Genomic DNA, 72,089 nt, shown 5'->3' with positions numbered 1-72,089 from the left:
AAGATGTGTCACAATTAAAAACATCAACATTCATAGAAAGTCTACGTCCAGCAATTGCCACCAGATGTTACTCAATGCTGATGCCTTCTATTGTTAGAAACCAAACTATATTGTCGAGGCTTTCCTCTTGAGCAATATTTCCAAAATCTGTGGAGTAACACAAATGTGGGTTGATGAAATAAACAAATGCATTTGCATTAATGGGAAAAATTCCTCTGCTACCAATTACAGTATGAAGGTACTCCTCTTAGCACCATACTTAAATATCCCAACATAGATGTGAAAAAGTTATTTTAATTATGTTGCATATGTTACAAAAAGATGTTATGTTCTGACAACCGTGTCCATCAAACCCCACCTTCCATCCTGCTGCTCGCAAAATAGTTGTGGACACATTTTTAAAATAAAAGCATATTGTATATTACAATGCTTGCAAGTCAAATGTGAAAACAATATTCATAAGCAAAATAAGATGGATGTAATTGCATCTGTTCCGCAGGTTTCACAATCTCATCCATAAATCTGGGGACTTGCTAGGCCACAAGTTCACAGACAAAAGCTGTGTACTGTTGAAGAACGGACAAAATATGTTGGCCCAGATTTAAGAGAGCCTAGCATCATTCTAATGACACATTAGTGTAATTTTTGTTTGATGTGGCGTTAGGTAGCCAAAACACTGTGTCATGTCTACAAAGTGGCTCAATGCATGCATTGCGCCACTTTGTAACCCTTTGTGCTACATTATGCCTGAGCCAGGCATAATGTATGCAAAAGGGTGCGTTCCCCCATTAGGAGGGGTGAAAAAATGATGCAAAGAAATCTAAAAGATTTCTTTGCGTCATTTTTTCAGGCACTTTTAACGCCTGCTTTAAGCAGGCATTAAAAGGAGGCTCCTATTAGTTACAATAGGCCTCTGGGTGCTTTGCAGGATTAGCGTCAACAGTTTTTACACTAATCCTGCAAAGTGACGAACTAGCGTCAAACATTCTGATGCTAGTTCCCTAACTACCACCATGGTGTGATGTATAATAAATATGGCACACACATGGTGGTGTTAGGGGGTGCTAAGTGCAGCGTCACTTTTCATAACTATGCATCGTTGTTTATAAAATAACAATTGCAATTTGCACTCACAGTTAATCATTGCAATCTTGTCAAACCGTTTTAGAATTTCAAACCAGCATCTGGGACCGTAAACATGGGTTATTTTTCTTTAATTTTTAGCTTAATCATTTAGGTTTACTAACTAATATTTCATACATAAGGCAAAATTACAAAAACCTTTTCACTAGTTTGGCCTACACCTTCAATTTTATGCCCCATAGAGGATTTATGTATTTGACAAAAGTATAGTTGCTCTTTCCTGCAAGAATTGAACAGCAAGTGTATTATCTCATGAGCGCCTGGACAGCAATGAAACCTGCAAGCAGTTCTAAATAATTGACATGACAAATTCTTCCGAACCCATGGACCACCATTTGAGAATTTGGCGCAATAACTTCATCCTACATAGTGGCATCGAACTGTAAGAGTAGATCATGGACGGAAATGAAAATGGGCCTCCCATTGCAAGTCTAAAGTCCAGGGAACCACCAAACCCTCTCTTAGTTTTTTTCTAGACGAAAACATATGGGTGGTCATTAAAACATTGGTGGTAAAAGCTGCTTACCGCCGTGCAGAAGACCGTCAACACCCCGCCGCGGCTATTATGACCCACATCTCGTAATCCGACAAAATACAGACACCCACACAAGTCCGCCACACCAAAACTGGCGAAAACAAAACCTCCACCGTCACGCCAACAGAAATACGCCCACACTATCACGACACACGAATACATGCAGCGGTCTTTCAACCGCGGTATTCCTTTGGCGGTACACACCGCCGCGCTCAAAATACACACACATCTCCAAAACATAGCCACATTGGACAATTCGAAATACACACACCTGATACACATACACACACCACTCCCAGACATCCAATACAATATAAAACACACACCGACATCACCCACAAACCCTTACGACCATATTTACTGAGAGAAGGCCACCATCCACAAACTAGCAGCCACAGGCACACAACACCATCACCCACACAACTTCCACGCACAAAACACCACACACCACTACATATCACCACACTTATCACCACACACACCACCCCACACATCACCTACACATCACCTACACCACCCCATGGCACGGCAAAGACACCCCAGGTTTTCGGAGGAGGAGCTCAGGGTCATGGTGGAGGAAATCGTCCGGGTAGAGCCACAGCTATTTGGAGCACAGGTGCAGCACACCTCAATTGCAAGGAAGATGGAGCTATGGCGAAGAATGGTCGACAGGGTCAACGCAGTGGGACAACACCCAAGAAATCGGGATGACATCAGGAAGAGGTGGAACGACCTACGGGGGAAGGTGCGTTCCGTGGTCTCAAGACACCACCAGGCGGTTCAGCGGACTGGCGGCAAACCCCCACCTCCTCATCCACAACTAACAACATGGGAGGAGCAGGTCTTGGCGATTCTGCATCCTGAGGGCCTCGCAGGCGTCGGTGGAGGAATGGACTCTGGTAAGTCAAATCTTAACTATTACATCCCCCACCCTACCTGCATGCTATCACATACCCCCACCCTCGCCCCCACCCCTATCACTCCAACTACTCACAAATGTACCAATATCACAAACCACCCATCCCAACACCAAGCCCTGCATGCAACACCAACGCATGGACACCCATCACTAAAGCATGCCCACTGCACATACCCATACACCCCCCTAAACCATCATCACACAAGCCCCCACACAGGAAAGCCAGCACTGGGGTACACGCTCACCCACCCATTGCACACCATGACACACACACATGCAATAATCATGCTTTTCCACCCATGCAGGACCACTACCCAACGTCAACAGACAGGAGGGTCCAGACATCTCCACTCCACCCACAGAAGAGGCCCACAGTGATGACAGCAGCTCTGTCCATCTGTATCTAGTTGACCAGCCCGGAGCATCGTGGGCCTCGGGACAGTCGGTTCCCCTCACACAGGCACAGGCCACCACAGACCTTCCCCCATCTGGTAACACCAGCACAGCGGGCCCATACCTCCGTCCCCAGGACACGTCAATCAGCTGTGTGTCCACCACTACAGGGAACCCAGGATAACCCACCACCCCAACAACAACAGGGACCTGGGGGCAGTGGTAGTGGTCACACGGTCCAGGGGACGGAGGCCCAGGAACACAGGGGAACTGGGAGGGCTGCTGTGCGACAGGGGGCAGACAGGCCAAGGGAACCCACTCTCCACGAGGCCCTCTCCTCCATCATGGGAGCATACCACATTCCCAGGAGACGATGGCAACGGTCCTGGCCAAGTTTCAGGAGACCCAGCGCATGCAGGAGGATCAGTATTTGGGCTTCAGGGAGGAACTCAGAACCATAAGCTCCACCCTGGGCACCATCGTAGGGGTGCTGAAGGAAATACTCAACACCAGGAGGGACACTGTGGCACTACAAGGGGCCCCTGACACTAGCATGGACGATGAACTGCCCACCACCTCCACTGGCGCTAGTAGACAGGAGGCACCGCCACAGGACCACCACACCAGCACCCCACCCCCTGCAGACGGAGAACCACCACGCAAATGGTCCCTGAGATCCAGGAACAAGACAGAGCACGATGCCAAGACCCCCGCCAAGAAATGAGACCACCCTGATTGTCATCCCACTGTCCAACTTTGTCACCCTGTCCATAATAAAACTGCCCCAGCTCCACTTCCTATGCCCATATGGGCAATGCACCTGTGAGACTAATAGACTGGACTCTGCCATGGACACTCCTCCGCCATCACCCCTCACCATTTGACTTCCCCCTCCAATATTTTGTATGTAAATAAACACACCTAAAGCACCAAAAGATCTGGAGTCTGTCTGTGATTTCGAAATAGTGTATTTGCAATTACAGTGACACAATTTTCAGGAATTAGTAATGTCAACATACCTATGTCACACAGCTCTAGTCCAGGAGGAATCTAAGCAGATGACACACGTTGGGACCCACACCTGTGAAACCGTAAGGGAAAGTGACAACTCAGTGACCATACACTGGGTGAAATCGACAGACAGGATAGAGGTAGAAGTGTAAAAGTACTTGTAGTAGGTAGGAATGTATTCTCACCTGTGTTTCACTGGAAATATTGCTGGATGACTGAGTCCCTGTTGTCAATGTCTTCTTCCTCTGCTTCCTCCTCATCACTGTCCACAGGCTCCACAGCTGCCACAAAACCGCCATCTGGACCATCCTCCTGCAGAGAAGGCACATGTCATCGCAAAGCCAAGTTATGAAGCATACAGCAGGCCACGATGATCTGGCACACCTTCTTTGGTTAGTAGAATAGGGCTCCAGCTGTCATATGGAGGCACTTATCCTGGCCTTCAGGAGGCCGAAGGTGCGTTCGAACACCCTCCTAGTCCGCCCATGGGCCTCATTGTAGCGTTCCTCTGCCCTGGTCCTGGGATTCCTCACTGAGGTCAGTAGCCATGACAGGTTGGGGTAACCAGAGTCACCTAATAGCCACACAAGTTGCCTCTGGAGTTAACCCATCACATAAGGGATGCTGCTATTCCGCATGATGTAGACGTCATGCACTGAGCCAGGGAACATGGCATTCACATGGGAGATGTACTGGTCTGCCAAACATACCATTCTGTACATTCATCGAATGATAACTCTATGGCACCTATGATGTTGGGGATATGTCCAAGGGCATAGACGTCACCTTTCACTGTAGGCAAGTCCTCCACCTGAGGGAAAACGATGTAGCTCCGCATGTGTTTCAGCAGGGCAGACAACACTCTGGACAATACGTTGGAAAACATAGGCTGGGACATCCCTGATGCCATGGCCACAGTTGTTTGAAAAGACCCACTTGCAAGGAAATGGAGCACTGATAGCAACCTGCACTTGAGGGGAGATTCCTGTGGGATGGCGGATTGCTGACATCAGGTCTGGCTCCAACTGGGTACACAGTTCCTGGATTGTTGCACGGTCAAACCTGTAGGTGATGATCAAATGTCGCTCCTCCATTGTCGACAGGTCCACCAGCGGTCGGTACACCGGAGGATTCCGCCATATCCTTACATGTCCCAGCGGACGGTGCCTATGAAGGACAACAGCGAGCACAGAGTCAAACAACTCAGAGGTATGTACCCACAGTCTACACAGAACACGATTCATACACAAAATCTGGCCTGTATGTGTGTTGAGAGTAGGCCTAGATATGTGTGACGCAGTTGGTAATTAGGCCATGTGGGCCACTGAAATGGCGGCTGGCTGACCTCTAAAGCAGGACAATGGGATGTGAGGTAACTGCGCAGGCGTTGTATACCGTCGCGGTAGGCGGTCGAAGACCGCGGCGCAATGCTGCATTGGTTAACATTGGACCTATTGCTCCCAGGAGACAATGAGGAAGTACGCCGGCGGAGATGGTACGCACCGCCGCAGGCGTGACCGCCACGGACGTGACCGCCATTTTCTATCTGTTGAATCACTCGATACCTAATCTTCGACAGGAGAGGACCTACACTGCAAGTGCTGCTGTGACCTCGGTCTGGAAGAGACAATGGCTCGTGCGTCTGGGGAAAGGGCTCCTGCCTTCACTGCGTAGGAGTTGGAGAAGCTCGTCGACGGGGTCCTCCCCCAGTACACGCTACTCTACGTTCCTCAAGACCAACAGGTAAGTACACAGGGAGCATGTTGTATGGGCTATGCCTGTGTGGAGAGGGCTGGTTGTAAGAAGGAAGGGGCAGAGTTCTGAGTGCATGAAAGACAGTAGATGCATGTGCCACATGGCAAGGGGGCCACTTACTTTGACGGTGCAGTTGGTAATGACTTCTCTTCTTCACCTGTACATTTCATGTAGGTCAGCGCCCACCAGAAGAAGGATATTTGGCGTGCCATCGCCAAGGACATCCGGACCCTGGGGATCCACCACAGACGGAGCACCCACTGCCGGAAGAGATGGGAGGACATTTGCCGCTGGAGCAAGAAGACGGCGGAGGCTCAGCTGGGGATGGCCTCCCAACGTGGGAGGGTTGCCCTTCGATCCATGACCCCCCTGATGTTCCGGATCCTGGCGGTGGCCTACCCTGAGTTGGATGGGCGCTTGAGGGCATCACAGCAGATACAAGGGGGTGAGTACACTCTCATTCAGCTGACTTTGCGCGCAGTGGAGGGGTCTGGGTGGGGGAGGAGGGCTGTGGGTTTCCCTAGTCCAGGGCGAGTTCCGTAGGCTAGGCCCCTTCGTAAGGCCTGGCCCTGTGGCCCCCCACCCCACCAAGTACAGCTTTTCATGCACTTGTGTCATCTATGTGTGCAGATGTCGTCCATAGCCTTGTAGGCCATTTCCCAGGAATTGCACTGTAGAGCCCAACAGCGCGACGTAGTGCAGGGGGCTGCTGTGTCTGTCTTGTCCGCCAACGGTAGCGGTAAGCCATGCACTCAACCTGTCTTTCTTCTGTCCCCCCCCCTTTTTTGCAGTCTCCCTGTTCTTGTATGCATTAGCATCATCAGGCGGAGGAGCAGTGGCACCGGAGCATGAGGGAGCTGCATCCCACATGGGCATGGAGGCCCACACTACGGACTCTGAATACACCAGTGGGACGGAGGGCAAGGGGAGCACCACGGCGGTCACAGGATCTGCAACCAGCGACATGGACTCGTCCTCCGATGGGAGCTCCCTTGTGGTGTCTGCAACATCTGTGCCCCCCACTTCTACAGGTACAACCGCCACCCCCCCTACCAGCACCACCCTCCCAGCAGCCCCTCAGCCTTCGCCCCGTGCCCACTCGCCCAGGAGGGTGGGCATCACCTTTGCCCCAGGCACCTCAGCCCCTGCCCCTGTCACCTCTGCTGCCCTCAGTGAGGAGGCCATTGACCTCCTCAGGTCACTCACTGTTGGGCAGTCTACCATTTTGAATGCCATCCAGGGTGTAGAAAGGGAGTTGCAACAAACCAATGCATTCCTGGAGGGCATTCATTCTGGTCAGGCTGCCCTTCATCGAACATTTCAAACTCTGGCCTCAGCACTGATGGCAGCCATTGTCCCTGTGTCTAGCCTCCCCCCTCCAACTTTCTCCACCCAGACCCAATCCCCTGTACCTCTGCCTATCCCAAGCACACCATCAGACCAGCCTGCACACACCTCACCACACAAGGGAAGCTCAGGCAAACATAAGCACCACACATCCCACAGGCACTCACACAAGCATCACATACATGCAGACACACCAACATCCACTGCCTCCACTGTGTCCCCCTCCTCCTCGTCTCCCTCCTCCCTTCCAGTCTTGTCTCCACTCACACCTGCATGTACTACCACTACAGCCACTACGTACCCCTCCAGCACACCCACCACCACACCCCGATCACATGCACTCACCACCCCCACTACCATTCACATGTCCCCTGGTGTCCTCTCCCAGTGTGTCTGTGACGCCCCCTCTGAAGATACACAAACACAGGCACACACCCACCCAACATACATCCACCTTACAACAGCCTCCAGCGCATGCACCTGCACCCAAAGCCACAAAACTTACACCTCCTACAACCACCACCTCTTTCTCCACTCCCAAACCCCCTCCAGCTACCCGTCCCAGAGTCTCCAAACAACTTTTCCTGTCCACCCTTAACCTATTTCCCACCACCCACGTCCAACTCATAGGTCCCGTACTAGCACCTCAGCCACAAAATCTCTGGGACCAGTGGTGCCTGTTGTCACAGGTATGTGGAGTGCACCGGCCACCAGGCCAGCCAGAGTGTCACGGAGCCACAGCACAGCCAGTCTACCCCCCTGTGAAGCACCAGAAGTTGGCCAGTGCCCAGCAGGGGGAAGACTCCAGCCAGCCAAGCCACTCACAGGGGTCCCGGGGGGAGTGTGGACTCAGCTGTCACTCCTCCCAAGGTGGGGAAGGGGCAGAAGAAACCTGCAAAGTCTGGAGGAGCAGCACAGCGAGAAGACCGCCATCATCCCCGCTGGCCAAGAGGCCACCGCCAGCCCCATCCCCGCTGGCCAAAAGGCCACCGCCAGCCCCATCCCCGCTGGCCTGGCCAAGAGGCCACCGCCAGCCCCATCCCCGCTGGCCAAGTGGCAACCGCCAGCCCCATCCCCGCTGACCAAGAGGCCACCGTCACACCCATCCCCGCTGGCCTGGCCAAGAGGCCACCGCCAGCCCCATCCCCGCTGACCAAGAGGCCACCGTCACACCCATCCTCGCTGGCCTGGCCAAGAGGCCACCGCCAGCCCCATCCCCGCTGGCCAAGTGGCCACCGCCAGCCCCATCGTCGCTGCTCACGAGCCCACCACCAGCCCCATCGTCGCTGCCCAGGAGCCCACTGCCAGCCCCATCGTCACTGCCCAGGAGCCCACCACCAGCGACATCGTCGCTGTCCAGGAGGACCCCGCCAGCCACAGCCCAGCTGCCAAGGAGGACCCTGCCAGCCACAGTCCAGCTGCCCAGGAGGGCCACGCCAGCCACAGCCCAGCTGCCCAGGAGGGCCCCGCCAGCCACAGCCTATCTGACCAATGAAGGCATGCCAGCCACAGCCCAGCTGGGCAATGACGGACCGCCAAGGCAAGCACGGCTGAACAGGGCAAGCACCGCTGAACAGGGCAGAGACCGCCAAGGCAAGCACCGCTGAACAGGGCAAGCACCGCTGAACAGGACAAAGACCGCCAAGGCAAGCACCGCTGAACAGGGCAGAGACCGCCAAGGCAAGCACCGCTGAACAGGGCAAGCACCGCCAAGGCAAGCACCGCTGAACAGGGCAAGCACCGCTGAACAGGGCAAAGACCGCCAAGGCAAGCACCACTGAACAGGGCAAGCACCGCTGAACAGGGCAGAGACCGCCAAGGCAAGCACCGCTGAACTGGGCAAGCACCGCTGAACAGGGCAAGCACCGCTGAACAGGGCAGAGACCGCCAAGGCAAGCACCGCTGAACAGGGCAAGCACCGCCAAGGCAAGCACCGCTGAACAGGGCAAGCACCGCTGAACAGGGCAAAGACCGCCAAGGCAAGCACCGCTGAACAGGGCAAGCACCGCTGAGCAGGGCAGAGACCGCCCATCGTCACTGCCCAGGAGCCCACCGCCAGCCCCATCGTCGCTGTCCAGGAGGACCCCGCCAGCCACAGCCCAGCTGCCCAGGAGGACCCTGCCAGCCACAGTCCAGCTGCCCAGGAGGGCCACGCCAGCCACAGCCCAGCTGCCCAGGAGGGCCCCGCCAGCCACAGCCTATCTGACCAATGAAGGCATGCCAGCCACAGCCCAGCTGGGCAATGACGGACCGCCAAGGCAAGCACTGCTGAACAGGGCAAGCACCGCTGAACAGGGCAGAGACCGCCAAGGCATGCACCGCTGAACAGGGCAAGCACCGCTGAACAGGACAAAGACCGCCAAGGCAAGCACCGCTGAACAGGGCAAGCACCGCTGAACAGGGCAAAGACCGCCAAGGCAAGCACTGCTGAACAGGGCAGAGACCGCCAAGGCAAGCACCGCTGAACAGGGCAAGCACCGCTGAACAGGGCAAAGACCGCCAAGGCAAGCACCGCTGAACAGGGCAAGCACCGCTGAACAGGGCAGAGACCGCCAAGGCAAGCACCGCTGAACAGGGCAAGCACCGATAAACAGGGCAAAGCCCGCCAACTCAAGGACCGCTAGCCCATGAGCGGCAGCGGCAGTGATGCAACTGGGACCGTCACGGGGTGAGTGATGCACTCTGGGCACCAGTCCCCCTCCAGAACCAGTGGAGACATGCATCCACTACCTCTGTCCTTGGCAGGATGAAGCACTCTGGGCACTAGTCCCCCTCCAGAACCAGTGGAGACATGCATCCACTACCTCTGTCCTGCACAGGATGAAGCCCTCAGGGCACCAGTCCCCCTCCAGAACCAGTGGAGAACTGCATCCACTTGAGAGACTGTGGCTTTGCACTCCCCAGGATGGAACAGTGGGCAACCCAGCCACTGTAGAGACTTGAGTGACTGTGGCTTTGCACTCCCCAGGATGGAACAGTGGGCAATCCACTCACTGTAGAGACTTGAGAGAATGTGGCTTTGCACTCCCCAGGATGGAACAGTGGGCAACCCAGCCACTGTAGAGACTTGAGAGACTGTGGCTTTGCACTCCCCAGGATACATCAATGGGCATGGAACCCCCTCGTGGATCTGGCGTTGTGCACTCATCCGGCTGAGGTGCCCCCCCCTTCCCTTCCCCCTGAGGTGCCTGATGTATTTCTATCTGATGCCCCTGCAGTGTACTCTCCGTCATGTTCGGGTATCTTGTGTGGGCCTCGCCCATGCATTTTGGGCCCAGTGGTCCACAGACTATGAATGGTGCAATACCTGGACTACTAATGGTGGTGTATATTTTGTTAATAGTGTATATATATATATATATTTTTTTTTTTTGCTTACTGATTTTTGATGTATTACAATAGTTACACTCATTTCCTTTTGTCTTTGCATTCTTCCGGGGGGGTTGAAGGGTGTTACTGTAATGTATAGATATGCATTGGAGTGTGTGTTGTAGTGGGTGAGGGTGGGGTTGGGGGTTGGGGTGTTGCGTGTGAGTGTCCCTGTTTTTTCCCTCCCCTATGTCGTAGGTGCAGTACTCACCATGGTCTTCGCCACCGGCGTTGGTGCTCCTGGTAGAGGAGCCGGAAGACTAGCGCAGGAAGATTATGAAGTTCCGGCTCCATGGTGTCCTCCTTCCTCGTGGAGTGTGTAGAGGTGAGCGTTTTTCCTTCGTAATGCCTGTTTCCGCCGTGTGTTTATCCGCGTTGAATCCGCCCCAGAAAAGGTGGCGGATTGGCCTGTTATAATAGTGTTGGCGGTACATTGTCTCCCGCCTGTCTGTTGGCGGTGACAGCCGCGCTGTTTGTCTGTACCGCCGTGGCGGTCTGTGTGTTAAAGTGGCTGTCTTTGTTGGCGGTTTCCGCCACGGTCCTAATTCCAAAAATTTTACCGCCGGCCTGTTGGCGTTCTTACCGCCGCTTTAACACCATCCGCCAGGGTTGTAATGAACCCCATGATGTCTGAATAGGAGCTGCCTTTTCGAGATGGCGTGTTTTGAGTCATTTTTTTTATTGTCCTCATAGTGAAAACGAATGAGAATACTACTTAAATTGAAGAAGCTAGTATTATGGTCAGATGTCTTAAATAAATGTGAGATAGAGTGAGAAAGATGGAGAATTCCTTCCATATTAGAGAAAGTCAAGGTTGAAGTAGGTATGGAGTGCAAAACCTCCAAAACTCTCAAATCTGTTTTGGGGCAAAAACGTTTTTCTCAGGTGATTAGGAACAGACATTTTCCAGAAGTAAAACCAGTATTTAAATATGATCGAGAAGTGATTTGCCTTGATACATAAGAAGGATATTGCCTAATTGAATCACAAGACACATGCCCTAAGCTTGTAGGTGAGAAACCACTGATTTGAGAAGCCTGTAGAAAATACAAGGGGTTGATAAAAGATCAAAAGAGAGTAGTAAACTGATAAATCTGGCCCTGCCATGAGAAATGAAGAAAGAGTCTCTGATCCTTACTGGTTGGAATTATTTAAGAATTGCCCTTGAGATCCACTCTGACAAAGTGGTCCCTGGGTTGGATGCAATTTTTTAAACAAAGGATTGTCTCAATTTTGAGTGAACAGTACGCAGTTTAAATGATTAAGTACAGAGTTAAATTTTGCGGGCTTGGTTTAAAAAATATGTTACTTTGAAAACCTTTTAGGCATGAAAAGACAATTCTATTGCCTTTTGGTGTGAGAGCTCCCACACCTCCTGATTTTTTAGTCTCTGGACCAGAAAGATGAAAATAGTTAAGAAAAGTAATTTGAGTGAACTAGGAATACAGTTCTATGCGAAAACCTTGAACAGCTTGGAAAACTCAACGATATGTAGAAAGAGAGAGAAAGACAATTGTTTTTGAAAAAGGAATTAGTGCCTCCTTTGGGAGAAGACATGATAAAAACACTCTCCATTGTTAAGATAGCATATGTTTGATGTGAACATATTTGAGAGAGATGCGGAGGGCAGGGGGATAATTGTGCAGAATATATCCTGGCAGAAGAAGGAGAATATTGAATGCTGCCCTCTGCCACTGTGCCACCCTGAAGGATCGGGTGCAGACTGAGGACTAGCTACCACTGCTGCCCTTTTCCACAGCTGATTTTACTGGCTAGAACTTCTGTCTTTTCACATCAAGTCTAGTGTTACTGGCCAGAAGAAACCAGCTGTAGAAACACTGACCCATATACAATTTTGTGGAGTGGAGTTCCACACAGGAATTCCATTTTGCTCAACGTGTATTTAAGCAGGGCCTTAAACATGAAGTTGCGGTCAAGTTGAAGATCTATGGAATGTGCACAAGAAACGTCTAGGAATAGAAACATGTTAACCAGCAGACATAGAGTTCCCTGGTAACCCTGGAGGTCAGTGACTTAATGGCTGTCTGACTATTCAAGAAACTACCAGAGTGGGAAAGTTACAACCATGTCCTTATTAAATCATTCACATTGAGCAAGTTGTTTTCTGATGTAAGAGACCCCATCAATAGTTCTTAACATGTGCTCTACATGGTTATGTTATTTTATACACCAGCATTGTGCCAGATTCTGTTGGCTGATTGGGCCTACTAAGAGGTACTCCTCTTACCGTGGATGGTTGCTGCCTCCCTGCCAGTTTATAACACTATTAACATTTGGTAAAAGTTGACTCCAGTGTTTAGGTACAGTTCCTGTTACCTGAAGCTGCCTTCTTGCTCTCCCAGTTAAATTATTGAAATATGTTGAGGATGGGCCCTCTCATTCGTTTATGCGTGTTTGGTTTGTGCTCAAACATGCTTTAGTAATTAGTCTGTGTGACGACATGCTCAACTTCTGTGAAACACATCCCTTTCGTCATAAAGTGGTAGAGCGTGTGCAGCCTGTGTGCATCACTCCCACTGACAACTGCTGTTCATCACTCCATCTATGGATGGCTACTCCACGAGCAAGTTTGTGCACCTGTGTCACCACTCCTTTTTCTCCCGTGTGGCACGGACTGCAATTCACACCAACTGTGGTTTTGACTGAATGCATGACCACTGCCCGACAAAAGAGACACTGTATGCATTATCCAAAGCTTGCACTTGGCCATCGGAATTAGCCACCTGAATGGAAAAAGCCTTCTTTGTGCTTTACGTCTAGATCACAGTTCAGTTACAGAAAAACCAGGATACCTAGCAGGGTATAACTGATAATACTTTTTAGTGCAATACAATTTATTACATTTATTAGGTATATTTACCTGATGATAAAACCAGCCTTATATCCTTTCTAAAATCTTAAGGCTGCTTGTACAATCTATAGTGAGTGATACATGTGTAGCCAGCACAAAACGTTATAATTAGGGGACCCGGGTTTGTGTTTTTTTAAACATTAAGTCAATATACATATTTATTTTTAGCTCATCCTGTTCGGAATTATCCATTCACATGTTGCATTTTATTAAGAAAATATGTTGCAACTCATATATGTCTACATTTATTTAACCCATAAATGGACAATTGCACATGAAAGGATGTTTTACTGCTATAAACAACCATATATGTAACGTGATAAACTGATCTGTAAAGAACATTTCATAAAAACACAGAGGCACACCAGCTGCTGTTTATGGAAATATCTTGCCTTTGTTAAGCAGATTGTGAATCTTAATAAATACTGATCTGCAAGTCATAAATGTCAGCAAGGAGAGTCACTCTTAAGAAGGCTGACTATATTTTTTCTATTTTTAAACTAAATAGGGACAGGGAAATGCATTGGTTTCTGCTTGATTGTGAACGTGAACTAGGAGGCATGCAGTCGAGTTTTAAATAGTGTGTACTCTTTTTATAACCAAATGTATTGATTTTCTGTGTGAGCTACAAACAAAACAAATCAAAACCGCACGCCTGCGCCGATCTTCAGGATCTGTACATCAGCAGAGGAACGCATATCAATCATTCCTCACGTCTATCCCATGAGAATCCCACCACTCATCCCAGATCTTCTTGTGCTTTCAAAGGCAAACTCGGGCTTCAGATGTAGGTCATTCTAGCTGGGCACACCAGTCCACCTCCCTTCGGAATTATGCCGCCAGTGGGACCTCGGTGACGTCCACTTATGGGCGATGTTTTGCTCGGCCACAAATATTGTCACCCCCATGAAAGGGTGCTCTGCCCTCTGCCCCCCACATCTTCCAGTAACTCCTAAAGCACCACTATAGGAGTGAGGAAAGGTTGGTGGCCCACCACTGCAGAAAGCACCCTCCTGATTTACTCGCAAAAGGTCACCAGTTCTGGCAAGGACCAAAACACGAGTTCGAAATCTGCATCTGGCTACGAACATCTGGGGCAGTGTGTCTGCCGGCTCGATGAAGCCACTGGAGGATCATATGTGTGATATGCAAATAGTTGAGTTTAGCTAGCGTGCGGCTTATGGAAATCACCATTTCCCTTGTGGCCAGCTAGCTTCACGCCAGTCTGCATCGTCAAGTTCTCCCACCAAGATCTTCCATTTCTGCCTCAGTCTCAGTCCAAGAAAACGGTCTGGGAATTAATGATGGGAGAACGTTAAGTGAGAGAGGTAGCTAGCCCATTTCTGCATCTTCCCCAAAATCAACTTTGCCTCCAGGGGGCTAAATACCGGTTTCTGCATGTTCGCAGGGATGTTGGCTCTCAGGGAGAGATGCAGCTACAGATGTTTGTTAAACTCGGTTTGGGAGAGCTGATATTGCTCTCTCAATGCCTGAAATGAATTCACATGCATGCCAGCCCAGATGTCCCCCTGGTAGGTAATACCATTCCTGCCCCATTGTACAAAGCTCTCTAGATCCACTGTATGATGCAGTCACATCCCCTGCCAAAGGGGGGTCATCGCACTAAAGGGATGGTCGCAACCCATAAAATGATGTGCTGCACTCCTGTATGACAACACCACCCATGTACCCTCTGGAATAGAACCAGGGAATGGGGTTCCATAGATCATGCCCAAAGACTAGTAAAACCAGCTCAGCCTGTTAACTCAGATCATCCAACTCCCTTTATACCAGTCGTTGATCACAATCCATTACAAAGCCAGATAGTCGAAGTTCAAATCCGTCATACTCATTCCTCCGTTTAACGTGGATTGCTGGCAATTAATAAAGGCCACGGGTGAGCAGACGCCTGCCCACAGGAACATACGGATCATCTCAGCAAGGGTCTAGAACCATTGCATGTGGATAGAGTTTGGATAGTTAAAAAAACATATAAGAATCGGAGCAGGATCAGCATTTTAAGAAGTGCAACCCTCCCTAGGACTTGCAGTGGCAAGCAACTCCACTTCTGAAGGTCTGGTTTACCCCAGCAACTAGATTGAGACCCCAGGCCATGTCCGCGAGGTGTGACTTTTAGATACCCAGTATTAAAAGGACAGGCAGTGCAGAGGGACGGTGGATCTTTAAGAGCAAGCACTTTCATCACCTGCAATGGGGACCCACAGTGATTTCCAATCATTCACCGGCAAGCCAGATACCTCTCTGAATAGAAGCTAGCTCTCCAAAAATCGTGGACCAGAAGTCTAGGGGTTTGCCAAGAACACCAAGATGTCATCTGTGTAGAGTGCAAGATGCTTTTCCAGGGCACCATCCCCAAGACCGCCCCAGAACACGATCATCATGGCGAATAAGGTGGGCCAAAGGCTCAATCACTAAGGCAAACAAGAGGGGAGAAGTAGGACAACCCTGACAGTTACTTCTACAGATAGGGAACGTAGGGTACAGACTGCTGTTAACTTATTCTCAAGTGGAAGGACAGGCATAAACAAGAGTGTGAAAATGGAGCCCAAACCCAGCTCTTTCCAGCACGGTGCCTAGAAAGGACCAGTAAACCACATTGAAAGTCTTTTCAAAATCCACCAGAAATAATGCAGAGGGGGATGGGAGGTGAAGGGCCTGTGAAAGTACTATGTGAACCCTCCCAGTACAGTGCGCATACCACGATCCAGCATGAAGCCATATTGGTCTGCGGTTTCAAATCTTCAAAGACAGGCCTTGTTGATTCCTAAATATTGCACATTACCATAGTTTAGGCTCAAAATAATCAGTGCCTCTACTGTGGTCTTTTGAGCAGAGTCCAGAAGAACTTTTTCAGACAACTTAGGAGACAAAAACAGCAGCGGCCCCCATATTTCTTTTGCTGGTCAAATCTCTTTTGGTTGTCTAGAAAAATACCTAGATGTTTAATTACCTGTTTAGGTACAGGCATGGGACTGTGAGCCAGATGTACAAAGCCGTTTGCATTTTGTAACGGTTAAAAATCGGTATTTCGGGCCATTAAGAAATGCAAAACGGCATTTTCTTATGTACAAAGGCTTTCAAGGAATAGCAAATTGAGATATCTACCCTATAGAAATCGCAATTTGCAATTCCCATAATGGGAAATCGCAAATAGGTATTTACTATTTGTGATTCCTCTTCTGATGTACCATGTGTTACCTAAATGCGACTTGGGCATTTAGGAGATGCAATTACCACTGATTTGAAGTCAGTGGTAACCAGGTGCATTTTAAAAAAAAGCACCGAAGGTGCTTTTTATAAATTGCAATATAGTACACACATGCCCCTTAGGCATATGTGTGCTCTACAGGTGCACTCCTATTTTTGGGGTGCATCAAGGGGGGACCTTTTGCCCTTTGACATCCCTGGTTTTGCATTTCCTAAATCGCAATTTCTTAATAAGAAACTGATATTTAGGAAATGCAAAACCGGCACAATGATTCAAATGCAATGGGATTTCTCAATTCTGATATCCTAATTATGATTCCTGCTCTGTACATAGCATTTTGCATTTCTTAAATAGTGCTTTCTAGGACGTCGCTATTTTAGAAATCCAAAATTGCATTTTTGTACATCTGGCCCTGAGTGCTTCAGGCCACCACTAAGGAACTCACAAGTGAGGTCGGTTCCCAATTACAGTTCCTGCCCCCTTACTACGCAACAGATTCTAGACACAGTTTTAGTAGAGAGGGACATTTGGCTGAATCTGAAAACGGAGTAATGTTTCAGGAAGATAGAAGCAAAAGCTCCAGGACATTACAGCTGTTTTTCAATCAGTTATACTTAGGTGATCTTGTATGCATGCATGTGACATTTGCATAGTGCAACCCTAGCCTAAAGGCAGCAGATTTCTTAGTAGGTCAAAAACAAAGATTCAGTCAATTATTGATTGAAGTGGGGGTTGGTTTCTGAGAGAGGAGGTGGACTATTGCATCTCGGTGGGTAGATTTCTTTAAAGAGGTGTGTCTTCAGCTTTTTTCTTTACTTGGAGCAGGGCTGGGCAGTCCCAATAATTATGGGGATGTTGTTCCGGAGCCTGGGTTCATAAATGAAGAAAGTATATTGCCTTTTTTCTTCTTGTTTGCACTAATCTATCTTTAGTCTGTCCTGACTGCAGGTGTGCAAAGCGCCACCAGAGATTGTGAGCTTGTCAGACAGATAGATAGCGGTGCAAGCTGTAAAAGGTTGGAATTGATGTAGATAGTTCTATACATGGAGACAGCTAGCAAGGGGAGCCAATCATGGTGCGGATTATAAGGTCATATTTCTTCAGTCCTCTGAGGCATGTGGCAGCATGTTGCTGCCTTTTACGGGGTGATTGTGGAGTTTGGCATGTTGTGGGCCAGGGCCTTGCCATGACCTAAATGTGAGCCATCAACAACATGAACAGCAGTTCTGAAATTGCTTTCTGGTAGCAATGCTTTCATTTATTTTCTGGTGTGAGATCTGAACCAGGCCTTATTGGTTTTCTTGGCAATGTGTTTTGTTGCTATAATAATTCTGAATGACTTGACTCGAGTGAAATGTGAGGTTTGACTCCTTTAAGGTTCATTTCCTTGAGCCATGTTTGCTAGTGATTTGTTAATTGTTGCTTTTTGTTCTTAGTGAATAGTAGAAGTTCGGTTTTTCTGAAGTTGGTCTTCGTGTAGATACTTGACATCCAGGTCTGGAAAAAGGCAATCCTCAGGCTCCCCAAAAGAACAGAGCTATATTGCTACCAGGATGGAAAGGATGGCTACCTTTTTAAATGGCGTTGTCCTCACCCATGAGGATTTCTTAGTAAGCTCCTGTGATGATGACATGATTGGAGAGCCTCGTAGAAGAAAGAAAGCATGTTGAAGAAAGCACAACAACTGTTGCTTTAACAAAAAAACGATTCATTCTCACTGAAGATCAGAACTATCAATACAAAGAATATAACATTTTACCTTGATAAGTAATTCATTCTCTTGGATGAAGTTATAGTGATAGTAAGTTAATTAGCATGGTGTTTCATTTACAGCTGGCTCTGTATACCAATATTATGTCTGTATATTTCTCAGTGTATCTGTTGGATTTCGAGTGACACATCAGGAGTCATCATCAGTCAGTCACTCAGACTTTTCTAAAGTGCTACTTTATCACCTCTGAGGGTATCTGGGTGCTGAGGTTGTGATGGTCTCAGTTGATGAGCTAGGTCTTGAGTCTTCTTCTAAGTCCGCCTCGGCAGGTGCCATTGAAGGTGGAGGGGCTGTTCCAGGTCTTGGTGACATGGTAAGAGACCACTGCATGGAGTGTGCTGCTGTTTTTTGTATGGTCTGGAGTCTCCTGGGGAGTTGGGTGGTGATAACGGCATAGAGTGCATCGCCATAGTCTAGGCGGCTGGACTCAAGGGCCTGGTTGACAGTCTTTCTGGTTTTGACAGGGATCCAGCTGAAGATTCTTCATAGCATAAGGAAGGTGTGGAAACATGAGGAGGCAACTGCATTGATTTGGTCCTTCATGGTGAGTTCACTGTCGAGGATAATGCAGAGGTTGCAGGTGTAGTCTGTAGGTGTGGAACTGAGATCCGAGGGCCACCATCATGTGTCCCATGGGGAGATGTTCAGGACTTCCATTTTGTCTGTATTTAGCTTCAGGCAGTTGTCTTCATTGAGTTGGCGACACTGGTAATGGCATTGCAGATGTTTTTTCTAGTTGTGGAGTGGTCTTCAGTGAGTGAGCGGATAAGCTATGTACCATCTGTGTAGAGCATAATGTTGAGTCCATGGGTTCTGACAAAGTCAGCAAGAGGTGTCATTTAATTGTTGAACAGGTTGAGGCCGAGGGATGATCCTTGGGGTACGCCGCAGATGATGCTCCTGGGTTTGGAGGTGAAGGGTGGCAGGCAGAATCTCTGAGTTCATCCAGTGTGGAAGGATGCGATCCACTTGAGCACTTTGCCCTGGATGTCGATGCTAAGTCTGTTGAAGTGGGTGTGGTGGGATACTGTGTTGAAAGCACCAGAGAGGTCACGGAGGATCAGGACTGCTGTTTGACTGTGCTCAAAGAGGGCTCTGATGTCATCAGTGGCAATGATGTGGGCGGTCTTGGCCCTGTGGTTATGAGAGGCACAGAGTAGGTTGCTTTTTTCTAAGTGGCTCTGTGAGCTGCTGGTTGATGTCCTTCTGAAGGAATTAGGTGGGGTATGGAAGCAGCGAGATGAGGAGGCCATTTTTGAGTTTGCCTGGGTCAAAAGAGGGTTTATTTAGGAGGGTTTGACTTCAGCATGTTTCCACCTGTCGAGGAAGGTTGTTATGTTGATGGAGGTGTTGAGAATGTTGGTAGGCTCAGCACTGATTTCTTTGGTTCCAAAGTTGAAGAAGTGGTGGGGGCAGGGGTCCGTGGGTGCTCTGGAGTGGATGGAGGACTTGATGGTTGCAGTGCTTTGTGTGGTGAGTGGATTCCATGTAGTGATCACATGGCTAGTTTCTGTTGGTTGTCGAAGCCGAATTTAGTAGGTTGAGGGTTGAAGTTGCTGTAGATGTAGGCTATGTTGCTGTGGAAGTAGTTCAAAAAAGTGTCGCAAAGTTCTTTTTCCCTAACTTGTCACAGATTTGGGCGGGTCTGATCAGAACTCTGGTTGGGACACCTCTTGAGGTCACTGAATATCCTAAAGAGGTAGTATACTGGGGCAGAAGAGCAGCTAAAGGCATACACGGAAATGACAGCTATGGACAGGCACAGGAAAGTAAAAGCAGAGCAACCCTTGTTTGAACAAACAGGAGACAGATTACTAATGGACAAACATGCTGGGGTTGTACACAGAGTAAGGCGCAGAACCTCCCACAGTGACAGGGAATGTCAATGCCTCTGTGAAGTTTGCTCTTACAGATAGTCACCCTGCCAGCCCCATAGGAAGGAGGCAGCAGAAGTGATTCTGTCTCTGGATCCTAGAGCACAAACAAGGATAGTACTTACATACACAAGACACGCTCTTGTGGGTCCAGCTGGAAACACAGTGGTGATTCCTGAGAAAACAGCAATAGCACACTGTCACTGTTAGGCACGAAAGACAACGTATAATACTAGATAAGGATGGGGGCTGGAATTGCCTCCTGGAACCCAGGAGCCAACCCCAATACAAAGGACACTTATACACTGGTGAAGATTGATTGAACACTAACCAGACATCAATACCGAGAGGAAATGAAAACAGAAGGGAACAAACTAAGAGGCAGAGGCAAGAACTGGGAACAGGCTCAGGCTGAAGCAAAGGCAGGACTAGGACTGGAAAACAGGGTACAAACATCTGGCTGGAACCAACAGAGACAGGACTGGGAAACAGAGAGAAGGCTCTGGCTGGAATAGGCAAGGACAGGGCTGGAATACACGGAGTAGGAATAAGCAGTAAACAGGACTGGGAAACAGAGAGCAGGTTCAGGCTGAAACAAGGCAAGAGCAGAACAGAGAAACAGGGAGCAGGCTCTGGAAGAAACAAACAGGTACAAGGCTAAGAGATAGGGAGCCGACTCTTGTTGGCACAATCAGGAGCGGGACAGAGAAACAGGAAACAGGATCAAACTGGAACAGAATAGGAACAAAACTGGAACACCATCCGATAAGGGGTCTGTAACACAAAGGAATTGAACTGCAATGCACGACGGGGATCTTGAGGAAATGGCTGCTTATAAGCAGTTCCAAGCTGGGCTGCACAGGAGAGGTCTCAGGTGTATGTAGTTTCAGACACTTGCAAGTCCTGGAGGAGAGGATCCGGTGAAAAGGAGCAACTGGACTTCTCCTATAGAAAACAATGGGAAACAGAACCCAGGCTTTCCTGACTACCAGGCTGTGCATTATGGGATTTGCAGTCCCAGGAAGCAAATGTAGTACTACACAGGTATACCATAGTGAAAAGAGAAACAAACAGGAGTCAGCAAGGGACTCTTGATAAGTGTTCAAGGTGATTCCCAGGCTTCCAAATGTCCCCTTACAGCGCCCCCTAGAAATGGGATGACAGAGTCATAACATAACTATGTTCAAGAGTCCTTTTGTACGGTTGGCACTTATTTCTATGTGGTCAGTGAGGGCTTCTCTTTTAGTATCCTTGATGCTTTGGGGGTACTTTTTGATGGCTGATTAGAAGTCAGCTCTGTTAGTAAGGTCCTTGGTGGTGCGTCACTGTTTCTCTAGTCATTTGCAGTTGTGTTTCATGGTTCTGAGTTTTGTTTTGTAAGCTGGCTTGTCTTCAGTCTCTGTTGGTTTTAGGTGGCTTCATGGAAGTGACTGTTGGTGCATTTGGTGATCCAGATACAGAACTTCTGGACAGTCAGCTCCAGGTCTGATTCTGCTTTGGGCTGGGTGGTGTTCAGGGCCTGCATGCACTGGGTCTCCATCACTTTGTTACTGCTGCGGTAAGTGGGCTCGGGGTTTGGTGGTGGTGACCCGGGAACCTGTGATAGTGAAGTGTACAATGGCAAGGTTGGTCCAGATGAGTTCAGTAACATGGCTGTACTTGACTTTGTCACTGGATGTGAAGATTTGTTCCTGCATGTGTCCTGAAGTATGTGTGGGGTCAGTGACTAGTTGAGTGAGGCTGATTCCACTCATACTTTCCATGAGATTGGTGGAATTGGTGTCATTAGTGTTATCAATGTGAAAGTTGAGATCCAAAGCCCAAAAGCAAGTATTTTTAGGATCACTTATTCAATTTGTAAAGATACTGATCCTTAACTTCAACCTACAAATAAATTATAAGAAACAAAAAAAATAGTTTAGTAGTTAGCCCCCAAAGTTGACAAACAAAGTAAATATCATGTACACGCTCCCGTGTCTGCATTGTTTTGTTGATCACCCATGCCTTTCCTCACACAGTGTGCAAGGTCATTTTGTGGCCCTCTGTGGAGGAACTCCCCGAGGTATGGCAGAAGCAGTGAAGCAAAGGTTCAGCCAACAGCAACAGCAGCATGATGCACATGTTCAGCAGGATGAGCCAATATTGAAGGCTCAGTAAGGAGCAGCCCTTCCAGCTTGAGGCGCACACCTACACCTTAACCCTTTTGCCGCTAAGCCTCTGCCCCGTGTTGAGTCCTTATGTGGCTATTTGGGGTAGTTTGTACTTAGCCCTCCACATCTTTTTGTACATATAAGGTATCCACGCCATATTTGAGTCCCTTTTTTTAACAACATGCTAGGGATTCTAAAGGGAAGGTCCCCTGGATAGGACTGAAAAAATAGGTAAAATATATCAAAATGTTTAGTTTGTTTAAAACAAATAATGAAAAAGTACTCCAAATAAATATGTTTTTTTTCCCCCTAAAAATGGCATCCACAAATGGTTAGCTGTACTAAAGTCGCCATCTTCCCAACTTTCAGGAACATGCAGGGCTGAATCAAAAAGCCTAAATTTGTACCATAGTTGTGGCATTTTTCTAAGCGGTAACCAATTTTTTGTGCTCTCAACCTACTTCCAGTTTGTGTTTGAAATCATTAGAACATCTATGGCTGATCCAGAAAGGCTATATATTTCCAAAGGAAAAATAATTGTTGAATAAAAGAAATTGAAAATGACTAGGAAAGGATGGGCATATGTGACATTTTCATCAGTAACTTTTTGTCACAATGGTAGACTGACAAAAAGAATAAATCATTACATCCGCTGGACACTTTTAATTGTTGAGATATATAGAATTTTTAGGTTCTCTAAGCAACCAGGCTACCCAGAGCAAACAAATGAGCTGCACCACCTGAAGATTTTTCATTGAGTACGGAGTGTAGACGAAATCTTATAGCAAAATAGACAGAGTGAAAAATGGTTATCAAGGAAAATTATGTATTTCTGAAATGGGTACAAGATATGGAGTGTAGGTGCAGTGGTTATTTCTACATCTCAGAATTTGTAGGAACTCATACTAGTGTATAATTTGGAGGGTATTTTTTAAAATGTCATCTTTCTTATACACTGGCTTCCATTTGAAAGGCATAAATGCAGAAAAGTCCAATTGGTAATATCAAATATTCTAATATTCCATGCTCCTACAAGTCTCCCGATATAAATAGTACTTCACTTGTGTGGGTAGTCCTAGTGCCTTTGACATGAAAAAGCCTAAAATGCAACATGGACGCAGGGCATTTTCCACCCAAAACTAACCCTCTTATTGAGTAGCTCTATATTTTTGACCCTATCTCAGCCAGCACTTGGGTAACCTTGCCAACCTGTACTTTTTGAAAAATAGACACCTAGAGGTATCTAGTGTGGGCTGACTGTTGTGGCTCTCACCACATTTTATACCCCGAATCTCTTGCAAACCTAAAACTTTGACTAAAAGAACATGTTCCTCAAATTTCTTTCAAGGAAAGTTCTGGAATCTGTGGGAAGCCACAAACTTCCTTACACCCGGCATTCCCTGAGTCTCCTAAGAAAAATGATACCTCACTTGTGTGGGTAGGCCTAGTGCTTGTGACATGAAAAAGCCCAAAATGCAACATGGACGCAGGGCAGTTTCCATCCAAAACTAACCCTCTTTTTCTGATGGGGTAGCTCTAGATTTTGGACCCTGGCTCAGTTTGCACTTAGGAAACCAAACCAACCTGTACATTTTTGCCTAGAGGTGTCCAGGGTGGCCTACCTATATGGCTCTCACCAGATTTTTATACCCAGAATCCCTTGCAAACCTTAAACTTTGGCTGAACAAAATTAATTTTCTCTCATTTTTGTGATAGAATTTTCTGAAATCTGTGGGGAGCCACAAACTTCTTTCCAACTACAATTCACCCAAGCCTCCTGATAAAAGTGGTACCTCACTTGTGAGGGTAGACCTAGTGCCCACAACAGAAAATGGCTCAAAACGCAACATGGATGCAGCTCATTTTTCCAACAAAACTGACTGCCATTAGGTTTTATTTTCCCACAATGCCCTACAAACGTCCAGCTTTGCCTGAAATCACACATTTTCCTTACATTTCTTTGGTGGACACTTTTGGAGTAGCAGAAAACCACCCAGCATATCCCCACCTGTGTCAATAGAAATGTTGTCCCAATGTATGGCTGGGCCTAGTGCCACAACAAGAAATAATCAAACCAAGGACAATGGGAGGACTTGAATGATGATATATTTTGCCAGTGTAGATCTATACCTGCAACTAAATGTATGTCTCCTCATGGATTAAGTTCAACATTTTCAAGTGAGGATTTCCACCTTCCTTCTGATTTACAAGTTTTTACCCTTCCACATTAGAGATGTGGATGCTCCTACAACTTATTTTATGACTCAAGATTACTTGTAGTTCCTTCTGGATGTTTATAAAGATCTTCATCACAGGGGCAGACAGCTCCCTCTAAGAAGTAACAGGAAATTTAAAGAACATTAATTATTATTTAATAACTAGATTTTTTAAAGACAAATATTAAAGCACATTTCATTAACTCCTTTTCACCTTGGACTACCATAGTAATAAGGGTCAGCACACTTGTACCAAAATTTAGCTTTAAAAAAAAATGTTTACCCTAATTTATTTTGTAAATTATTTTTACTAAATTATATTAAATTAGATTGTTTTCCACACCACCTTCTTACATTATCTTTTGTATTGAATGTGTGTCAGCCATGGATGCAAGTTATGAACTGTTTTATTTGTGATTTATTATTTTTTACTTAATTTAAATAATGTTTACCTATGGGCTATTCCCTGCATCCATTGATTTATATGGAAGGCTGTTCTACTACTAGTGTTTGGCCATGAGTGGTGCTTGACTTACTCTGAGGCACAGCTTAAGTACATTTAATCCTGTTTTCACAGTAGTACCACAAAAGTAAATGTAGGTGTGTACTTTGTGAATGGGAATTGTTGGTATGTTGTTTTTAATGTTTCTCTAAACACTGGCTCTATTTTAAATAATACTACCATTTTTATGGTGATTTTTTCACATTTTTTCACCATTCCCCCTTGTCGTGCACATGTCCAACTAAAATATATTACAATGCATGTGGAGAACCTTACCAACCTGGTGGAGATCTCAGTACAGAAAAGATTGGTGAGAAGGAGGAGACGTTTGTGAACTGCTTTTTGGAGCATGTAAAGTAATATTACATTATGTACTACAAAATAGCTTTTATGAATAAATCCATATCTATGTAAAGAGCACATTTGATATGGATCAAGAAAGGTAGACAAGGGTTTAAAAAAAGTGCAAATAAAGTGTACAAAAAGTTTTTTTCCCAAACAGAGCGTGCATATTGAAATGCAGAGTGAGTTAGTAATTGATAATGCTGATACCTGCAAAATTTGATGCAAAGGCAAATTAAAATGCAGCTGTTATTAGAACTTAATAGGCAAAGTGTTGGGAAGAGAGGCAGTGCACTGGTAGTATTTTATGTGCAACAGAGCAATGTAAACTCTAAGAACCTCATTACAAATAGCCTGTAAAGTGGCCTGGATTTTCCCATCCTCTGAATTACCTTTCATGGGAATATCAGTATCACAAAGTAAGATCTGGATCATTACAAGATGGGTCAGAGGTCCCCCTTCAAATGAGAAATTACTAAGGATATTGGCAATTCTTGTTCTGATTTGTCTGGTACTTCCTCATTTTCTCCAGATTTTCACTGTTAGAAATGGGTTCTTTGGTTGGCAGTCATGTTGCCCTCTGTCCAAGCATGGACCCTCACTCAAGTCAGAGTAATGGAGAAACACACTCAGATAACCCCTGCTTACCCCCTTGGTAGCTTGGCACAAGCAGCTAGGCTTATCTCAGAAGAAATGTGTAAAGCTTTTGTACCAACACAAACAGTAATATAGTGAAAACACTACAAAATGGACACCACACCAGTTTATAACAATAGGTAATATTTATCTAAATCAAATAAGATCAAAATGAAAAAAAATCAGCATCCACAACTTAAAATATGAATTTTCAAAAGAATAAGAGTCTTACTCCATAGAAAACAATGTAAACGATGATTTTGCACAAAGCACCTGGTTAGCATACAAAATAAAGCCGCAAGGGAGGGCGTGCATCATTTCTTCTCAGGTTGGGTCGGCAATGCGTCATTTTTCTCCCTCACAAGAGAGCGATGTGTCAATTTCCGGACAAAGCACCTCGGATCCACACAGAGTCAGGTTGACTTTGATGCCCAGGGACGATGCTTGGAAAATCCGGTCGCACGGTGTCAGAAAACCTCGCTGCATCCGGTTTGCGTTGTCATCGGCAGCCGCAAGTGGGTGTTGCACATCATTTCTCCAGCCACGATGCATTGATCTCTCAGCCGTGATGCTGGTGGATCATCGATTTTAGCCGCGAGGTTGGCGGCGCATCATTTATCACCCGCGTTGCAGATGGTGCATTGAAAATTTTGCTGCACAGCGTTCTGTGTGTAGATTTTCAGCTCTTGTCTGCCAATTTCACCTTTCAAAGGCCCAGGGACTGGATAGGACACCACTTGGCAGGGCAAGAGTGTCCAGTTGTTAGCAGAGGAAGACTTTGATGGTCCTGAGACTTCAAAATAGGAGCCAGGCTCAGTTCAAGCCCTTGGAGATTCTTCTCAAGTAGGAATGCACACAAAGTCCAGTCTTTGTCCCCTATCACAGGCAGAAGCAGCAACTGCAGGATAACCCAACAAAGCACAGTCAAAGGCAGGATCAGCACTTTTCCTCAGATGTTCAGCTCTTCTCCTTGGCAGAGGTTCCTCTTGAATCCAGAAGTGATCTGATTTTCAGGGACTTTGGGACCAATACTTATACCTCTTTCTGCCTTTGAAGTAGACCTACTTCAAAGGAAAGTCTCTGTTCACAAGAACCTGCCTTGCCCAGACCAGGCTCTAAACACACACCAGGGAGTTGGAGACTGCATTGTGTGAAGGCACGCACAGCCCTTTCCGGTGTGAGTGACCACTCCCAACTTCCCTCCTAGTACAGATGGCTCATCAGGATATGCAGACTACACCCCAGCTCCCTTTGTGTCACTGTCTAGAGGAGAGGTGCAAACAGCCCAATTGTCACGCTGACTGAGACCGGGAATCCACAAACAGGCAGAGTCACAGAACGGTTTAAGCAAGAAAATGTCTACTTTCTAAATGTGGCATTTTGAAACCAACAATCTAATGACCAACTTCACTAAACTATGTATTTTTATATTGTGAGTTCAGATACCCTAAACTCCAAATTTCTATCTGCTCTCAAAGGGAATCTGAACATTAATAACATTTAAAGGCAGCCCCCCTGTTAACCTATGAGAGAGATAGGCTGTGTGTGAGAAAACAGGGCTGATTGCAGAGGCCCCATAACTTTTTGCCCCCATTTTCCTCTTTTTGCTGGTGTTTTCCTGACTTTGATGGTGCCCTGGGTACTGCTAACCAGTCCCAGGGCCTGTGCTCTGTGTAAAATGGATATGCAAATTAGGCTAATTATAATTGGCTAAGTTAACCTACCTATAAGTCCCTAGTATATGGTAGGGCATGTAGGTTTAGGGACCACAGCATAGGTGGTGCACACCTAGGTGCACTGCTGAGGTGCCCAGTGTCATTTTAAAAGCAAGCCTGCCTTGCTGGCTGCTTTTAAATTAAAGTTATATGCAAATTCGACTTTTGAATTAAAGGTACTTCCAAAGTCTTAAACTACCTTATTTTTACATATAAGTCACCCCTAAGGTGTGCCCTATGTGCCCCTAGGGCTGGGTGCCATGTAACTATAAGCAGGGACTTTATAAAAATAGCCAAATTCGTTTTTCCCTCATTGAAGTAAATGGCCTTCATAGGCTAGAATGGGCAGACTTTATTTTAAATTTTAAAGTCTCCTTAAATGTTACATACCAAGAATTTGGTATCAAATGATTGTTGTAATAAATCCCACAACTTCCAGTTGTTGGATTTAATATAACTAGTTCAGGTAAAAAGTTTAGACTTTACCTAAAAAGTTGCCAATTTCAGCTCTGCATTGTTTTTGCTGCTGTGCTCTGATTGGCCAGCCTGCAGCAGCTTCTGCCAGGCTACCTTGATGAGGTGTGAAGTGGCCTGACTTCACACAAAGGAATGTGCTTGGGGGAGAGAATCTCCCCTCAGCAGATGGTGAGGCAGGAAGGGGGAGGGCTGCCAAACTGGTCTTCAAAGGCAGAGAAGGACATTTGGAGCACCCAGCAACACCCCCACATCCTGCAACCCCAGACAATTAGGTGCCCCCTTGATTAGATTAGGAGAGGGCAGGAGAGGGGTGTGTTTATGATTTTTAGCCACACCAGTGGGTGGGCTCAGCCAGATGTAACCTCCAAAAATCAGATTCAGCCATGTTGGATTTTTAGAGACTGTTGCCTTTTGGGATGGATTTTTGCCACACTTCCCAGGAAGTGGTCATCACAGGGGGACGACCCTGTCCCTGATTGGAGAACCAGGGCCCCCCTGCTTTTCACCCAGGAGCAAGGATAAAACTGGCAGACCTGCACCCACGCCTCAGATCCCCTCCAGAATTCAACAAGAAAGGAACTAAAGAAGAAGAAGGACTGCCCTGCTGGACCCCTGGCCTGCACCTGGACCCTGCACTCAGAAGGACTGCACCAGCTGCACACTTGGGCTTCACCACAAGAAGGACTTTGCCTGGCTTCAACTGGTTCAAGGAGGGACTCCCTGTTTGCTACAGGTGAAAAATTGCTAAACCAGAGTCCTATGCACCAACTCCTGAAGAAAGCGACCAGCTGACCACTGTCCAGTGGCCAAAAAGGAGTTTGCGCCAGGTGCATTCTGGGAGTTGAAGTCTGCACCCCCCAAGGACCATCACAGAACTTCTGGACCCTTGGGGTGAGCTGTGGACCCCAAAAGAACCTTAAAAGAACATCTGGGTGAAGCCCCAGAAGTTTGGAAAAGATTTGAGAATTTTTGGAAAAAAGCTCCAGAGAGGGACCGACCCGCCGCGGAAATTCTAGCCGGCTTGCCTCAACCGCGACCCGGCCTGACTTCGTGGTTCGTCCCGGTAAAGAAAAACATCCAAAAAAGAGAGTAAGTCCGAACGTAAAAAGTTGACCGGGACCTCCCAGCCATCGTATCCGAGAAGGGCTCCATGGACGTCGGATCAAGATCCAGGTTTACCCCGGTCGAAGGATTTTCATCTCGAAAAAACGACTAAGTCCGAAGGTAAAAGTCTCCACCGAGGAAACCCACATCGCGTATCCGGACAAGGGCTCCAGGAGGTTGGATTCAACTGGCAGGTTCGTCCCGGTGAAGAAAAACTTCAAAATAAAGACTAAGGCCCTCATCCTGACCTTGGCGGGCGGCGGAGGCCGCCCGCCAAAGTCCCGCCGTCAGGTTACCGTTCCGCGGTCGAAAGACCGCGGCGGTAATTCTGACATTCCCGCTGGGCTGTCGGGCGGCCGCCTTCAGGCCGCCCGCCAGCCCAGCGGGAAAGAGGCTTCCACGATGAAGCCGGCTCGGAATCGAGCCGGCGGAGTGGAAGCTGTGCGACGGGTGCAGTTGCACCCGTCGCGTATTTCACTGTCTGCGCAGCAGACAGTGAAATACATTTAGGGGCCCTCTTACGGGGGCCCCTGCAGTGCCCATGCCAGTGGCATGGGCACTGCAGGGGCCCCCAGGGGCCCCGCGACCCCCCCTACCGCCATCCGGTTCCCGGCGGGCGGACCGCCGGGAACTGGATGGCGGTAGGGGGGGTCGGAATCCGCTCGGCGGCGCAGCAAGCTGCGCCGCCTTGGAGGATTCCAAGGGGCAGCGGAAAACCGGCGGGAGACCGCCGGTTTTCCTGCACTGACCGCGGCCAAAGCGCCGCGGTCAGAATGCCCTGCGGGGCACCGCCGGTCTAAGACCGCCGGGGTTAGAATCACCCCCAGAGTCAGAAGGTAACTTTTTAACCGAGGCCTCCCGCGACCTGTAGCCGAGCAGGGCTCCATCGCGGTCGGCCTGAAAGTTTGACTTTGCCCCGGTCGAGGTGCAACCAGATGACCCGATTGGCGCTTTTTATTTCTAAGCGCTAGAAAAGTAATAATTCTTTAAAAATTCATATCTCCGGTTCCCCTGAACCGATTTTAATCGTTTTTGTGTCATTTTAAAGATAAAAATATAAACTATTTTTATAAATTGGTTTTGGATTTTTAAACTGTTTCCTGTGTTTTATTTAATTACTGTTTTGTGATATTTGAATGCTTTACACTTTGTCTCCTAAGTTAAGCCTTGACGCTCGTTGCCAAGCTACCAAGGGTTGAGCTGGGATTAATTTACTGAGACCTAACTGTACCTATGTGGAGGTTAGTGGCTTGTTGCTAGGTGTAGGTACCTACCTGCCCTACCAATAACCCATTTTCCAACACTGTGCAAAAGTGAAGACTGAATTTAGCAGTAGTTCACTGTTAGGATATGTAACACACATCAGTGTATGTCCCACCTTTAACATATACTGCACTCTGCCCATGGAGGTACCTAAGGTCTACCTTAGGGGTGCCTTACATGTATAAAAAGGGAAGGTTTAGGCCTGGCACATGGGTACACTTGCAAAATCGAATTGGCATTTTCAAACTGCACACACAGACACTACAGTGGCAAGTCTGAGCCATGCTTACAGGGCGACTCATGTGTGTGGCACAACCAGTGCTACAGGCCCACTAGTAGCTTTTGATTTACAGGCCTTGGGCACCTCTAGTGCGCTTTACTAGGGACCCACTAGTAAATCAAATATGCCAATCATGGATAAGCCAATAACGCATACATTTTACAAAGGAGCACTTGCACTTTAGCACTGGTTAGCAGTGGTACAGTGCCCAGAGTATCACAAAACAGCACAACCAGAGTCCAGCAGACATCAACAACCTGGGAAGCAGGGGAAAAAAGTTATGGGAGACCACTCCAAGGACGCCAAGTCTAACATTCACTCAGAAATGTTGATGGTCTCCCTGAGAAAATAAATATCTGTCAAAACACCACAGACCTTATCATTCCTGTGGGTCTGGTGAAAAAAAGGCCACAGGTTCATAACAAATGAGGACATTATCCAATAAGGAAGAAAAGATTGTAAATATTTGTGTTGTCTTGATATCAAAAGTCACAGTCTTAGGTGGTAATTGGTGCTGGGATACACCATTTCTCTTTTACCCTTTCGCTGCTCAGCCTCCCTCTCCCCCAGGGCTAAGCCGTTTTTTAGCTATTTGAGGTACTTTGTGCTTAGGCCCCCAGACCTTTTTGTCCAGATTAGGTATCCATGCAAAATTCATGTCCTTTTTTTGCCAACATGCTGGGGATTCTAAATGTACCACAGGTTTGTGGATTCCCCTGGAGGGGACTGAGAAAATAGCCAAAATACAGTTAAAATTTGAGTTTGTTGATAAAAATGGGGAACAAAGTGCTGCAGAAGAAAGTATCAGTTTTTTCCCCTGCAACTAGCATCAGCAAAGGGCTTGTAGTGCGAAAATGATGACCTTCCTAGCTTTCAAGAACAGGCAGAGTTGAATCAGAAAAATACATTTTTCAACACAGTTTTGGCATTTTACTGGAACATAGCCCATATTTCCTATTTTTTTGTGCTTTCAACCTCCTTCCAGTAAGTGGTAGAAAGCGGTGCGAACCCAATTGTAGAGTCGGAATAGCTATACATTTCTGAAAAGTAGATAACATTTTGAATTCAGCAAGGGGCATTTATCTAGATCTTTCAAGATTTTCCTATAGAATGTAACAGTTGAAATAAACAAATATTGAAATTGAGTTGACAAAAACAGCCATTTGTATTTATGTTTTCATTTGTAATTTTTCTAACAATGGCAAATTGTGAAAAGCAATAAACCTTTACATCCTCTGGACTCTTCTGGTTGCAGGGATATAAAGTGCTGGAAGGTTCACCAAGAACCCGAGGTACTGAGAGCATTAACTGAGCTGCTCCTTGCAATGGTTGTTTATTGTGTACCAGATATACAACAATTTATTTGGTAAAATATATAGCGAGTGAAAAATAGGTGACAAGAAATGTTCACAGAATATGGATTTTAGAAGCAGTGGTTATTCTCTGAATTTGTGGATACCCATAGTAGCATGTCAATTAGATGGCATTTCTCACAATGACTTCTCTCTTACATACGGTTTTACATTTGGAAGGTGCAAATTCAGAGAAAGACAATTGGTAATAACACTTCAATTCTGTATTTCCCTAAGTCTCCTGATAAAAATTGTACCTTGCTTGCATGGGTAGGCCTGGTGCCAGGGACAGGAAATGGCCTGAAATGCAACATTGAATGCACCACATATTTCCACTGAAAACTGACAAGTTCTTTACAATGTGCCTAGCTGTGGATTTTGGGCCCTAGCAGAGCTGGCACCTGGGGAAACCTAGCAAATCTGTACATTTTTGAGAGCTAGATACCTAGGGACATTCAGGTTGGTGTGACTTGTATGGCTCTCCCTAGGTTTTGTTACCCAGAATAGCTTGCAAACCTCAACATAATGTCTACAAAAACACAGTTTCCTAATATTTCTGTGAAGCAAAGGTATAGAATCTGAGAGAAGCCCCAAACTTTTTTCCACCTGGCATTCCCCCAATCCTCCTGATAAAAGTAGTACCTCACTTGAGTGGGTAGGCCTAGTGCCCATGACAGGATATAGCCCAAAATCCAACATGGACACATCACAATTCTCCACTGAAAACTGACCATCCCTTTGCAAAGTGGTTGGCTGTGATTTTTGAGCCCTAGCTCACGTGGCACCTAGTGAAACCTAGCAAACCTGTACATTTCTGAAAACTAGGGGCCAGATTTAAGAAAAGTTACCACCGCCTTTGCACCATTTTTTTAACGCAAAAGCAGCTCTGACCAAGCGCCATATCTATATTTTATTGTTAGAGCAGTCTAGCAACAAAATTCCTGACAGCGTAATCTTTTGGGTGCGCCACCCCACCTTTCGTCATTTTCCAACAATGATATGCAAGGGAGGCATTCCTTCCTAAACAATGACACTAGGCTGCAAGTGCCAAATTTACAAGCCGACGGAAAGCAACACATTCATAGGACCAGGCTTAAAATAATTACGCAATGTCCGATTAGTGTGAAAATTTGATGCCTGGTCAGACCAGGCATTAAAAAGAGACCCAGCCACTACTACATAAGGGAAACACACAGAAGGAACCTTGACAGGCAACTGGACAACATGGCTTCAGGGTCAAATGTGGACAACACCACACATATTTTCCATGGGGGAACTGTCAGACCAGAATTTAACTTAACTAACAATCACCGGGTCCCTGAGGTACAAACCGTGATATGAAAGTGCACCTCCACACACCAATGCAACCATCCATCCAAACAGGAACACACACAATACCAGATGCAAGCCTGAATCACCACTCCTCTCAAAACAAATATGTGCCATGGCACATATAAAATAACAAATATGCATGAATGACACATATTTCTCACATTCCTTTGTAGTGGACCAAAGTTACAGCATCCAGTCGTGAGTAATGACCCCTTTTGGTAGGTCCTACAGCTGATGAGGAGTGAGCATACAATGAAGGATACAGAAGGACAAGGAATGTGATGGAGAGGACATTTGTTCTCCTAAAATCCAGGTTCATGTGCCTGGCTCTAACAGGAGGAAGCCTGTTATATTCACCACCTCTTTTCTGCAAGATGATCCTTGTGTGTGCTATATTGCATAGCATTTGTCCATGCATCAATGACCCCTGGGATGAACAGTTAGATGTCCCTAATGAGGAGGATGATGACAATGGTGCACAACAGGAGGGGGAATAACCAAACTCTGCTGCTGGAGTATGCAGAAGAGAAGAAATTGTACACTACGTTTACTCATAGACACTGTACTCTAAAATTCACCATTTAAATATTTCAATAAATTCACTTTAACTCAGAATGCTCATGATGTACTCATTTCCACCATCAAGTTCCCATATCTCAGAGACCATGACAATACCACAACTGTTGTAAAGAACATTGGAACAAAGGCCCAGATTTACGAGTGCCAAGAGCGTCCTTGTGCAACTTTAGCATCATATTCCTTATGCTAATGGGGCCCAATCATGCCAAGATCCATGCACCAGAAATGCAAAGTGGTGGAATGCATGCATTGCGCCACTTTGTAACCTGTTGCACCACATCATGCCTGTGCCAGGCATGATTTATGCAAGGGTGCTGTACACCGTTGGTGTCAATGGGCCCCTATGTACAGTTCAGGGTTAGGGTCAAAATGCTGGTGCTAACCCTGAACAGCAAATCAATAGAGTCAAAAACCTTGATGCGATTGTTCCCTACACTGCGCCATGGTGTGCCGCCTTCTCAATACAATGCACACCTGGTGGTGGTACGGGGTGCTAAGAGGTGTAAGATAAGTGGTGCTGCACCCAGTGCAGCGCCACTTTCCTTAAATCTGCCTATAGCCAGAAACAAATTATAAGAATGCATTACCACATGAATGTCTAGGTGGAATGTACGCATAGTATGTAGCAATTATAATTTACATTGTTTCACAAATATCACACATGTGTGTTGGCTTGACATATGCTTGCAGAAATCCTGGAAATACATATGAAGACTGATGTACAGATTTGTGGCCTAGGTAGGAAAACGGTAGCAACTGCCTACAATGGGAGGTTTGTGTCTGCTGGATAACCAAGCAAAGTCAGAATGACACTATTACACTTGAGAACTGAAAACATACTTTCCAATGGCACTCACATACTTCACCAAGAGAGAGTGACATACAGGGAACAAAACACATAAATATCTAGGTGTCTCACACCCAAACAAGTTTGGAGTGTTTATGCAAAACAAGCATTGTCCAAACAAGTTATAGACCCTTGCCAAATTCTATGTGTGATGAAAGAGACAGAAAAGTTGAATGTGGCATCTCCTCTACTCATAGCTGACATGACTAATCACACTGACAAAGTAGACTCATGGTGAATGTGACATAGGTTGTGGAATACAAACAAATGCCCTTGTTGAATAAATTAAGTCGAAGAACAGCTGAGAAAATCCTGTACGTCACTTTGAGATCCAACATGAGAAGGTCACTCAGACACTACACAAGTGCTGTGGCTGGTGTTCTGTGATGTTTTGGGGCAGTCAGGTGCTCTAGTAAAGCCTAGAAATGGAAGGGATACCATTACTTAGCATGAAGAAGAAAATGTGTCCATCTACAAAGTACACAAGTCTGACTTAGCATTCTACATTAATGATGGGACAATGTTGATGTTGAAGATGGGTGCTAAGACAAAGCAGCAGAAATGATGCCAGCAATATTGAACTAGCACTATACATAACAAGATATGCCATCAATGTGTGAAAAGGAACACACATAGACAAATACTCACTGTACAACTGAACAATGTTTCCATGTTACATCAGACACATATTCACAGAGAATGTGTAGATCAGTACATGTTCCAGGCACAATGGCAATGACTACAACTATGTGCTTGGCCAGCACAAACAAGTGTGACAGAAGCTAATAACAAATTACAGTATCTGTACCCTGGGTCTAAAGACATGATGCAATTCCACAATCTATCAATGACCCAACCAAGCATCATAGAAATAACCTCACCAATGTATGCCAAGTCATGTAAAACCATGGCAAATGATGAGACGTGTCTTACACAAACAAGCTGCCAGTGCCCAGTAAATGATAGGGCAAGTCTGACACCAAGAACACCAAAGGTAACAAAACACACTTGGCCATGGGATAACAAATCTGTAGGTATATGTCTGCAGGTGTCTGTGCATTGCAGTGCTGTTGATCGATCATGAGGATGGCAGATCCCCACCCAACGCCTCCCAATGCCCAGAGGAAGCAACATTGACTCTTGACAGTCAGGGGCTTGCTACTTTTGCACAGTGGACTGAGCTGAGGTGACCACATTCACCCTGTGCCAATACGTGCAACAATGGGCATTTGTGGGCATACAAGGTGCCACTGGAGCACTGATGACAAGGGTGCCATCACTGCCTGAGAGCAGCCCTGCCATATAGATTGTATGCAGTTATGTATATCTGGCAATGAAAACAAAGTTTTAGCAATTGCACATTCCAAGTGCATGTTGTTAACCCATAAATCCAAAGTCTCATCACACATGCCCCGCCTAGGTGGACCAGGCATGGTGCCCTCTATTTGCGTATGGGCAGAGGGAAAAGTCTACATATGAAAATGTGCCGTTGTCACATGATTGCTTACAAACTCTTATGACCAGTACAAATGTTCCCACATAAGGAAACATAGTTAACACAGATATGCGTACACAGCCTTGAGAAAATGGCCTACATATATCAATGTTGGAATCGAGAATTAGTATGTGTCAAATCCCTGAAAACACACCACTATTTCATGCATCACTCATCATACATGAAAAATATCTCTTCAGACACAAACATCTCACATGCATATCTACAACACATGTCTGCAAACCATCCCCAACATTGTGCATGCATGGGCACTATATGTGTTACGTGTTGCTTTGCATCATGAAGTTTGGCCCTTGCAAAAACCAGAGTGTGGACATACCTGCACTCCCTTTGTCATGGCTTACCGGATCTCAACCCAGACTTACTCAACAGCATTCTTTGCTAAATATTTATCAAGGATATGACATGTATGAACACGTAATGCACATGGCCCAGCCTATCTAAAGCTGTGTTGTAAAATGTACAGTTGGAATTTTGACATGGCAATGCGGTAGATCCACAATCTGAGTACCATAACATATGTAGACCCACAGTACACATGTAGAAACATGTATGTGGAAAAGAGTCTCCAGGCACATGCACATTTGTAAACAGTATCAGTACTCCCATGCATCACACAGACATACAAACATATGGTAACACATTCCTTTATATGCAGTACACAGTGAAATACCCATGCATACACATGTTGCCATACCATACAAACACAGAGATGATTAGCCCCTGTAACTAGGTATGTGAATCTGGGTTCCCTGTCAACTTTCCCTCGAAAACTATGCATGTCTATCATGCATCAAAAAAATTACATATGCAGTAGTTTTCCATACCTCACAAATCACTAAAGTGATGCCTCGCACCATGAGCGTCTACTCTAAATCGTCATGCCCTGTCAGTCTCATAGAAAAATAAAGGCACAGCCATCATTTGTCAAAAAAAAAGCATACCATAGTCCTTCAAAGATCGCATATACCAAAGATGACACCTCATACCATGCACGTCCAATCTAAGTCAACATGCCTTGTCAGCCTTCATAGAAAAATCTGCGCATTGCCATCATGCGTCAAAAGAATTACGCATGTCAGAAAATGTGACACATATGCCCAGGAAATAATGAAATATGTCTTCCTTGCTGCACACATGGAAAAGTGATTTTACTTTCTTTTTTACTTTACAATCTTTTAGTCTGTGCTTGAGAGAGGTTGTGTGTTACTTGTGCTGGTGTGATGGGTGTTGATCTAGAGTGTTTTGTGCTGTGTCCTGTCTGTGTAGTGTCCATTTTGTGAATTTTGTTAGTTTCTCTGTACACTGTTGTCCTGTTGTAGTGTAAGTATTGTAAGGTGCCTGTCTTGGGGTAATTACATTTTTGGGGGTATTTGGCGTTAGGTGGGGAATAGTTTTATTATTTTTGGGGTGTTAGTTTGCAGTGGAGGAAAATCACAAAATGTATGTGAAGGGAAGGGCACCAAGGATGATCTGTGATGAACTGGGAGGGTTCATCTGGCTGGTGTGCCACTACCTTCCCAACATGGTGGCTATGAGTGGCCTTGTCATCATGGGCTACCCGATGGAGCAAGAAAGTTGTGCTGGGGCAAGGTTCTCTATCAGCTTCCTCGCATCTTCTCGGTGGAGTGCACAAATCACCAGCTGGAGCATTGGTGGGCAGACTTCACCAGCCCTGAAGGGGATCTCCTGGATCACTTGGTGATTCAGATTGGCGGACCTGTTGGTAAGTACCCCTTTTACACAGCAACATCCTCAATGCATGACAATAGGACATAAGGATAACTGCAGCATGTCATGACAAAGGTGAGGTAATCAAGTTTTGTGTCTCAATAAACCTGCATTCATAAGAGGTCAGCAATGCATCGGTTGCAGACAAATTGTAATTCCTCTGTTTTTACCTTGTGTATCGCATGTACATATTGAAGTGCTGAAAATGGTACACACATGTGCAATGGTGCAAGGGTCCATGTTTCACAGGCACAAATGTACATGTCCATCATGAGCCTCACAACTGTGAAAATGTGCTAAGTAATGTTAAGTGACAAACATGACACTCGAGTATTGGTAATCATGGGTGTGTGTGTTCCTTGAGTCATGAATGTGACACAACAAGAACACAAATGTAAGAAGGACTAATTGGCTCCTACTACAATATCAGTGTCATATATATTGAAGGTAATGTGGCTGATGTAGGCAAGTGTTGCCACACCATATGAAAGAGAGTTGAGCAGTGCAATCATTGTGGCAGATTTCCACCCTGGTACCACATGATGCCCGTGCCAGGTCTGAAGAATCCAAGTTGTGTATCCCTGTGGTAGGTGGCACATGAAAAATGAGTCTTTAAAACTAAGTGAATGCATGCCTAAGGCAGGTTAGTTAAATGACTATTCCATTGCTACCAAAATGCCTAATCTCACTTTTCAGGTTTTGCATCTTCATGTATGGTGCTAAGCATGCTAAGTGCCACCATAATGTAATAGTTTACAACATCAGTGTCCTGGCATGCACCACGCTGTGCCATATGTTAAATACGGCACACAAATGATGGTGTTATGTGGTAGTAGTATAGGGTAGTGAGTGGTTGCTCCATTTTCACATAGATTTACGACAAAGTACTAAGCTTCTGAAAATTGACAGTATCCTGTCCCCACAAAATTGTAACATGTGCATCTGAGACATGTATGTATGGATGAATCCCATAGCTGTACATGCTTCTGTGGGCTAACTATTTCTGTCTTACTGACATGTTAAAGATGGCAGTTGGTCATTCCTAAAACTAAGTTGACTAGGTCACTCAGCTAAACAAGTGGAATGTGTAACAGTTGTCCATGCTTTTCTTTGTTCAACAATCACAAAGCTATGTTTTCCTGTCATGCCTTGCAGGTGGACCTCCACCATACACTTGTCGAGGTTCCTCATTTTGAACACCACAATGTAGCCAGTAAGTGTCACCTTGTATGTTACATGTGTAGATCCGGGGTTCTGTGTGAAAGGGTTTGATGTGTTCAATGCCATGTTAAATCGCATGTATGCACATTAATACACCATCATCTATCCTTAGGTATCAACATCATGTCTGATGGTATGCTGAGGATGTGGAACTAGTTGATTGATTCACATGTGGCAATGTTTGCTGCTATGGATTTGTGGCCCTTAGAAAAAGGTAATTGTGCCTACAAACACAGTGATGTCAGTCAAGATATGTGTCAGAGGACCTGGCTTTTAAAAATGCATGGATGCTGCCAACATTTTTGTCACAGCACATGTTACTGTACTGTGTGGCACACATTGCACAAATTTACTCAGGACATGATACAATTGATGAACATGAGTTGAGGTCTCCAAGAGGCTTCACAATGAAAGGTGTGACCGCAATGCCAAGGGTCAGGGGTGCCTCAGCAGGTCTCACCACCTCCACATTAACAGCTCAAACAACACCAGCAGGTGTTGAGGGGCTATGTATATGAGTATGTGTAACAAAAAATATATGTAAATAAAAACATACAAAAAAATATACTTGTTTAGGCAGTAGGTGTAGTCTATGTGTAGCTTTAGTTCATGTTGTCCTACTCATCTATTGTCTCTTAAGGGGGATGGGGCAGTGTTTAATGTGTGGCATTTTGTGTATAAGATATGTTTACGTTAGGATAGAGAGCTGTAGGGATAAGTTAAGATAAGTTAGTATAGATTAGCTTGGTGTAGGTTAGTGTGTAGTTTAGGGTTTTAGTAGATGATGTTTTTTAGTACTAATAAATCTTGCTAGTTTTCTAAAATATGATGATTGACTGCCAGGGTGTTTTCGTATCTACATTGGCCACGTTTGACAAATGCCTTTGGGTATGTATTCAGGATCGACTTACATTTGTGACTATGTATATCCCCTATGGCCAAGGACCTGTTTGATTGGCAGAGCTATAACATCCGCTACTCATGACACTTTTCAGGGTAGTTCCTGACGCTCAGATTGCATATGGATACAACTTCTTAGACATGTAATCATGCAACATCAATTGTTAGTGCTAAGTACTGTCACAGCTACACTTAGCACATTGCACTCCACCTCATTTTGAGAATGGGTACTGGAACACTGCCCCTCACAGTCTTACATATGCCTAGTTTGTTGGTCACATCAAAGTTGTATTGGTACAATCATCAGGGAACTTTCCAGACACTTGTGTTCTGAACCATGCATGCCATCATGGTTACCTGTTCAATACATGCCTTGATTACTCAGAATGTTGGTTGTAGTCCACATTGCTATCAGTCACCTTAATCATGTTTGAGTCCAAGTGTGTGGCTTTGTGTAGGGCAGAAAGCCACACCTCCTTTTGTTCTGTAGTCATTGACATAGCTTCATACAATGCATACATTGGCAACAGTTGATGAATCGCTGAACAAAAGCTGTAGACATGTGATTATGGTGATTAACTTACATGTGCAAGTTTTGTTTCCAATGGTGTACAATGTAGAGTTCACTGACCCCATGAGAGATACCAAGCCTTTGAATGTCCAGTCAGAGTCAGAGTCCAAGGGTAAGGGACATGTCATGAGACATGTGTATGAGAGGTGAGCATCAGTAAGGAGGTGTCCAAATTGACGATAGGTAGGGATTGAAACAATGACAGTCCATGCATGATAATTCAACAGTGGTAGAGTGCAGAGGGCATGATTCCAGCTATCCAAACACGGGCATTGTCTTAAGCACAGAATTAAAGAAATACTGTCCAAGTGCCACAGACTGTAGCTACCAGGTAGTTTTTCATGTGAAAGATGTTCCTTCCACATCTTCATCTTCTTATGTTTCTGGTGCCTTATGTGTCATGAGTGGTGCTGTGGTTGAAGTTGAGGGGGGCACACACACATCAGGGAATAGACATATGGGGCATCAAAGGTCCCAGCAGCGGCCATTTGTGGGAATACAAAAGGCATCACTGCAGCAAGGAGGAACTGCTGGTTTTGCAACACAGCAACTACATCACGGTGGTAGGCAGCCATGTTTTTACAAAGGGAGGCCAGATTCTGCTGCATGGACTACAGGACATTTTGTATAGCCCCCAGCCTGTCATCAATCATGATGCTGGCTATTTGGGAGGGCAATTTGTCCGAGCCTGCGCCTCAGGACAGCAGCTGTCAGGCAAGGGACTGCTGGAGTCCACTTAGCGGAGAGTGGGTGACTCTGATAGCAGAAGAGTTGTCCTTATTTGGACTGAGGCACCTCTGCACTCCCTCTAGCATGCCCACCATGATCTCCATCCCCACATGCACCTGCTGTGCCAACTTCAACTGGACTCCTACTTCTGTCTTCTGAAAGGTAGTGTCTGGGTCCTCAGAGTCCAGGGCTGTGGCAGGACTCGTCGATGCTGTGCGTTGATTTTTAGGTGTTTCATGTGGAGACCCTGCAATGCTGTGTGCCCTCCCTGTTACTGGAGACCGTGTCTGGAATGTACCCAGAACATCCTGGATAGTGTCAGCACTGATGGTCTGTCAGCTGGTCATCCAGATCATCTGTTAAATCCAGGACAGGCAGGTCAGCAGGAGGTAAGGCATCATCCTCTACAATAGGATAGTAAAAGTTCAATCTTTGATTATAGTAGCTGTTGACATGGGTCATCATTTATTTGCTACTGGTGGCTCAGTGACATGATACTGACCCCCACATTAAGGCATGCATTTATGGACCCCTAATGGCACACTGTGCCACATGAGTATAATTTCTATGGAGTCACCATTAGTACATTCTGCCAGTGCACAGTGCCCAGAATGTTACACCCCTCTTCATTGTTTCATCATCGTCTTCTACATATGTACCCCTTTCGTTGACTTAACTGTGTTACATATGCATGCCATGGGTGTTGTTCAGGATTTGTGCTCACACCACAAGTGGAGATGTACAGAAAAAGTTGCCATTTTGTTTAATAGATTGTGAGTAAGTAACTGACTCATCTGCCACCCTACATGTGTTGCTGGAGTAATGGAAGGGAGTGAGCTGTCCACATGCATCCTCCTAGTCACTTTGAGTGGTGTTTCCAGCATCCTGCACCATCCATTGTTTGTTTCTACCACCTCGTGTATGTGTGCAAACAGAATTTTCTCCCTTCCTGCAGGGCAACACTCATCCATGCATCAAAGGTTTCCTTGTTGCATAGCTGCAAGGATGGCTGCATTGCTGGACTGAGTGTTGTTTTGCTGGAAGGTAGACCTTTCTGTTTGCACATGTTCACACAAGGCAGTTCATTGGTATGCTGTGTAGTGCAGGATACTGAACAAGTTTCTCAAGGTGGCTAGGGGGATGCATGAGGAAAGCCCACCCACTTCCATCATTCTGACAACACACGTGGGGTGGGATGCAAACCTGATACATTTTGAGACTTCTTGATGTGTGGATGCATCATGTTGGGACAGCACTTCAGCGGTGGCATTGTAGTTGTGGTACTGAGGGCTGACTTTGTTGCAATCCTATTGTAGACTACTTTCAGTGTGTGTTGCAACCATCATCAATATTTGTAAGTGGCAGACATCATTCCTGTTAGTAGATTTAACAAGATGTGTTCCTTCCTGCAGATTTGCATTTGGACCGGAAAGAGAACCACCCTTACACCATGCAGATTGTGTGGCAAAATTGGTATTGTCCTTCATATCTTTTGGCATTGCCAAGGTTAGTAGAGGGACGCATTGACTATCTGTGACAAGTCCACAAACCTGCACATTTGAATTGATGCTGCACAGCAGAGCAAGCTGAGCAGTTGCACTGCCTGTTTCTTCATTAATGGGTAATTATGTGCCAGAAAATCCAGAGACAGACATCATAGTGCTCTACCCAAGCATAATTGATTTTTTGGACTTGGACTCCAGTGGGGGATGGTGATAGGTCATAGTGAACATGCCAAGGTGAGGAACCTTGCATACCTTATCCTGGCTTATTTTTCATGTGCCCATCCCACACCTGACTGTACATGTAGTAAGCATTCCATGTGTATATTTGTGATCTTCCCATGCAATACATGTGTGACCTAACCCAGCTTCTGATGCCTTTGAGAGGATGTGCACATCTGGGTTTGGATAGGTGTAGTCCAAGAACTCAAGGGTGGTGTGGGAGTGACAAGTTTGTATTTCTACAGATTGTAGTTGTATATTTTGTGTTGCATTGTGCATCGCACATAGGGAAAACTTTCAATGTATTTGGTGCACTGATCCAAAACCACCATTTTCCTTGCAGCCTCCTTGCCCCAGCCATCAGCACCATGGAAGCATGTTGTTTACATTGCTGGTCACCATGGTGGACATTCCAAATGTAGTCTGATGAGTTCTGTCACTATAGTGGTGTTTTACTGCATTGACACCATAAAATGATGGCACTAGCGCATCAAAGTGCATGGAGGTCAATTGCTCACAATGTTTGCGTCACTTTGTCATCAGCCGTCAGCAGGCCTCACACATAAGGTATCAGATAGCACAGTGCACCCTTTAAGGATTATCAGCCCCATTATTTCCTCCATCCCTGCGTAAGGGATATTTGCATGCATTGTGTGACTTTGTTAATGTAGCATAAAGGGAAAGAGCAGCTTGAATCCACATTGGCATCAATTGTTATAATGCTAGTGTTGCATTATGGGCTTGCACAATTTGGGCCCCTAGTGTGACAGTGAAACCACATCAAGCTGTAATGCATGAAGGTGCCCCTTTGTGCATGAAACCAGCCATTTCCATTACACAGGCAATCTTGGTACATAGTGAAATGGAAGCTTCTTGTACAGCACCACAGATGATGGTCACAGACATGTTCCATATGCTTCCTTTTGTGCCCATTTCTAATAGTGCATGGAGGTGTGTGGCAGTGCTTGTTGGGTCACCCTGTGCAACATGCGTAGTACATGTTACCCACTGAGTGTTACACATGGGCAGGTGAATCAGTGGCAACAGTGAAGGGATTGTCTGAGGGTTGAAGAATGGTCAGTGCATACAGGGGAGAGGGGTGGGCAAGTGTTTGGCCATTATGTTTCTCCATGTGACCCAGCTGCATGCATTCAATGTGTTCTATGTACCTCCCCCTTGTGCCATTTGTTAGTTTCCAGAATATCCCCCACTGCCACTCACCGTGAATTTGTGGTAGGTCTTGGAAGTCTGCGCTGTCCTGTCCTGAGATTCTGGTGACCTGCTCCTCTGGGATGAGCACTACCACCATCTCCTCCAGGTCATCAAGGTCCTCCTGGAGTGCGGGACTTCCACCTCGAGTCTTGGCTCCTGGCCAATTTCTCTTAAATTCTGTGTTTGCACTCGTGCCAGGACTTCTTTCAATCAGTGATGGTCCTCTTTGTCTCTGTCACATTGTTGACTTTATCTACTATTGCATGCCACATAGCCTTCTTCCTACCTAATGGCAATTTGAAGGTGACAGAGAGCTGGTGTTGGAGCTTGTTCACCTTTCTGAACAAGATGTTATTCTCCTCCTTACTGAAGCAACACTTCCTCTTAATTTTCTCCTTCTTCTGTGATTTTGATGGTCCATTCTGGCTTGTACTGGGCTGACTGTGGTCTCATTGCATTGACCATCTTGGTCCTTTGTGCCATGATGCGCCGTTTCTTAAATATGGTGCACGGATGGCATAAGGGAATGTTGTTAGGCGGCAGTATTTTGTTTGCTGCACAACTGTGTTAGTACAGTTTTGCATCATTTTTCTTACATCTGGTCCCAGATACTTAGGGGAATCCAGAGTGGGGTGACTTGAGTGACTCTCACTAGGTTGTGTTACCCAGAATACCTTGAAAACTTCAAATTCTGACTAAAAACCACATTTTCTTCACATTTCTGTAATGGAAAGTTCTGGAATCTGCTCAAAGCCACACACTTCCTTCTACCCAGTATTCTCCTAAGTCCTCTCACAAATACGGTACCTCACTTGTGTGGCTGGGCATAATCTCAGTGGCAGGAAGTTAATAAACTAAGGACAATGGGAGCCCTTGCTTGGTAACTCCTAATGGCATCGGTTGTATATGTTCCTATCTCTGACACTAGTTCCAACAACCACAGAAGTGGTGCAGCATTGTTATCTGCAGAAGTAGGGCAATGTTGGTTGGTAGGAACATTGTGGAATCCTGTAGATTCCAGAAATTTCCATCACAGAAACGTGAGGAAAAATTTGAGTTTTTAGTCAACATTTGAGGTGTGCACGGCATTGTGGGTAATAAAATGGTATGCGTTAGATGTGAAGCACACTTCCCTGGACTCCCCTAGATGTCTGTTTTTCAGAACTGTCTGGATCTGGTAGGTTTTAATAGGTGGCAGCCTACCAAAGCCCAAAACGTGCAGCTGTTCACCCTTGCATGTGGGATGACACTGTGAGTTAGCCAAACTCTCGGCCTACTTGTAAAAACAACACCCAGAAGAATCAAATACCCTCTTGCTTGCCATTGGAATGAGATGTTTTAGCAGAAAGACTGTTTCCCTATTTTTGAGGGAGTGGGGACAGCCCCAACTCTACAAAAAAATATTCCCTGGTATTTAGTGGGCTTTCTGGGCCCCATGGGAGCAGATGGGGAAATTCGCCCTAAAAATACCCCCACGGGGTGCAGAAAGACAGTTTGCATTTTTTAGGGTGGGGCATGGTCATGTCCAGTCTGGGCAGCCCCAACCAATATAAATAATACAAAAAGTAATCCCTGGTGTCTAGGGGGCAGATGGGGGTTATTGGCCCCATCTTCTCCCCCAGGGGGCAGAAGACTATTTCCTTATTTTGAGGGCAGTGGAGGCATACTCATGCCTATGTTGGACAGCCCCCACTGATACAAATAAAAAAATTGTGTCCAGTGGGATTTCTGTCCCTGAGGGGTAGGTAGTGGTAATTGCCCCATTTGCCGCCCCCCCCCGGGGTCAGAAAGTGACAGGTGCGGCCATGGCCATACCCATGTTGGGCAGGCCCCCACATCTATAAATAAAAAAGTGATACTGGTGTCTAGTGGGATTCTGCCCCCTGGGGCGCAGATTGGGCTAAAAATAAGGTCAATGTGTACTGGGGGGGGGGGCAGAAAATGCCCAAGATGTATTTCCAAGCATTAGGAGCAGCCCTTGCCTAAGGGGCTGCTCCCTCCTCCCAAAAATTATCCCTGGTTTCTAATGGGGTGGATCCTTCCATGGGGATCGCCCTCAAGCAGTGATCCACTTGGGACAGGTACCACTGAAAAAGGGAGATTCTCTCCTTTCCAATGATATCTCTCCTGTGTGTTTTGGCACTCGAGGGGGGCTGAGATAGCCACAAAAGCACCAAAGCAGTGAAAGTGAAATGAGCCAATCGGCTCATTTCATTTTTAATGTAATGACGTCAGTGCACTGTGCATGTGATCATCATTACATTGAAGCAAAAAAATGCCTTGTTTTACTGAGGAAGCTCTTCCCCAGGTTTCAAGGCAAAAAATAAATGAAATCCCTCTGCTGTTTACAGTGGAGGGATTTGGTGGTCATGTGATGAGGATGGCACAGTTCCATCCTCAGCACACAAGCACTGTGGCTGAGGACGGAACCAATCTGTCCCCAGCACCCAACCAGTTAAGAAAATGGTCCAAACAATAATCCTAATTAAGTAATTCCCTCAAAGGAGCATGTCAAATTCGTAACATTTCCTCACTGAGTATGGTGATGTGCAGTGTTCAGGGGCAGAGCTTCAACCCTGTGGACAGAAGTAATATTGAAAACCTGTACTCTTGCTGAGGGAAGCATGCTAGTCAACCTTTATTATGCAAGCAGATACCACACAGATAGGTAGTTGTACTTTTACAATGCATGCCTTTACCATACAGATAAGTATTTTGTTTCACTTACATGATTATTGTGATTTTTTTTTTTAAAGGGTTTAGGTTTGAATAGTGGAGTAGGGAGGTACGGGTAATTTGGGGGCTTAGGGGTGAGTAGTTGTAAAGGGGATTAATGGTGAATTTATGATTTAGGGGTGGGTAGGGGTGAAGGAAGTTAAGGAGAATGTTACAGTTTGGGGATAGATAGCAGTTAAAGGTTGTAAGGCTAATGTTAGGGTTTTAGGGTGGGCAGTGTTAGAGGGAGGTAAGGGTAATTGTAGGGTTTGAGTTTGTTGGTTATGGTGTTCTCTAAAGGGCCACACCCACATTTTTGCCTTTGTCCTCCTACTTTTTCCTGGATTTTGGCTTGATGGCCTTAGAAACCTGTTCACTTTACCATGGCTAACCAGTGCTAAAGTGCTTGTGCTCACTCTCATGGTTTGATTGGCATATAACTGACAGACATATTTAAATTACAAGTAAGCTCCTTGTAGGGAGGTATAACATATACCCAGGTCCTGTAAATTGAATGCTACCAGTGGGCCTGCAGTCCTTATTGTGCCACCTACTTGTCACAACTTAAATAATTTCCCAGGCCTGCCATTGCAGCCTGAAGGCAGTCGACGTGGCACTGCTATGTCGACTTGGCATTTAAAAACCTTGCCAAGACTTAAACTCCCCTTTTATGAGACATACTTCACTCTTAAGGTAGGCCCTAAGTAGCCCATAGAGCAGGGTGCTATGTAAATAAAGGATAGGACATGTACTTGTTAGTTTCACATGTCATAGTAATGAAAAACTACCAAATTTGTTTTCTCACTACTGAGAGGCCCACCCGTCCCATAAGGAATTCCCTATTAAAATTTATACGTTGTAATTCCTAAACTAGAAGTGGTAGATATGTCATGTTGGTACCTATGAATTTGTAATAATGAGCCCTCTTTAATGGTAAGGTCAGATTTATCATCACAAGTTTGAAAATGCCACTTTTTAAAAACTTGGAAAGGGAACCTTGAGGAATTATTTAAATTTGTTTGGTCACCCTCCTAATATAGGCCTGTTAAAACTAAAATGATAGTTCCCATCCATTCCCTGAGTATTTTAGAGGAGTATTTGTGAAAACGATTTCCCATAAAAATGTCTTCTCTCCTGTTTTGAATGATTGAACTGGCATTAAATGGAGTTACATTGAAATGTTGTCTAATGTCTAACAGTCTGGTTTGTCTGTGTTAAATGTTTTTTAATATTAATGTGTTTGGGTACAGTCTAGACAATGAGGTGAAAAGTTACTGGTTGTATAGTGACGTTGAATATTGAATGTTCCTCTGTAGTGTAATGACATTTAGCTAAAAAAAAAATTCAAGAGTGTAAAATAAAAATGAGAATACATTGCATTAATAAATATTTGGTCACAATGAGAGACGTGGTTGCGTGCTTCCAGTAACTAGGTCAGAATGTCAGTGTTGGTATTTTTGTTTCAGACACTTTTAAAATGTTGGCATTTTGCTGCCCTTAGCGCTCTGTGCCTGTAACCTGTCTTATTTCACATGACTGGGTGTAACTGAAAGTTGGGACTTTGTGAATTCTCTCCAGACAGTTACACAATAGGGGAATTTGCAGAGCCTGAATGGGCAATTAACAGACTTTATGGGGGAGGGGCTTTGGAGCTTAACACAGGCCCACTTGTAACTGAATAAGCAGGACTCTGCCACCACACAATAGGCTTAACAGCCCTGTATTATCATTGCAGCCAGTCGGGACCAGGGAAGGGGAGGCAGGAAATTCCTGGAACTTCAGAGATGCTTTCTGGAAACTTCACTAGACTATTAGGAACAGGGTACCAGGGTATAAATATAGGGCTCTCAGACCCGCTCCTCAGTTCACTACTGGTCATGCGGAAGGACTCTCAGAGGATCGCCTACTGCTGTGACCTGCTGACACTCTGCCAGACCGCTGATGTACCTGAAAGGACTGCTGTGCTGCCTGAAGCCTGCTTGGAACTTTCAGAGGCCAGTCCTGCTGTAGAGCCCTGCATCACCACCTGCACCCAGGACTTCAGAAAGGACTTCAAGGGCAGATTTAGCTGGTCTCCTGTTCCGAACCATGGGGACATAACAGGCTCCCCCTATCTTAAACCTGCACCCAGGCCTAGCCTGAGTGAGTCTTGTACCCTGAAGAGGTCTCTATCCATTCCTGGATCCTTGGTTGCGGTGCTAAATGTTCCCAGGTGGCCATTTTCCAAAACCGAGGACTTGCTATTTTGAATCTTAAAATTAAAAAACAATCAGAACTCTAGGTCTATGAATTGGATTTTCATGGTTTTGGTGTCAAATAAATTTATTGCAATGTTCTTTATATTTCTAAACTGGTTTGGGATTTTTGTTGTGTTGTGTTTTCACAATGTTGCTGTTTGTATACAGCATAAATACTTAACACATTGCCCATAACTTTAGCTTGACAGCTTTTTGTGCCAAGCTACCCAGGGTTATTCACAGTTTAAGTTAGTGGCTTTTTGTGGTTTATCTTGCAAGGGATTGTAGCTGTTGCTTGACCGCGGCTCACACCCCTGGTAACCACCGCCCCAGTTTCTCACAGGGCTGGTTAGTAGTAAAGGGAACTAAAGGTAGGTATGGAGTTTAGTGGGGGTAGTAGTAAAGGAAGGTTTGGAGTAAATTAAAACAAGAGGAGTCTGGAAAGTTTTTAATTATTACATATACATACCTTATTTATACTTATCATGCATGGTGTTGTCAAGAGATCTACGTGGTGAAGACTGTGTGAAGGCATGTATGGTAATTGCATGTCTTGTAAAGACATACATTCCTTGTAGAAGCATATTGACAAGGCATAAGTGTAGGACTAAAACTCAAATAACTACTATAAAGAATAACAGTACTCTAAACTTAGCTGTTTGCCAGAGAACTATGTATTATGAAAGGGACCAGAACAAGCTCTAATGGAATTCCTAGATGAGGTAAATGACAACATTCAACATTTACAGATCACTATGACTAAGGATAAAGTAAAGTCAGAATTTATGGTTGACACTTTATGTATGCCACTAGATGGGACCTGGCCTGGCAGTTTATGATGGAATGTTCTTTTAGGACCAGGACCAAGACTGATTTGCATACAGCAGAAATCTGTCTAGAGCTGCCTAGTGGGTGAAAAACGATGGTCTGGAACGCAGAATGAGCCATATCGGCAAAGGGTATGCCCAAGTATGGTCCCATGTTCACTGTGCTGCAAAACGTCAGCTATACCTCACTGATAGAACTGAAGTATGTCAAAACCATCCTGGGATTGCTTATGTTTTTATCTGGAGGGGACCTGTCCTGTTTGTGCCGGACTGTTTGTAATGAAACAGAACAAAGATTGATTTGCATAAAATGGGTCTCTGTCCAGATTGGCAAAGTGGGTAAAAATGATGATCTAAAATGCAGCCATCAGTGATTGCCAGTGCCTGGGATGAAATCAATTATCCCTCTCACCAACCTGTTGTATGTTACAATATATATTTGTGCTACTGGGATAAAAAAGTAAAATCTACCATGAACCAATCTCTTACTACACAGTCTTGAATGAAAGCAGTACACACCTGTATAAACAGATCCAGAATATACTTCTGGGTGAAATGTCCAGACTAGACATAATTTAAGTGACAACCTAGGGTTTGATTTAGATATTGGCGGACGAGTTACTCTGTCACAACGATGACAGATATCCTCTCTGCTGAAATCGAAATACCATTATATCTTATGGGATTTAGGTTTCGGCAGACAGGATATCCTTCACCATTTTGACAGAGTAACTAGTCCACCAATATCTAAATCAGGCCCTTAATTTTACAAAGGAGTTGGTTGAGCTGAAACAAAGATTTAGACATAGAGCTGATTATAGCACTATCTAGATAAAGACCACTGTAAAATACTTACAATTCATGTTCTGTTGCATTTAACACAATTTCTTAGTGCAAAATGCATCCTCACATTCATTTTGGATGGGAGGTAGCATTTTTGTGCAAAGTAATAGCAATAAATACAGACCTACTCTACTCACATAGCTCAAGTGTAATCATGTGGATTTCTTAAATAATTGTGCATGATTACGTAACACAGAATACATGAGTTATACCCACTCCTAGAATAAACCCACTGCCACCAGCAAAGGGGGTCAATGTTTGTACAAGCTATCTCAAACCTGATGTTTAAGTACATTGCACGGTAACCTACTAGATAGATAGATGAATTGTATTGCTTTTAGTTATTTAAAACCATAACAATGAAAAGAAAAGAGTAAAAAGGAAGAAGAAAACAACTATTTATAAAACAGAGCATATTCTGTATCGGGAATAAATAGAACTAGGCATGCATCCACTGATGCAAAACATTGTGCAACTGCATAATCATTGGATCTTTCTCCATCAGAGTACAATCATAATAAACTGCAGTTTGACAAAGGGATCAATGAGAAACATTCAAGAAACACAAATAATCAGATCAAGACATGCCTCTTCTAATACAAAACATTGTGTAACTGCGTAATACTTACTTCTTTTTCAACCGGTGTATAATCATAATAGACTGCATCATCAGGTATCTACATATATGGTGTTAGGAAGGGGTTAGTCATTTGAAAAGGAATACCCTTGATAAATTATTAAATCCACTCTGATTGGGGAAAAACTCGGCACTCAAAGAATCTCTTAGCTCTTGGGAGGCACTGCACAAGAACAGGTAATAACTGGAGAAGTGTATGTTCAAGTAGTGCCAACAATTTGAGAGCAAAGGAAAAATCTAGGCAATTTAGAAATATTTAAGTAACAAAAAAAGACACCAGGATCAATAAATTAATTTTCCAGGATCCGGAGATATGGATTTTAAACCTTTTTTGTGGCATGAAAGCACCAAGAAAAAGTAAAATGTCAATCAGAAGTCACTGTTTATGGTTCAATAGGACCTAGAGGTGAGTACTGGCCAAATGCAATGAATCACAGGTCACAAACACCATGTGGTTTCTCTCAGTCAAAGTTTTGATCTTTGGATTTAGTATGTGTTAGAAATGGTGTCTTTGGTTGGCAGTGAGGTTACCCCCTATCCAAGCATAGATCCTCACTCTAATCAGGGCACCTCGTTAATCCCCACTCATCCCCTTGGTAGCTTGGCATAAGCAGAAGGCTTAACTCAGAAGCAATGTGAAAAGTATTTGTACCAACACACACAGGCCCTCTTTCCTACTCCTACTCCTACTCTGGCGGTCGAAAGACCGCTGGGGCCATTCTGACCTTCCCGCCGGCCCAGCGGGAAGGCGGCCTGCAACAATGGAGCCAGCGGTGTTGCAGGTGTGCGACGGGTGCAGTTGCACCCGTCACGCTTTTCACTGTCTGCTAAGCAGACAGTGAAAAGCATGCTGGGGCCCTGTTAGGGGGCCCCTGCACTGCCCATGCCAGTGCCAGTGGCATGGGCAGTGCAGGGGCCCCCAGGGGCCCCAGGAAACCCGTTCCCGCCATCCTCTTCCTGGCGGTGAAAACCGCCAGGAACAGGCTGGCGGGAAGGGGGTCGGAATCCCGCAGCGTCGCCATGGAGGATTAGCCCAGCTGGGGGAAATCCGGCGGGAAACCGCCGGACCCGGTTTTCCGACCGCGGCTTTACCGCCGCAGTCGGAATGGGCTTTGAAGCACCGCCAGCCTGTTGGCGGTGCTTCAGTCATCCGCGACCCTGGCGGTTATAGACCGCCAGGGTCAGAATGACCCCCACAGTGATAAAGTGAAAATAATACAAAATTGCCACAATACCAGTTTAGAAAAATAGGTAATATTCATCTAAATCAAACAAGACCACAATAACAAAAATCCAACATACACAAGTCAAGATATGAATTTTCAAAATATTATGAGTCTTACTCCATAGAAAACAATGGAAACGTTGATTTTACACAAAATATCTAGTTTGCATCAAAAATAAAGGCGCATGGGCGAGCATGCATCAGTAAAGTCAGCAATACATCAATTCCTTACTCACAAGTGAGGCCGTGCATCGCTTTCTTCTCTGGTCGGTTTGGCGGTGCGTCACTTTTCACCCTCACAAGTGAGTGAAGCGTCAATTTCCGGACAGGGCACCTCGAATCCATGCAGGTTCCCTATGACTTTGACGCCCAGTGATGATGCTGTGTTGGAACCCGCACTACTTAGCTACCAGCAGCCACAAGTGGGTGTTGCATCATTTCTCTAGCCACGATGTAGCAATCTCCCAGCTGCAATGCAGGTGGAGCATCAATTTCAGCTGCAAAGCGGGTGATGCATTGTTTATTAGCCACGTTACAGATGGTGCATCATAAATTTCCCTGCATGGTGTTCTGTGAATGAATTTCAGTCCTTGTTCTGCCAACTTTACCTTTTAAGGGCCCGGGACTGGGTAGGCTACCACTTGGCAGAGCAGGAGTCTCAGCAGAGAGTCCAGGTGCTGGCAAAGGAAGTCTTTGATGATCTTGAGACTTCAAAACAGGAGGCAAGCTCAGTTCAAGCCGTTGGAGATTCTTCTCAAACAGGAATGCACAACAAAGTCTAGTCTTTTTCCCCTTTCACAGGCAGAAGTAGAAACTGCAGGATAGCTCAACAAAGGACAGTCAGAGGCAGGGGCAGCACGTCTCCTCAGCTCTTCAGCTCTTCTCCTTGGCAGAGGTTCCTCTTGAATTCAGAAGTGATCTAAAGATCTGGGATTTTGGGTCCACTACATATACCCCTTTCTGCCTTTGAAGTAGGCAAACTTCAAAGGAAAGTCTCTGTTGTTCACAAGATCCTGCCTTGCCCGGGCTTTGTCCTAGACACACACTAGGGGGTTGGAGACTGCACTTATGTGAGGGCAGGCACAGCCCATTCAGGTAAAAGTACCTCTCCTCTCACCACTCTCGTCCAGATGCAGGCTACACCCCAGCTCCCTTTGTGTTACTGTCTAGAGGAGATTCACAAACAGCCCAATTGTCAGTTTGTCCCAGACAGGTAATCCATAAACAGGCAGAGTCACTGAATGGTTAAAGCAAGATAATGGCTACTTTCTAAAAGTGGCATTTTCAAACTAACAATCTAAAAAACAACTTCACTAAAATATGTATTTTTAAATTTTGAAATCAGGGACCCCAAACTCAAAATTTCTATCTGCTCTCACAGGGAAACTAAAATGTAAGGATATTTCAATGAAGCCCACATGTTAACCTATTAGAGGGATAGGACTTGAAACAGTGTAAACTGAATTTGGAAGTATTTCACTGTTAGGACATGCAAAACACATCAGTACATGTCCCACTTTTAGCATACACAGCACCCTGCCCCTGGGGCTATTTAGGGCCTACCTTCAGGGTGCCTTACATGTATAAAAAGAGAAGGTTTGGGCCTTGCAAGTGGGTATTCTTGCCAGGTGAAAATGGCAGTGTTAAGACTGCACACACAGATACTATAGTGGCAGATCTGAGCCATGTTCACTTGGCTACTCATGTGGGTGTCACAACCAGTGCTGGGGCCCAATAGTAGCATTTGATTTACAGGCCCTATGCACCTCTAGTGCACTTTACTAGGGACTTACTGTTAAACCAAATACGCCAATCAGGGGAAAGCCAATTACACATGCAATTTCAAATAGGGAGCACTTGCACTTTATCACTGGTAAGCAGTGGAAAAGGGCCCACAGTAACAAAAGCAGAAAAACAGAGTCCAACACAAAGTCATCAACCTGGGAAGCAGAGGTACAAAGTTAGGGGAGATCATGCCAAGGATGCTACATCTAACAGTATCTGAAATAGAAGTCAAAATTTTCTAACAGGGCAAGGTCCAAGTCTGTAGCCCAGTGAGGGTCCTTCAAAGAAGGATAAGCCATTGTCAAGCTCCCATTATATATGCTGCTGTTGTCCCAAAAAGCTCAGTGTGGGACAAACCTTGAATTTATAGTCCCAGAGATTTCTTTGCGAGGTGGGTAGATTTGCCATCTTGCCCCAGTGCATTGTGGGATTTGAAGGTGCAGACTGTAATATAATGTTAATTTGAAGAGCCACCGTTTCTCACAAGAGGAGGGAACCTTCAAGTGAGTTATGATGCCCCTTCTCTCCCTGGAGAGTGGCAAAAAAGAACATTATTGTGTTCTGAACATAGGTGTGTAAGGTGTATTCCACTGTATTTTTTATGTTTTCTTGTACTAACAAATACTATATTACCACAATTATGTGTAAGAGAGTAAATTTGTGCATCATAGTCAAATAGCACCTTTTGACTATTGGGAGAGTTATTTCCTATGTAAAGTAATTATTACATGCAATCTGGGACCCCATTACATATAGGGCGCACTTTCACTGTTTGCGCCACAATGCACCATGAAAAAAGGTGTGCCGAGCGCAAACAACGAAAGTGCACCCTATTAAATTTAGGGCACTTCCCCTAGGGCAGCCAGAAACTTGTGGTGCTCTGGGGGCAGCGCATTCAAGTGAAAAATGTAGCGGCTTTGTAGCGGTCGCTCCGTATTTCACTATGCAGGAGGCAACCTGCCTACAAGTTTAAGGGGCATTAGTGATCCCCTTGAAGGGGGTTGCAGTGAGTGACTGTACCCTGCAAGGCAATGTCTGGGGGGTCCATAGGACCCTGTTTCCCCCCTCCAGAGTGCTGCCATCAGGGGGTGCAGTGACAGTGCACTACCTTTTAGGTGGCGCACTGTCAATGCAGCTCCTGACTGTCAACATCAGGACAGTGCACGCTCTACGGGTGACGTAAATGCAAAAGCCCAGTCCTTATGCAAGGGCATATTTCATGCATTGTGTTTCTATGCAGTATGTTGACCTTTTTCATTGCAGAGCTTTTACCTTGAAAAGTCATTAATGCTGTTTGTAATACATTGTTAATTTGCAAGGCTTGTTTGCAGGATTACAGGGTGTGGTCCTTATTCTAAGACATTCTAGAAGCCTGCAGCATGTTTGGGTGTGGCTCGTGGGCGGGGCTTGGCTCTATATAAGGGACCCAGTCCAGCTCCAGGTGCTCACTATTCAGAGGTCCTGGTGCAGAGCATCAGCATTTTCCTGAGTTCATGTCCCTGAGACCTATCAAGTCATTTCCAGGCCTGCCCTAATTTATTTGGTGATCCTCAAGCAGGGCGGTAAGGCGAAGGTCGGGTTAGGCCCCGACTCCGTTTCCAGTGACATTCGAGTTTGGCGCCGAAACATGTGTGATTGTTTTCCTGGCATTGGGCTCTTGACATTCAGGTTGGCAGTGTACGCGATCATTTTATGGCAATTTGATTGTGATGTTCGAATCGGCAACAGTGTGTGCAATTCATTCCTGGCATTTGACTCTAGGCATTCAGGTCGGCACTGTGCGCGATCATTTCATGGCAATTGCATCATGATGTTCGAATCGGCAACAGTGTGGGCAATTCATTCCTGGCATTTGATTCTTGGCATTCAGATCGGCAGTGTGTGCAATCATTTCATGGCATTTGCATCATGAAGTACGAATCGGCAACAGTGTGCGTGATTCATTCCTGGCATTTAACTCTTGAATTACAGATCGGCAGTGTGTGCGATCATTTCATGGCCTTTGGTTCTTGATGTTCGAATCGGCAACAGTGTGTGCAATTCATTTCTGGCATTTAACTTTTGAAATACAGATCGGCAGTGTGTGCGATCATTTTCATGGCATTTGGTTCTTGATGTTCTAATAGACAACAGTGTGCGTGATTCATTCCAAGCATTTAACTCTTGAATTACAGATCGGCAATGCGTGCGATCGTTTCATTGCATTTGAATCCAGATGTGCGAATCAGCAACAGTGTGCGCAATTCATTCCTGGTGCTTTAACTTTTGAAATACAGATCGGCAGAGTGCGCAATCATTTCTAGACATTGAAATCTTGATGTGCAGTTTGATTAAGGTGCATAATAATTCCTGAACATTTAAGTCTTGGAACTCTTAACCAGAGTGTGACGTAGCAGTGTTATTCATGATTCTAGTACAGTTCCTTCATGCAGAGAAAATCCAGTGCTCTTTGATTTTTGTTGTAATGCAGCTATTATTACAAGAACAATTTGGAGAGCGTTCATTGTTCAAAATATGATATGTTAATTCTGGAATGTTCAAATGAAACTTTGCATACCCTTTCTCGATTTCCAAGTATCTAGATTCCCAAGGCCTAGTTATAGTGAAGCTGTAGGCCATTCATATTTTAGGTATAAGTGTTATTTAAAACAAAGCTTATTGAAAGTCATTGTGATTAATCTTGCAATTGTGTTGTTTAACTCTTGCTTCCACAGGTCTCCTTCCCCGCTGTTCCCAACCCAAAACCCAATCCCCCCACTTGGCCATTCTTTAACTCTGTGTTATAACAACAAGTGGAGTTTGGAGCTGCCAAGAGGTAGACATGTTGGGAACATGCGCAAGCCCCGAGGATCTGGTCTCCTTGACACTGACAGCTTTTTTGCCTCTACGCTCATGTCTATGATATGGCGTGGGTGCAATAGTAAGGGGATTCATTTATTTGCATGGGGGTATGCCCCCATGCAAATAAGGGAACATCCTCTGGTGATAGTGCTGGTGCTATACATGCCAGCGCTACTTATACTGTAGAAAGGGCATACAAGAGTCTGCGGCCCTTTCTGCAATATCAGTGTTCCCCGGGGGTGCACAAAGTGGGTGCATATGCCTGTTGCGTCCCCCGGGCACTTTATAGAATAAGGCCCCTGAAAGGCAGGAAAAAATATAATAAATTAGATTAGACTGGTTTAGCTCAGAATAGATCAAATTAGAACAGATTGGATTAAATTCGATCAGATTTGGTTAGTTTAAAATAAAGTATATTTAGAGAGAGTGAAAAATGGATAGAGATGTCTAACATTTACAGAAGATGCTGGTATTCTTATATGAAGTGTTTGTCAATAATATGGAGTCAATCATTATTCTTGCAGGATGATATTACTATTTTATGTTACGGTATACATCCACAATTAAGTAGAGATTCGTGGAAGGGTAATTCCTACAATTTCATAATCAGTGACATCTATAACTCAGTGTAATCATCCAGGGGACTGGGCCATAATTTAACATGTTTTGTGATTTCTGTTACTGACACCTAATTGCCAACAACTTTCTACAATGTAAAGAGTTATTCCTTTCATATAGTTTAAAGATAATGGGGGTCATTACAACCCTGGCGGACGGTGTTAAAGCAGCGGAAATACCGCAAACAGTCCGGAGGACAAAAAAAGGGAATTATGACCCTGGCGGAAACCGCCAACAAAGACAGCCACTTTAACACTTCGCCCGCCATAGCGGTACAGACAAGCAGCGCGGCGGTCACCGCCAACAGACAGGCGGAAGACAATGTACCGCCCACAGTATCACAACAGGCCAATCCGCCACCTTTTCCGAGGTGGATTCACCGTGGATAAAAACACAGCAGAAACAGCTATTGCTATGGGAAAACGCTCACCTTCTACACATCCCATGAGGAACGACGACTCCATGGACCCGGAACTCCAAATACTACCTGCCCTTGTCTTTCTGCTCCTTCACGACCAACAGCGACGTAGGCGCTGAAGATACCGGTGAGTACCGCACCTACGACACAGGGGAGGGGGCAGGCAAAAGTTAGGGGGACACCCACCAAAAACACCCCCACCCCCACCCCCGCATATTACAACATACACACCAATGCAGTCACAAAAATCACAGTAACAACCCACAATTCCCACGGAAGAATGCAAAGACAATGCGAATTTTGGTCAAACTTTGTAATGTGCCAATATACATGTCATACAAAAATATACAAATATATGTATTACAAAATCACTCTTATTTACATATATACAATCCGAGAAGTAGTGCAGATATGTACACAACAATGTCCGAAAATGCATGGGCGAGGCCCACAATAGATACCTGACCAAAATCGGAGAGAACACTGCCAGGGCATCAGATAGAAACACTACAGGCACCTCAGGGGGAAGGGAAGGCGGGGGCACCTCAGCCACATGAATGCAAAGCCAGATCCACGACGGGGCTCCATGCCCATTGATGTATCCTGGGGAGTGCAAAGCCACAGTCTCTCAAGTCTCTACAGTGGGTGGGTAGACCACTTTTCAATCCTGGGGAGTGCAAAGCCACAGTCTCTCAAGTCTCTACAGTGGGTGGGTTGCCCACTGTCACATCCTGGGGAGTGCAAAGCCACAGTCTCTCAAGTTGATGCAGGTCCATACTGGTCCTGGGGGGTGACTGGTGCCCAGACTGGATGAGTCTCCCCGTGAAAGGTAGTGCCCTGTCACTGTCCCAGCTGCACATGGGATAAGGATGCCTGATGTGGTGGGCCATTCATTCCTACCAGGTGCATTGCCCTGTTCAGCGGTGCTTTGACATGGCGGTCTTTGCCCTGTTCAGCGGTGCTATGACATGGCGGTCTTTGCCCTCTTCAGCGGTGCTATGACATCGCGGTCTTTGCCCTGTTCAGCGGTGCTATGACATCGCGGTCTTTGCCCTCTTCAGCAGTGCTATGGCATGGCGGTCTTTGCCCTGTTCAGCGGTGCTTTGACATGGAGGTCTTTGCCCTCTTCAGCGGTGCTTTGACATGGCGGTCTTTGCCCTGTTCAGCGGTGCTATGACATGGCGGTCTTTGCCCTCTTCAGCGGTGCTTTGACATGGCGGTCTTTGCCCTGTTCAGCAGTGCTATGACATGGCGGTCTTTGTCCTCTTCAGCGGTGCTATGACATGGCGGTCTTTGCCCTCTTCAGCGGTGCTTTGACATGGCGGTCTTTGCCCTGTTCAGCGGTGCTATGACATGGCGGTTCTGGTACGGACATTGGTGTGTGGCATGACGATTACCACGTTGGACATTGGTGTGTGGCATGACGATCTCCATACTGGACATTGGTGTGTGGCATGACGATTTCCCCATGGACATTGGTGTGTGGCATGACGTTCCATCATTGCCCAGCGGGGCTGTGGCATCCTGGCCCCGCTTGGGCTGTTACTCCGGCGGTGGTCTCTGGACCAGTGACGATACTTGAGCCCTCCTGGGCTGTGACTCTGGCGGTGGTCTCTGGACCAGTGACGATACTTGGGCCCTCCTGGGCTGTGACTCTGGCAGTGGTCTCTGGACCAGTGACGATACTTGAGCCCTCCTGGGCTGTGACTCTGGCGGTGGTCTCTGGACCAGTGACGATACATGTGCCCTCCTGGGCTGTGACTCTGGCGGTGGTCTCTGGACCAGTGACGATACTTGTGCCCTCCTGGGCTGTGACTCTGGCGGTGGTCTCTGGACCAGTGACGATACTTGAGCCCTCCTGGGCTGTGACTCTGGCGGTGCTCTCTGGACCAGTGACGATACTTGAGCCTACTTGAGCCCTCCTGGGCTGTGACTCTGGCGGTGGTCTCTGGACCAGTGACGATACTTGTGCCCTCCTGGGCTGTGACTCTGGCGGTGGTCTCTGGACCAGTGACGATACTTGAGCCCTCCTGGGCTGTGACTCTGGCGGTGCTCTCTGGACCAGTGACGACGGTGCTGGCGGTTGTGTCTGGACCACCGGAAATGATGGCGCACTTCTCCGCCGTGACACTCACAACAGGCTGGGCAGACTTCCTCTGGACCTTCCCCACCTTTTTTGGAGTTACAGCTGACTCACCAATCGCCTTCGATCCCATTTCACTTGTTGTCCCACCAGGAGTCTTGACGCGGTCCCGTCGTCCACTCTCCAATTTCTGAGCTTTTACAGGGGGTGGGCTGCCAGTGCCTTGGCTCCGGGTCCTACTGCCTGCCCTGGTGGACGGTGCACTCCAAAAACCTGGAACACGCACCACTGGTACTGGAGGCTTTTTGGCTGAGGTGCTACGACGGGACTGATGAATTGGAGGGGGGTGTGGGGGCAAAAAGGTCAATTTGACAGAGGGACAGTTTCTGACGAACACTGGGATGGGTAGCTGGAGGGTGTCTGGGAGTGGAGGAAGAGGAGGTGGTTGTAGGAGGTGTCACTTTAGCTGTTTTGGGTGCAGGTACTGGAGGCTGTCGTGAGGTGGATGGATGTTGGGTAAGTGATTGCCGGCGTTTGGGTTCTTTGGGAGGGGGCGTCACAGACACACTGGGAGAGGACACAGGGGACGTGTAAATGGCAGTGGAGGTGGTGAGTGCAGGTGAGCGGCGTGTGGTGCTGGGTGTCCTGGTGCGAGTTCTAGTGCCTGTAGATGTGGTGCATACAGGTGTGTGTGTAGACGAGACTGGGAGGGAGGAGGGAGAAGAGGAGGAGGGGACACAGTGGAGACAGTGGATGTTGCTGTGTCTGTATGGGTGTGATGCTTGTGTGAGTGCCTGTGGTGTGTGTGGTGCCTATGTTTGCTTGAGCTACTTGTGTGTCTTGACTTGTCTGCATGCTGGTCTGTAGGTGTGCTTGGGATGGGCTGGGATACAGAGGATTGGGTCTGGGTGGAGGAAGTTGGAGGGGGGAGGCTGGACACAGGGACAATTGCTGCCATCAGTGCTGAGGCCAGAGTTTGCAGGGTTCGCTGAAGGGCAGCCTGACCAGAATGAATTCCCTCCAGGAATGCATTACCGTGTTGCAACTCTCGTTCTACACCCTGGATGGCATTCACAATGGTAGACTGCCCAACAGTGAGTGACCTGAGGAGGTCAATGGCGTCCTCTCTGAGGGCAGCAGGGGTGACTGGGGCAGGGCCTGAGGTGCCTGGGGCGAAGGTGATGCCCACCCTCCTGGGTGAGCGGGCACGGGGCGAACGCTGAGGGGCTGCTGGGAGGGCGGTGCTGGTAGGGGAGGTGGCGGCTGTACCTGTAGAAGTGGGGCGCACAGATGGTGCCGCCACCACAAGGGAGCTCCCATCGGCGGACGAGTCCGTGTCGCTGTTTGGTGATCCGGTGACCGACGTGAAGCTCCCCTCGCCCTCCGTCCACTGGTGTATTCAGAGTCTGTGGTGTGGCCCTCCATGGCCATGTGGGATGCAGCTCCCTCGTGCTCCGGTGCCACTGTACCTCCGCCTGATGATGCTGATGTACAAAAGGACAGGGAGAGCAGGAAAAGGGGGGGAGACAGAAGAAAGAGAGTATTAGTGCATGGCATACCGCTACCGTTGACGGACAAGACAGACGCAGCAGCCCCATGCATAACGCCGCGCTCCTGCCCTCTGCACATGCGATTTCATGGATATGGCCTACATGGCAATGTTGGAAATCTGCGCACATGGGTGCCACAGGGGCAACTATACCTCAACTTGCTAATTTTCTGAGGTGGGGTAGAGTGCCACATGGCCTACATTACGGAGGGGCCTTGCCTAACTAACTCGCCCTGGCCTAGGGACACCCACAGCCCACCTCCCCCACCCAGACACCTCCACTTCACGCAAAGTCAGCAGAATGAGGTTGTACTCACCCCCTTGTGTCTGCTGTGATGTCCTTAAGCGCCCATCCAACTGCGCCCATCCAACTCCGGGTAGGCCACCGCCAGGATCCGGAACATCAGGGGGTCATGGTACGACGGGCACCCCTCCCACGTTGGGAGGCCATCCCCAGCTGAGCCTCCGCCGTCTTCTTGCTGCAGCGGCGAATGTCCTCCCATCTCTTCCGGCAGTGGGTGCCCCGTCTCTGGTGGGCCCTCAGGATCCGGACCTCCTTGGCGATGGCATGCCAAATGTCCCTCTTCTGGTGAGCACTGACCTACATGACATGCACAAGGGAAGAGGAACAGTCATTAACAATTGCACCATCTATGTGTGTGGCCCCCTCCATACTCTGACCATGTGGCCCATTTATTCCCATGCTTTACTGTAGTATGACTTCTGCCCCCTTCCCTCTTCCACCCAGCCCTGTCCACCCAGGCCTAGCCCCTACAACGTGCTCCCTGTGTACTAACCTGTTGGTCTGGAGGACCGTAGAGTAGCGTGTACTGGGGAAGGACCCCATCCACAAGTTTCTCCAACTCCTGTGCAGTGAAGGCAGGGGCCCTTTCCCCAGACGCAGCAGCCATCGTCGCTTCCAGACCGAGGTCACAGCAGCACTAGCAGTGTAGGTCCTCTCCTGTCGAAGGTCAGGTATCTAGTGATTGAAGAGATAGAAAATGGTGGTGACGTCCGCAGAGGTGACGTCCGCGGCGGGGCGCATCATCACCGCCGGCGCACCTGTTCATTGGCTCCTGGGACCCATAGGGTCCAATGTTAACCAATGCAGCATTGCGCCGCGCTCTACGACCGCCTACCGCGACGGTGTGCAGCGCCAGCGCTGTTACCCCGCAATCCCATTGTCCCACTTCAGAGGTCAGGCAGCAGCCATTTCAGGTGCCCACATGGATTCATTTTCAACTGCGTCACACATACTGAGGCCTACACTCAACACACATACAGGAAGGGTTTATTGTCTGGTGTAGTCTTGTGTGTGACTGTGGGTACATACCTGGAGGAATAGTGACTGTTTCTTCGCTGTTGTCCTTCGTAGGCACCGTCAGCTGGGACATATGAGAAGATGGCGGAATCCGCCGGTGTACCGACCGCTGGTGGACCTGTTGACAATGGAGGAGCGACTTTTAATCGTGACCTACAGGTTTGACCGTGCCACAATCCAGGAACTGTGTACCCAGTTGGAGCCAGAGCTGATGTCACCAATCCGCCATCCGACTGGAATCCCCCCTGACGTGCAGGTGCTGTCAGTGCTCCATTTCCTTGCAAGTGGGTCATTTCAGACAACAGTGGCCATGGCATCAGGGATGTCCCAGCCTATGTTTTCCAACGTCTTGTCCAGAGTGTTGTTTGCCCTGCTGAAACACGTAAGGAGATACATCATTTTCCCTGAGGTGGAGGATTTGCCTACAGTGAAAGGTGACTTCTATGCCCTTGGAAATATCCCCAACGTCATATGTGCCATTGATGGGACCCATGTAGCTCTGGTCCCCCCCACAGGAGTGAACAGGTGTACAGGAACAGGAAGAGTTATCATTCGATGAATGTCCAGATGGTCTGTTTGGCAGACCAGTACATCTCGCAGGTAAATGCTATGTTCCCTGGCTCAGTGCATGACGCCTACATCCTGCGCAATAGCAGCATCCCTGATATGATGGGTCAACTCCAGAGGCACCGTGTATGGCTATTGGGGGACTCTGGTTACCCCAACCTTTCGTGGCTATTGACCCCAGTGAGGAATCCCAGGACCAGGGCAGAGGAACGCTACAATGGGGCCCATGGGTGGACTAGGAGGGTTATCGAGCGCACCTTCGGCCTTCTTAAGGCCAGGTTCAGGTGCCTCCATATGACAGGTGGATCCCTATTCTACTCACCGAAGAAGGTGTGCGACATCATCATCGCCTGCTCCATGCTCCGTAACTTGGCATTGCGACGCCAGGTGCCTTTTCTGCAGGAGCATGATCCAGATGACAGTGTTGTAGCAGCTGTGGAGCCTGTGGAGCCTGTGGACAGTGATGAGGATGAAGCTGAGGAAGACGAAAACGACAACAGGGAGTCAGTCATACAGCAATATTTCCAGTGACACACAGGTGAGAACTTTTTCTTTTTTACCATTACATTGACTTTCACACATCTACCTCTATCCTGTACCTCCATTTCACTCACTATTTGTTAACTGAGTTGTCCCCTTCCATTTCAGTTTCACAAATGTGGTAACCTACGTGTCAACTGTTTGCATCCTTGAAGGGCTTGTGATGTGTGACATAGGTATGTTAGCCATCCAATGGGTAACCCATTATGAAACTGTAATTGATAATACAGATTTACAAATCATAGACTGACTCCATTTTTTTGGGTGTTTCAAGGGTGTTTATTTAAGTGCAAAAAAATTAAGGGGGGTTGTAAAATGGTGATGGGTGATGGTGGAGGAATGTCCATGGCAGAGTCCAGTCTATTAGGCTCACAGGTACATTGCGCATCTGGGCATTGGAAGTGGAGCTGGGGCAGTTCCGATTTGGGCAGGGTAACAAAGTGGGACAGTGGGAGGACAATCAGGGTGGTCTTATTTCCTGGCAGGGGTCTTGCCATCTTGCTCTGTCCTGTTCCTGGATCTCAGGGACTGCTTGCGAGGTGGTTCTCCATCTGCAGGGGGTGGGGTGCTGGTGTGGTGGTCCTGTGGCGGTGCCTCCTGTCCACTAGCGCCGGCGGACGTGGTGGGCAGTCTGTCATCCTGGCTAGTGTCAGGGGCCCCTTGGAGTGCCACGTTGTCCCTCAAGGTCTTTTGAATGTCCATCAGCACCCCTACGATGGTGCCCAGGGCGGAGCCGATGGTCCGGATCTCCTCCCTGAACCCCAAATACTGTTCCTCCTGCAGACACAGGGTCTCCTGCAACTTGTCCAGGACCGTGGCCATCGTCTCCTGGGAGTGGTGGTATGCTCCCATGATGGAGGAGAGGGCCTCGTTGAGAGTGGGTTCCCTTGGCCTGTCCTCCCTCTGTCGCACAGCAGCCCTCCAAGTTCCCCTATGTTCCTGGGCCTCCGTCCCCTGGACCGTGTGCCCACTACCACTGCCCCCAGGTCCCTGTTGTTGTTGGGGTGGTGGGTTAGCCTGGCTGCCCTGTAGTGGTGGACACACCGCTGATTGACCTGTCCTGGGTAGGGAGGTTTGGGCCCACTGGGTGGGTGCTGTGCTGGTGTTACCAGAGGGTGGAAGCTCGGTGTTGGGCTGTGGCTGGGCAAGAGGAACCGACTGTCCCGAGGCCCACGATGGTCCGGGCTGGTCATCAAGATCCAGTGGGGCAGAACTGCTGTCGTCACTGTGGGCCTCTTCTGGGGTGGAGTGGTGTTGTCTGGACCCTCTGGTGTGGTGACGTTCCTTCGGGTTCCTGCGGGGGTATAGGTACATGATTATTGCATGTGTGTGTTTCATGGTGTGCAATGGTTGGGTGTGCGTGAACCCCAGTGCAGGCATTCCTGTGGGGGGGCTTGTGTGCTGATGGTTGGGGGGTGTTCTGGGTCTGTGCAGTGGGCATGCTTTGGTGATGGGTGTCCATGCTTAGTTATGTCATGCAGGGCTTGGGGTTAGGATGGGTGGTTCTTGTCATGGGTAGATAGGTGAGGATTTGGGGTGATAGGGGAGGGTGTGATGGTGGGGGTGTGTGATATCATGCAGGTAGGGTGGGGGTTATGATAGTTAAGATTTGACTTAGCAGTGTCCGTTCCTCCAACGACTCCTCCGAGGCCCTCAGGATGCAAGATGGACAAGACTTGCTCCTCCCATGTTGTTAGTTGAGGGGGAGGAGGTGGTGGTCCGCCGCCAGTCCGCTGTACCGCGATGTGGTGCCTGGATACCGTTGAACGCACCTTCCCCCGTAGGTCGTTCCACCTCTTCCTGATGTCCTCCCTATTTCTTGGGTGCTGTCCCACAGCGTTGACCCTGTCAACTATTCTTTGCCATAGCTCCATCTTCCTGGCTATTGATGTGTGCTGTACCTGTGAGCCAAATAGCTGTGACTCTACCCAGATGATTTCCTCCACCATGACTCTGAGCTCCTCCTCGGAGAAGCGGGGGTGTCTTTGGCGTGACATGGGGTGGTGTGTGTGATGTGTGGGGTGGTGTATGTGTTGATGAGTGTGGTGAGTGTATTGGTATGTGGTGTTTTGTGCTTGGATGTTGCGTGGGTGATGGTGTTGTATGCCTCTGTGTGATGGGGTTGTCTGTTCTGTGCTATCTCTCTGGCCTTCGTTCGTGAATTGTGGTCGTAGGGGTTTGTGGGTGATGTGGGTGTGTGTTTAATATTGTGTTGGGTGTGTGGGAGTGGTGTGTGTATGTGTATCAGGTGTGTGTATTTTGAATTGTCCAATGTGGCGGTATTTTGGAGATGTGTGTTTATTTTGAACGCGGTGGTGTGTACTGCCAATGGAATACCGCGGTTGAAAGACCGCTGCGTGGATTCGTGGGTCGTAATAGCATGGGTGTGTTTCTGTTGGCGTGGAGGTGGAGGATTTGTTTCCGCATGTTTATCGCTGACCTTTGGTGTGGCGGTATTGTGTGGGTGTCTGGATTTCGGTGGATTCCGTGATGTGTGTCATAATAGCTGTGGTGGTCTACCGCGGCCGCGGCGGTGTATTGGCGGTCTTCTGCACGGCGGTAAGCACCTTATACCGCCAATGTTGTAATGATCCCCAATGTATGATAACATATTCATTATTTTTTGATAAAGCAAATTAAATACATCAACTGTCCTCAATTTGGGAAATGCAGCTGGTTGATTGTTATAAAACTCTCCCTCTATTTCCTTGATAATCACTTATTTATTGATTTAAAGTCAGACAAACAGATTAGAAATCCACTAAGTTTCCTTCAAATTTCCTGTCCATTCCTCATGCTAAGGCATTATTAGTAGAAGACATACAACTTTATAATAAATCTCTATGGGTACAAATGATATTTTCAGAATATTACTGATGGTTTTGTTCCTCTGATAAAATGTGCCATAGTTGTAACTTTCACATTATGATTGGTTTGAATCATATCACATTTTGTTGTGCTATAATTTCTACACCATCCATTCAGGCCTTCCATAGATGTTTGTACCACTATGTCAAAAGTATCTAAGCATTATTATTTACAACTGATTGAATTATATCTTCTTCTCTTTCTACTTTAGCTATGTTCCTGTGCCTTACACAGGGCCATATGCCATAATGAAATGTGTGTTAGCTGATTGTTCACCCATTCCCAATGATTTTAGTATAGCACAACCTTACCACATGCCTTTTTATTATTAGGGCACCTCTGTTTTGATGGGATGAAAAGTGGTCTGCACTGATGGGGTGAGCTCTGCAACTGCATAGGCAAGGCCAAGAAGGGAGCTGGGTAAATCAAAGTGGGCTTAAAAGGAAGCAGAACAGAAAGGGATGTTAGCCAGGCCTGCCCTCTCACCCTATACCAAACAGACAGATAGCAGGTCCAGGAAAGGAATTTGCAGATGGTCTGGAGGGGGAGTGTTAATGGAAATGAGCCACACAATAGGTTGGTTTGACCAGACCTTGTTCCTCTGGAGAAGAAAAAGCCAAACTTTGGAGAATACTGTCATGCTTTTGAGTGGCACTCTGCATCTCAAAGGACAGGGGCACACGCCTGCTTGTCCCCCAAGGTGATTGAATAAATATCTGGGAGCTCTATTGCAGCTCAGATCTGCTGCCTGAAATCATAAAAATAAGGACTTCCCTGCTGGAACGATAGCTCTAATGACTTTGCCTTCCTTCAGAAAGGACCAAGGAGTGGGCTCTCTGAAAGCGACAGGTTAACAGAGCTTTTCTGCACCAACTGTAACAAAAGTCCTCAGCTTGAAGTGTGTCCAGTGTACTCTAAAGGATTTGGACAGGTGCCTTGTGGGAATAGTAGTCTTAAACTTCCAGGGACCATCCCAGAGCTTCTAGACCCTTGGATCTGTGTTTGGACACTTCAAACCCTCAAGAGGAACTTCAGGAAGAAGTTCCAGAAGTTTGGAGAAACTAGGCAAAAAGGCCCTATAAGTAGACCTACCCGATGTCGTGAGTCAAGTCAACTACCTTCAACCACGACCCGGCCTGAATCTCAGGTTTGCTCCACTGAAAGCTCGGGAGCTCCCGACTTACAGGATTTGACGGGCCTTGCGGAAAAGCAATCCAATGACATTGCATTGAAATCGGCTTGCTCCATTGCGGTCAGTCTTGAATTGTGACTTGGTCTAGCACGAACAGATGTCCCTGGTTGGCACTATAGATTTCTAAGCACCAGAAAGCACATTGTTTTCTTTAATCTTTAAAAAATCATATCTCTGGTTCCCTATATTGGATTTGTGTAGTTTTGGTGTCATTTTAAAGATAAAACATTTCCTATTTGTATAAATTGTTGTGGGATTTTTATTGTGTGTTGTATTTTACTTATTTACTGTATTGGTGTATTTAAATGCTTTACATGCCTGTCTCCTAAGATAAACTTGCTTACTTGTTGCCAAGCTGCCAGGGTTTGAGTCAGGGGCTGATGTTTTGAGACCGTGACTGGATCTAACATTGGATTGGTGTCCTTACTGCTAGTGGTGGTTGTGTACTTACCCCTACTAATAATCCACCTTCCAACACTCACATCCTACTTTGGAACTCAAAAATGTCTGATATCATAGGGAGCATGTTCATCATATGCAGAAATCTTCAACATTACAATCCATGGCACCCATTCATGGCTGTTGAAACTTTCTCAGACTTCTCTTGCAGTAGAATCAGAATAACTGATCAGTGGAAACTATTATCCAATCAGGATAAATGTGCAGTCTGCTTTAGCTACTGGCAGTGCCTGATCCCATTCAAACATTTTTCTACACATGAATGGCCTAATTAAAACCTTAACAAAGGGGTTTCCTACATCCCAAATGTGACAGATATCCCGTCCGTCCAATTACAATCTCCATTGAATATAATGGGACCATTATATGGCAGATGGGATATCCGCCACATTTGTGATGGAGAAAAAACCCTCCGGCAAGGTCGTAATAAGGCCCAAAGACATTTTCACCACTGACGGTGATCAACAAATACCAAGCTCCCCTTTGGACACACAAAGCTTTTAAATGCAAAGGCAACTTTCTTAGGGGACCTTGTATCTTAGATATGTCTCTACTGTTGACCCAGCCTGGCACTTGATCATGGCCCTATTGAAGATTATATTTGTAACTCTTAATGACCTCATTTTTTTGAAGATTTGCTTTTAGCTCAGGAATTTGAATGGCTGCTTAAGTAAAACAGGGCCTCATCCCTAATTCCTTTGTAGCCTTTAAAGCTACTTTTAGTTTGACTTCTCCTTTTAACTTTGAATGCTAACTAATTAATACATTCATATGATTTGTATTAGTCTACTCTGTACTGTAGAGACCTGGCTTATTAATAAGTGAGTACAAAATACTCCAATTTGATCTTATATGCGTGATTTTCTTGTGATTGAAAATATTTTCTTTTTCGTGCTGTCACTCTTGAAAATATTTGTCTCCAGAGATTTCCTGAAGTATGATTAGAAACACTAAACATATGCAAAGTGGAATTTAAGCCAAACAAAATTACTAACTTTAGCATTAAGCAGAAAGGCACTTACACTATGTTTTTCTGTTTTCTCTCCAGCGGTAAATAAGTTTCTCTGTACTGAAAACTCTTCTATTAAATCTGTTGAATCTGGGAGTTAGCCTTTCTCAACATGAAACGCATGTGCGCCAATTTGAGAATACAGTTAAGGTTATCTACACTGCTGGAATTTACTTGTAAAACTTTTCTGAAACAGCAATGTTAAGACTTCTTATAACTTCTCAAAATGCAAAATCCCCATAGGCATTCACTTTTCCACTTTCCATCACCTCAATTTGAATGTACCTGCTTTTCTAGCTAATAGAATAGAAATATATGCAACACCTATTTGGTGCTACTCCTTGATAACATAAATAACACAAAACTCTTGCATCATGGGTCCTCCTGGGAGAGGGAAGCTTGTAGTCACATTTACTCCAAAGCATCACCTCGAGCCCTAGGGTCTGCACATATAGGTCATTGTACTGGGGTGACACTTTGGATGCTCTTGGCATGCAGAGTGTGTGCAGGAGTGGTACCAGGGAGTCAGATATTTGGTCCTGATGAAAAGCCATGGGGTTGTCCTAAAATATGAAGAACAGAACACTAGAAAGGCAGTTACATTTTCACCTACACTTTCCATTCACCCTATTTTTAACCATACCACCAGGAAGCCAAAATAAAATAGTGTTGACCTACTATGCATCTATGTTTCCTTTTACTAACCACATAAGACTCACCCCACTACTGTTTTTCATCATTTAGAACACTTCTACAAGTGCACCTACGTAATCAATAGGTTGCACCATGCCCCGTTCTGGCAGCGGAACGGGATGGACCCAATTATGAAGCATGCCGACAAGGGCAAACCCTGGTGGGTGAGGGTTATATATGGAAACTAAGTACTTTCTTTGTCGTGTGAAGAGTTAGTCCATGTAAAAACAGACGGGCTCCTTTTGTTTTTTGGAAAAAAGGAATAAGACTCAAGGGGCCAGATGCAGGAAACGATTAGCGAGTCGCAAACGGCAAAAATTGCCGTTTGCAACTCGCTAATCGCATTTCCCTTGCAGAAATGCATATTGCGAGTCGGGACCGACTCGCAATATGCATTTCAGAATCGCAAATAGGAAGGGGTGTTCCCTTCCTATTTGCGATTCGGAGTGGCATGCAATACCATTTGCGACCACATATGCAGTCGCAAATGGTATCGCAGTTACCATCCACTTCAAGTGGATGGTAACCCACTCGCAAATTCAGTGAATTTGCGAATGGGCCCAAAACAATTTTTTCAGGGCAGGTAGTGGTCCAAGGGACCACTACCTGCCCTGAAAAAATACCGAAACTAAAGGTTTCGTTTTTTTTTTTAAGTGCAGCTCGTTTTCCTTTAAGGAAAACGGGCTACACTTAAAAAAAAAACTGCTTTATTGATAAAGCAGTCATGAACATGGAGGTTTGCTGACGACAGCAGGCCTCCATGTTTGCGAATGCCTAGACTCGCTATGGGGCCGCAATTTGCGACCCACCTCATTAATATTAATGAGGTGGGTCATTGCGACCCCATAGCGACTCGCAGACGGTGTCTGAGACACCGTTCTGCATACCAATTTGCGAGTTGCAAATTGCGAGTCGCAGGGACTCGCAATTTGCAAGTCGCAAATTGGCATTTTCCTACATCTGGCCCAAGATTATTTTTGGGGCAAAGAGACAAGAAACCTCCTCATAGTTGGAGTCCTATAATGTTATAAGGACTTAACTGCCA

Source organism: Pleurodeles waltl, chromosome 2_1 (assembly GCF_031143425.1).
Source record: "Pleurodeles waltl isolate 20211129_DDA chromosome 2_1, aPleWal1.hap1.20221129, whole genome shotgun sequence".
Classification (NCBI taxonomy): Eukaryota; Metazoa; Chordata; class Amphibia; order Caudata; family Salamandridae; genus Pleurodeles; species Pleurodeles waltl.
The sequence above is the reverse complement of the archived record's forward strand: the minus strand, read 5'-3'. Positions refer to the sequence as shown.